Source organism: Perca flavescens, chromosome 13 (genome assembly GCF_004354835.1).
Source record: "Perca flavescens isolate YP-PL-M2 chromosome 13, PFLA_1.0, whole genome shotgun sequence".
Lineage (NCBI taxonomy): Eukaryota > Metazoa > Chordata > Actinopteri > Perciformes > Percidae > Perca > Perca flavescens.
Window position 1 is genome coordinate 26,746,279 of NC_041343.1, and position 72,089 is coordinate 26,818,367.

Genomic DNA, 72,089 nt, shown 5'->3' on the forward strand with positions numbered 1-72,089 from the left:
CTGTGAAACAGAGCTGTGCATGTCGAGCACGCGTACATTCGGCCTGTAACATGAGCGATGCCACTCCATACCTTGTCTTTCAATCAGGACTTTAAAATTGGCCTACAGTCGTGAACATTTAAGCTTTTAAACAAGGTGCTTTATTGTTGTACTAATTAAATAGGAATATTTATATAGTGTTTGCAATTATACAGCAGGAGATGGGGTCTTAATTGAGTCGGAGACTCTGACTCGAGTCGCACACACAGTGACTTCAGACCCGACTTGAGACTCGTACTCAAAAGACTTGACTCGACTCAGAGATGTTTGAGATGTGGGACTTGTGAACAATCTTTATTTTTAAGAAAAGTATGATCAGCTGAATGTTATTCCCCTCCCTGCGTAACCTGTAAACTACCTACATAACGAGCCATTCATCATAAGCTTTGGCTTAAAAAAAACGTCATACAACAAGGCCCAAACAAAAGAAGCTCTGAATGCAAATATGTGGACTACAGCTCTTGACTTGGACCCTAGCTCAGAGACTTGTTAGCATCTCTGTTATACAGTGTTTTTCAGGTTTTTATTTTCCTGTAAAACCTATGGATAAAGATGTCGGTTGGATCATTAGTCTCTCTGACACTTTGATCCAGAGTAAGATACCAATCTTGACAACTGCCTGCAACATTACCACTAACTCTGGCATGGGTATCTGTGATCCCCCCCTATCTGTATTCCCCAGAGGATTAATACAGTAATGACTTCAGTGAATCTGATCTCTTATCTAGCACTGACATCTGGTAAATACTTCCCCTTGGCCCAAAGTACATAAACTATAAAAAGTGTTGGCACCCCTTTGAACCTTTTCATGTATTTTATTTGTATTTCTTTTTAACCACGATGAATCACAGTGGATGTGAGTTTGTTATTACCTGAAACAATACTCTTAATATCTACAAATTGATTAAGGTAATTATGAATTCAGTTTAAGTGTACTACATATGTGTCTACATGTTATCAGAAAATCATTGATTCTTAAAATAATGCACATGGTTTGTACATGTGAAAAGTGACAGAAGTAGATGTGTGAGGAATGAAAATACTATTGAAATACAAATGCCAGCTGTAGAAGAGGGACGGCTGAGCAAAAGAGTAAGCAGAACACTTCTGGGCTTCAAAAGACCCAAAAAATGGCAAAAGGTGCGTTTTAATGGTTACAATGGAGCACATCATGCGAGTGTAGCTGACTCAACTTGTTTGCCTGTGCTAGTTCACAGGTTTCACTTTTTCAAAATAAAAATGTAACACTGGGATAAGATGAAATAATTAGAATTTATTTGTTAAAGAGAGGTGAAAGCTCTATTGCACAGTGCAGGTGTAGAAATGGCAATATGATCTCAAGAAAGAAAACAAGAATTTACCATTAAATATCAAGATAACATTTGAGAAATGACAGTGTGATATAAATTAAAACACCTTAAACTAAACAGCACAAGGCAAACTGTATTACAGATTTAGCAACTCTTTTAGATAGTTAAATCTGTAAATCTTTGCATTTTGTATTACTTAAATGATAAAAGTGAAGATGAAAGGAGCACAGATAATATTTTTAAAGTGTCAAAATTACAAATGCCCATAAACAACACTGTTTCCCTGAAATGACACATCTCATACACATTTTCAATCAAATATATCAACAAATACCAGAATATGCAAACCACTAACTTACCACAACATCCCTTCAGAAACTAAATGCTTTACGCTCTTCCCATTACTTCCCATGTAAGCACTCAATCATAATATAGTATAACGCATGCAAGTCAAGACAGAAAAACCCAGAAGAGATCTCCAGTTATCTACTACACAGAGAGAAGCGATCCAGACGGCACTGTAAGGCTGCCATACGACAGCGCCTCAACACATCTTCTAAAACTTATGGTAACGCACGTCTAAACCACTTCTAATTTGTATAAATGTGTTCAAGAGAAAATATTTATCTTGGCAGCTCACTTCACCTAACAAAATTTCACAACATAATCTGCTTTGCACTCAAACATAAATGGCCTGTGTGCGTAAGACCTTTTTGATTTTTAGTAATACGTTCTCATCACCTTTTCATCAACAAATGCACTTGACACTGGGCCCAATTTCCACTGCATACATGCAATAAACACGGTGAAATGTCAGAGCTATTCAGAGTCAGGTAGGCTAGAAACGTATCCCAGCATTCATTGAGCAAAAGAAAGGGAAACACATTGACAACACAATTTGTTTTAGAGTCTTTGGACTACGAGAGGAAACCCAAGTGACTCTTTGTACGAAGCTATACAAAACCTTAAAAAGTCTACGCATTAGTCAGTATTTACAATTTCTTGGCCACCACACACTGTTTATGTCCATGATGACACAGCGAGCAATATACTCCAGCTCCTAAAACTCAGCTTCTGTCAGGATCTGGTGATCACAACAATCTGCACACAGGGAGCCCGCGTTTAGCAACCCAGCAGCTTGGTGGTGCTTTATGAGAAGTGAATACAGGCAAGTTCGTGTCCCTAGCTTTCTATATAAATGCAGCACTCCGCAAGGAGATCCTGGGTTCTCATCCACTGGCTAGTGGGGCTGGCAACCTGCAGTGGAAAACGCTGTCAGTTGCCAGTAGGTGGGAATGTGTCGTTCTATCCATTCTTTGATTTTGAAAACAATCCATGCCAATGTGAAGCAATGAGAAGTACATGACCCCTGCGCCCTGTGAAACAGCAGACACTAGAAGCGTCAGGATTGTAAAACGGATGTAAAGGAGAGATTGAGGTGAACGGGTGGAGGGCAGGAGCCTGTCGGTTGAACCCATTTTAACCTAAATGCAGCGGAAGTGTCCGTGACACAGCGGCTGGTGTGAGGTTACCATACAGACTGGGCCTCAACGTTTCTCAGCTGCCTCTGCAGGGAGAGAGAGAGAGAGCTGCTCCATTCATGGGCAGGACAGCCAGAAGACCTGCAGTAACTTGAGCATCAACGCTCCTTCTTTTCTGTCCCGGGCCCAAGCTCACCTCAGACTCTCTGCCTCTCGTCTTTCTGCCAGGGCGTCTTGACTGAGCAGCAGCCATGTGCTCCGTGTTATTCCCAACACACTGCATTTGTGATTTCAGCTCAGGGGTTATCCCGGGGCATTTTTCACTGCTATCAAGAGTCATGTGGAAAGAGTGATGTGAGTGGCAGGAAGAAAATGGTAAAGATTTGAGTTACTTAAGCACAACCTCATGTTTTCATGAGTGAATCTGGTATGCTTAGATAAAGGTTAGAAGAAAATTAAGCCTCTTTGAGGCATGGTCATGCACATAAAATGTAAATCTTTCTCTCTTTTCAACGTGGCATCATGACTTTGCGTAAACATACACGCCACTTTCCTAAAGCCAAATGGCGTGTTAGCTGTACGCATTTTGAGCTATCCGCGCGTATGTCTACGCTGTATACAGCGGATGTAAATGTAAAAGAAAAAAAAAAAAACAACGTTGATAACGGACACCATCTCGGCTCTCCTGGGTCAAAGTCCTGTGTTTTACCCATCCGCGGACTTCCGTCCTTTCATACTACTCGCTACGGCGATAATTCACACGTAATGTAGGTCAATGGAGGCCAAACGGCATTGATAAACACGCTAAAAAAGCGATTATGCGTCTTGATAACACGCCAAAATGGCATACGAATTGGCGTGTCATACATACGCCACTTAATGAGATCAGTCTGCTCTTTTTTTACCCACAGTTATTTGTATGTGAAGCAAATGTAGACTGTACCCAGGTTACAAATCCTTGGCGATACCAACATGCAAAAATTGAAACGCATGTAAAGACTTTATGCGCGTCAGCTTGGCTGCAATCATTGCTGCATGCTTAAGGTTCATTGTTTGCAATTGTTGGCTTTTAAGGAGTAATTGGTCTAGAATTATTTTCACCCAAACGGTTTACTCCCAGGCATAAAAAGTTGCAGTGCTCCCTGCTGCCAGAGGACACTGTTCCAGCACACAGGCCTCAAAGTAATCTTAATTGCTGAAAAACACTGAAGAGCTGCTGATTAGGGTGCAGAAAAGCCAGCTAAGGCAGAATGTATAAACACAGCAGTTGGTATTTTTAAAATCCAATTTCCATCTGAACTTGTGTGTCTATTATATATTTTTTGTCACCCAATTTCAACAATTATTTTTACTCGCATAAATACTAATAAGTCCCATGCGTGGTTGAAGCAAGGTTAAACGTTTTCATCCTAAAATCTCAAATCTAAATCAGACAAACAATTATCAAATAGTTTTAGTTCCTAAATGTGCAATGTATGCATTCAATTGCTGTTTTTTTCTTTCAGAGAACCATTTGCAGCCCATCTTGGATTTGCAAAACATTTTTCATAAATGTTATGTAAACTGCAGTCTTACCTTAAGCAACTAAAACAAAGACATGTGCGACTTAGGATACAAGCTTTGTGAATGTGGAACTTCTATGTGCAAATATACTATTGTATAGATTTGTTCAATATGGTGGACAGCAAACACCTTTACATTCAAGGCTGAAATATATCACCTTTTCTATTAATCTAAAAAAAAAAAAAAAAAGGCTCAAGTCAAAGCTTAGTATCAAGTAAGTGTTCATCTAGCATTCCTAAAGTCCCATTCATCCAAAATCAGAGAGCCTCTGAACTTAAAGATCTGAGGAGCTGCAGCGACTTTTAACTTTGGGCACAACTTCGATCTCATCCCCATCTCGGATTCGGTAGGAATGGAGGGCGCGGCTGCTGCACTTCAACTCCTCAGGTCCCAGGACCGAACACATCTCCCTGTCGATGTAGAAGAGCCGGATCCCATTGGTGGGCAGCTGCAGCAGAGCTCGAAGGTGTTTCTTCAGGTCGCCCACCGTCTGCTCCAGACTGAGGCTGACGGCCTCCACCCTGTCACCCCAGCGAATATCCACCATGGTGCTGCGGGGGCTCAGGTCCACTTCCACCAGCGGGGCCAACTGACCATACTTGGATACAAGGATGTGGTACCTGGGAGGAAGCATGTCAGATCACTGAACGGTTTTGCTTTTTTTGTTTGTTAAAAAATAAAAAATAAATAAAAAATAGTGATGAATACTGTGAAGATGTTTAAGAGTAACTACACCCTGTGAGCTGATTGTCAGAGCTACCGAACCACGAGAGGCTACTGTCAGACTCAGTCAGGAAAGACAGAGAGTGTGGTGGAGTTCTGAGGGTCCCTACAGTAGAAGCACATTAATGTCCCCGAGAGTCATTGTGTGGGTTTCTCTGTTAAAGTTGGGCTAGAATATAGTCATGCACTCTTACTCTTTCTGGTGGAGTGGAGTAACCATAGACAGTATATAATGGACCAATAGACCCCGTTGCTCTGGACGGAGACCGGTGATGGCCAGCTTTACTGCGCAGCCTCCAACTGAGAGAATGTGACGTGAGCAACGTGTCTGAAAGTTGTAAGTCTTCTGGTAGCTGTGCCAAGAGAAATCTCAATCATTCCCAATCTTACAGATACAGAGACTGTAGGTGTATGTAAGGAGATAACATGGGCACAGGCTAATTATTGATCACTAACATGCTAGTTAACATTAGTAATTAAACCTAAACATCTCATGTAAGTCGAAACTGCCTGCAAACTTCTCCTGTACTATACGGTAATTCCTCTACTATGCGACAGTAAGTCACTTGGTTATGACACAATCGTTAGCTTATTTTTACAAAAACGTCTGCTACGGAGCCATAACGTGAGGTACAAGGTAATGAAGCCTTTTATACATTGTCGTGTTTTTTTGGAACTAAACAACGGACAAATAGAGTCTTTAAACGCTTCAGATGTAAAGTTATTCGCAGTCAAGTGACGTAAAAAAAAATGGCGGTCAGCGGAATGCTAACAGGAGGTGATGGCCAGTTAGCAACAAAATGGCGCCATGATGGCTCGAGTTCTGAAGCGAAGCTTACCCCCTTGGGAGTAACGGGCCAGCTAGATTGCAGGCGCAACGTACGTGGAGCGGATGTTCCAACATACCCTTTCACTAGAATCAATGAAACTAGCTACACCGGGCACGAGAGCAGCGCGTAGTGGTGCGTATGCTACGCGGAGATCCGCTCTACAAGCGTAAAAATAGGACAGTCATTTATTTATAAGGAGGTGGATCATAAAGTGTCTATATTTCTTTTAAATTAAACTACTGATGACAGTTTCGAAATTTATATGTGTAATAACATTATTGCATCTCCTCTTTTTCGATGTGCCAATTTCTCCAACTCCGCCAATAATGTTTTGTGCTGCATTTTAGATTTTTCCTTGAATTTCTGGTGTCTCCACTTAGGTTGTTTTATGAGCAAATTAAAAAACGAGTATAAAAAACAGGTAGATGGAAACGTACCTACTGTGTGTTTAAGCGGCAGAGAAACACCGAGTTCTCTGCCTCTTGCTTGCCGTGAGAAAGCTCGCAGCCACCTCAGGGGAATGCGTGTTCGAGATAAGGACCCAGGAACGATTAAATAAAATCCAGGAGAAAAGGCCTGTGCTTTCAAAGCTACTGTAACAGCTGGGCCAATCAAAGCAATTTCCCTTCCCTCCCCAAAACTCTCCTACAAAGCCAATCCCCTGGCCTGGGGTTTCTGGCCAAAACTTGTGGTCCACCCTGGGAATTCTCCTCTAAGGCCACAGTGCACAAAGTGCTATTCTAAGAGAAGCCATTTAGCTAAAAGGCTTCATTTAAGATGGTTAGCATGTATTACGGAGCAAATAATGCTGCAGGTGATACCAAGTCAGTATTCCACTGTCTTTGTCAAGCATTCTTCGATAATGGACAGTAAAGTAGCAGGTTTTGGAGCTGATACAGACACTACGCAGCCCAGATCGTACCCAACTTCTCTTTTGGCATTTCATCCTATCTCATTCTCTCATTTCTACAGTCCTCTAGTTGAAAGATGACCTCCATGAAAAGTTAAAATGTTGATTTCCTCTCTTCCCTCCCAGACAGGCCCTCAATATCAATCGTGTTCCAGGTCCAGTCCCCTTTCAGTCGCTCTCTACTTATTCTACTGGATACTCAGACTCTCCGATTTCTTTTTCAACCCAGTCCTCTCTTTCATTCTTTCCCTGCAACTAATCCTTCCTGTCCAGCCAACACTTTTTTTTTCTTTATATTTCTGTTTCCTAGTCCCACAACCCCTTACTCTTTTCCCACAATTCTCTGTACATCCTTTCGAGATTGAGGTATATCAGGCTCTACCAGTCTGATTTATGGTTTGAGCTGCGTTAATAGTTACTCAAAGCCAGGCGGTGTCAGATGCATTCACCTGAGAGGCTGTGACCCACCCTGCAGCGCTCTGATCTCTCAGGGTAGCAAGGCCAAAGACCCATCCGAAAGGAAATGGGATAGCGGTGTGTTCACTGCTTACCGAGCGTGTCCGACACCCCCATAACACCCCCATGCAGTCATGGCGATCCCTAACCTTGGACCTACACCAAGAACCTGGCTCCAAACCAAGACCACAAATACGTAGGAGACGTTTACATAGAATTTGGTAAAATGAACATGTCCAAAGGCTTTTGGATGGTTGCAGCGAAGTATGATGGATATTATTGTATGTGTGGCATGGCTTAAAATATGCACAGCATAATTCCCAAATACATCTTACATTTACTTTTTCTTTGCCATAATTAGTATGACAATTCATATAGGAAAATTCATAGGCAGGAGATCTATTCCAGCTCCAGTGACATCAGAAAACAAATCAATCTCTCAACTTAAGGTTTGAGGTTGACAGAGTAGGTGTATACATATAAAAAAAAAGAAGAAAAATCAACCTGCTACCTTGTGTATCACTTTTCCCAATCAGAGAATTCCCAGCACAAAGGACTCATTGAGCAGGGAGAGACTGGTGGCATTGTCTCCCAAAGGTTAGTTTCCCCCAGTCAGAGACTACACCTTCCTTCACAAATCCCTCTCCAACATTCTGCTGAGGTTAAGTGGAATGTAGTCGGTGAAGAGCGCGCACAATTATTTGACCACTGTCAGCCCGAGGAGGGCTTTCCAAATAGTATATCACGTACTGTAAATGTATCCAGGACAAAGAGCGATTGGGACATCTTTATAAGGTGTTCACAGAGGTATGAGTCATCTAAGTGGAAGCAAGTGTCGATGCGTTGTGGGTGGGCCTAAAGGGCCTTGTACAACTGGCCCATTCTAAATGAATGGACAAACATATGTATTTTTTAAATTATTAAAATGAACATTTAAATACACAAAGACAAACAAAACCCTTTCTAAAAAAAAAAAAAAAAAAAAAAAAAAAAAAAAGTAAAGACAACATTTATTACGCTACTATTGTGTGAAATCAAGACCAATCACAACAGGCATTTTAAGTTGGCCCAGGCTTGTTAAGCCTGTGTGTCTGTGTGTGTCTGTGTGTGGGAAGGGAGCGAGGGGTTGGGTGTGTAGAGCGTGAGTGTGGTTCACGGTTTGTTAGCCTATACTGAGCAGAGTTTTCTTGTGTTGTTTATTAATTATTTTATTAAGAATACCAAAAGTCAAAGAAAGAAATAAGCCCATGTGTCTGTGAGAATAGTAAATAAATACGTAACCTATAAGCCTAAATTATAGGATTTGGTTTTTTTTGTTTGTTTTTATTCAGGCATTCGCCCGGTGTTCTAGGTTGGCTATAGTAACCCGTCGGTTTACAGTCGTGCAGAATGCGTGTATCAACAGCTCAGAACGCAGATTCCGTCTAATTTCATAGCTGCAAATGCCTTTCCTATTGAGTCTACTGAGTCTATAATACCTACCTGACTTGATTGTCTTGATATTATCTTGAAAGCATAACTGTTTCTGTTGAGACAAGCTAATAAATTGAGAGTGCAGTGCGCCGCGCTACTCATTCTCTTGTAAAAAGTCAATCTAGTTCACAGAGTACTCTCTGTCCCTGCAATTAATCAACATCACAGACTGCATAGTCTATGATCAACATACTTGACAGATCATCAACATGATAGATAGGAAACTATGTTTAATTTTTGCACAACTTGAGATTTTTACTATTACAAAATTGTCAGAATCAATCAGACAAGCTAGTCGCCTTCCACGACAAGATATCAGTCATGTCTGTTTTAGCGAGACTACCAGTTGAAAACCGTCAAAAGGAAACAAACAGTAATAACTTTTCTAATTAAAAGGCCCGGCTAAAATTGAAATCCTTGCGCTGTGCCTGTTGCTACGTACTCAGGCATCTGATTGATATGAACTATGAAAACAACTAATGTTACGTGTTATGTACCATGGCATTAGAGATGCACCAATAGACCGGCCGGTGACCGGAATTGGCCGGTTTTCACATGCTCGGCCATGACCGGCGACCGGCAGGTCAGCCTGACATATGCCGATTTCATGCCGGTCAATGCTACAATTAACTGACAACAGAAGTTATACGAGTTACAGTTCTCAAGGACGCACGCACACACGGACGCCACAGCACGGCCTCTTTTTCCTTTCTCTCAACTTTTCCGCCGTGTGTCGCACGTACCCGCTCGCGGTGTGAAGCGTGTGTCCGCGCTATTCTCGCACACATAGGGAGCCTCGTGAATTAGCCTGCAAAGTGTCAGCTGTTTGGAAATTCTTCAGCGTGTGTGCAGAAGATAACAAGTTTGCAATATGCAACACCTGCAAGGAAAAAGTAGGGCGTGGAGGGACGACACCAAAAACCCAAATCACATTTTTTCAGTGGGATATTGGATGTGAAAAGAAGGAAATAGTTCTAACATTGCACTTTAGATGTGTGTGAATTTCCCACACCAGGAGTCATTTATATAGTTCTATTTTATAGTGATCCATTATCTGTTCAAAAAATGTTCTATGTTCTGTGCAAAATGTTCTATTAAAGAAAAGATAAAAAAATAAATATTTGTGTGTGCTGTAAAGTGGTTAGAAAAAATGAAATTGGAATCGGCTAAAATCAGTATCGGCTGGCCTAACAAAGAAAATCGTAATTTGCCAAAAAGTTGTAATCTGTGCATCTCTACATGGCATTTAAAGGGTCTGTATTCGATATTCAGAACATTAATAAAGCAACAAAGATTTGCTATGTAAAGATATAGTGGAGTAATAAAATGATTATTAGAAATTATTTGTTATATATATATATATATATATATATATATCATGAAGCATAGCCACACCTTTATGTTGTGTTAAAGCATGTATAACTAACTTTTTTTGTGACCAAGTAAAATTCAAGAGTGTAAAACACCTGAAAAACAGCCATCACTAAAGGTGCCCTCCTTTAAAACTACGAGTAAAGTGATAAATATGTGTGATAAATAATATTGTATGGCAGAGTACCTCTCAGGAAGTTCCTGTTCTGGGCAGTCCTGGTAGTACCGGATGAAAAGCCTCTCTGCATCCTCTCTCTCTCCATCAGACACTGCACTTCCATTCAGCAACACTACAGATGGCAGCCTGCAAGCAGGGACATTTGTATGAAGATTAGATAGTAAATACGGGCAATAAGGATTCTCTGTGTGTGTGTGTGTGTGTGTGTGTGTGTGTGTGTGTGTGTGTTCAGACTCACTGTGCTAAAAGGAGGCAACGTCTCTCGTGGGTGGTGTAAGGCTGCAGTAAAGGAATCCCCTTTGCTTTTACGTCTTCCAGCTTAGGCAAGAAAGCCAGCCTTTCAATGTCCTCCCATTTACTAAGCCCTGAATAATACAATATAAGAGTTTTAGGGCCACACAATGTTTTTAGTTCACACCATGCACTGAATATTGAACATGGATAGATGAAAATGTGCATAGCCTTCATAACCCCCCTCAGACCTGAGTTGTTGAGGTTGATGGTGCGCAGGTTGGGGAAGAGCTGCTCCAGTGTTTCCCGAGAGTCACTCACAGAGTCCACACTGTTATTGGCCAGAATCAGTGTTTTCAGACTCGGGTACATCTGCCCCAACTTCCTCACTTCTGCCCATTCCTTCAGCTGGTTGTCTGTAATCTGCAGCAGGCGTAGGGACGGACAGGATTTCTGGGATTCTGACACGGTGTTGTAGCCATTCAGGCACAGGAAAAGCTCTTCCAGCCTGGATGATGAGGTAAATTGGTTAAGTTTGAGAAATATTAAAGTAAGTACAATAAAACATTTTTCAGGTCAAATCTGCATCTGATAAATCTGTTGTGCTCATTTTGAGCATATACGTTTAATCTGTTGTGATTGAGTCCCTACATTAAGGGTTTGTGTTAAGGATGCTGTCATTCTTCAGACAAAAACCAACAATATGTAAGTCCATCTTCTGACACTTTCTCAATTTCCTACCCCGTCTATGGCACTCAGCCCCAAGACCATTGGTTCCTGCTGAAAATGGAAATCTTTAAAAATGTATTTCCTACATCTGGGCTCAGCAGGTATCACAAAGGCCAAATGGTCCAAAATATTTAAAGAAAAGCCATGGTGGTCAGAATTAGATTTTTAGTCATACAGTTGGAGCGTAAAAAGACAACGAAACCCTCACAATTTCTACCTGGAAATCGTACAGCACCGTCAGGTTATGTCCATGTTGGTCTTGATCAGGAAGCGTGTATCAGCAGATTTAAGAGGACCCAGAGACGTTGGAAGTAAGGGGGATGAAACGGCTTCCCTTTAGGCCTATTGTTAAGTATTGGTGGTTAAATGTGTCTGACTTTTATTTCTGTCATTTATATTTATTTAAACTATAAAAAGATAGGCTATATGCTTTCATAGTCTAGTCATGCGATTGTCTCCTAGCCGGAGTCCGGTGCTCTCTGTGAGCTGCGCGGCGAGCTCAGAGCCACTCCTTCCAGGGTTGCTTGCCTAATCCTGCGGGGACGACAATGTCCCTGAGAGGACTGGGCATACGTATGTCTCATTAACACTGCAGGTATTAGATACTTAATAATTCAGGCATTTTGAGGAAGACACTCTGCCATCGGACGATCTTATCACAGAAGACGGCTGGCTCTAATAAGATAATAAGCTACCAGTTAACCAGTCCCCAAAACAAGAAAAACATTTAAACCCATAAAATGACACGTAAAACGGTATGCATCCTGGGATTAGTTCAAATGGCGTCACACCAGAAATGAACCGCTCCAGAGTTCACTTGACAGCGGCCCGAGACCAGCGCTTCAAGGCGGACCAGAGAGCAGCTGTTTGGTCCGCACCAGAGTTCGATTTCAGCGTTCAAACCAACTCAAACGAACCGCACCGAGAGGGTAAACGCTCCTGGGTTAAGTACAACCAGACTAAAGAAGGCTGGTAGTACGTTGTGTATTTGTTTGTGATTTTGCTGCGGATTAACACACATTGGTTGCTCTAGTGAGTATTCACAGCAGCAGAGCGGTGTTATGTAGGTTTGACTCAAAAACTTGATGTCTTTGGAATTATTTAGTAACTTTCAGCTACTGTGTATTACTATCTTCACCATGGCACTTTTTTAAATTATTTTTTTTTTAATAAACAAGGAAAAACATCTGCTGTGTATACTGGTCTTTTCCTTACTTCACAGTCATTCCATTAAAAAAGCAGCCACAGGCCACATTAAGATGTTTCATCACTTACTCTTGTGCCTGTTGCGTGAGTGTGTGCACAGTGTCCCAGCTGACTTGTGTGTTGATGAGGACAAGTTGTCGGACCCTGGAGAACACCTCAGCCATGCTGGGCTCCAGCTCTACGCCACTCAGAGGGTTCATGCTCAGATTGAGGAATTCCAAGTGGGGAATGTTGGAAACAATGGTGGAGATCTGGCAACCCACAAGCATTAATAGAAAAAAAAAAAAAAAAACCTTAGAGAGAACATTAGGTATATACACAAAACATATAACTTTGATTTTGTTAAACATTTCTGTGGTGTACAACTCTGGCAATATGACCTGATACAATTCGGATTAGCTGCCTAAACCTTTTAACTGCATTTTAAATTGTTTTCTTCAGGTGGTAACATCCAACACTATGGGTGTCTCATACTCAAGTCAAATAGTCTGGATCGACGACGGTTCATTTACGGGATAGTTCTGCCGGATGTCCCTCACTTTCCGCTCTTTGTTTTTACGTTCTAAACTCCAGTCGCTTAGGGGAACAGCAACCGTAACCTCCGAGCTAGCAAGCTAACGTTACACGCTGAAATTGGCATATTTTAAGAAAATGTAGACAACAAGGCGGGCCTGCTTGGTTCTCTCGGGAAATGATTGTAAAGATTTACAAAGAATATGTTCAAGGCATCTCTAACAGATCCCCCTTTTTTGTGACTGGAGATTAGCACCGCCCAAGACCATTGTGATTGGTTTAAAGAAAAGCAAACAACCCAGACCGTTTTTTTCTCCTACCCAGGAGTCTGTGTGGAGGGGTCAGACCCTCCTCAGCAGCGCTGTGGAGATAGGTCTGGTCATATAATGTCATACTGTAGATATATATTAACATTAAGCTAACATAGACCTATCTCACTGCAGGAATTATGACTTAGCAGGAAAACCACAGGTGTAACTAATAACATGATTAATGTTAATGCCACAAACATGTCTGATACAAATAAGGTTGTCTTAAATTAGAGCTGGGCCAGTTGTGGATAGCGTAAAATACATGAGATAACTTCTGTCTCTGGAGAAGCTCTGATTTTGAGAAATATTATAAATATAGTCTCGCTTTGCCGGACCTTCCTCCACAGTGCGGAGGAGGGTCTGGCTAGTCCACACAGCATTTCCGGGATGGGAGGAAAAATGTGCTCTGGTTAATTGGCACTTCTTTAAACCAATCACAATTGTCATGGGCGGCGCTAAGCTCCGCACGGTGCCTCTGCAAAATAGCCTCGGGAAGGAACTTGTTTTGGTGGAACACGTGTACGTTCAAAAGGTTGTTTTAGTCGTCCAACAGAAAACTCAGATTGGACAGAACGTCTAGCTAGCTGATCTACCCTGCAGAGATCTGAGGAGCAGCAATTTCCTGCGGCACCGGAGCAATCCCGGAAGTGGAACGTCGAGGATGTAGACTACAATAAATACAAGTCTTTAAAGGACACCTACCTCTGCCCAGTCGTTAAGTTGATTGTGGGACAGATCCAGCTCTAGCACATGGGCGCAGAAAGCTGCAATGTCTGACCTGTCACCGGCTTTTCTGATTCCAGCGTCACTCAGAACCAGCATATTGGGCAAGAACAGGCGACCTGCAAGCAAACAAACTTAGTTCAGCAAACTTAACTCCGCTTTTAAAAACACAGGTGCTTTACACTTTAATCTGTGCTTATGACATGAAAATGTAAAGACTAAGGTGAAGTCAGTGCTCACTTAGCACCGTCAATTTACTGGTGATCATAACTCTTGACATAATTCATCTCTCACCTTTGACAGGGGACCCTGGTGGGCTGGGCATTACCACTACTCCTTGGCCGTAGGGGAAATTCTCCGGGTTGTATTTCTCACTCAGGACTTGGATGAAGGTGCACCCCTCTTCTTCATCAGAGGACGACTCCATGGTCGCAGCCCTAAGCAGGTATCCAAGGGAGGGACAAAACAAAGGATGCAAACAACAGTCTTTTTTTAATTTCTTTTGTTTATTTTCAAACTTTGGAGCCTTTGTTTTACTAACTTGCAGTACACCGGGCCCTGGGTCAGATCAGTGTTGCTCTGTTGTTACGGTTTAAAGGATAAGGCCGGTGATATATACAGTATTTTCATGGGACAAATCCCATGAAAAGACCAAAACTGACTTCCTACCCTGCCTGTGGGACTCATGCCTGAACCCCTAAAATATGTTCCTATTAAAGTTGTACGTCTCTAAAAACAAGTCACAAATGTATACAGTATAATTTTTTAAGGCTCCGTAATTACATACAAAACTTCTGGGGACTGTAGTTTTTTTTTAGCAAACATTACTCAAACAGGAAATACTTTATTTGGTTTGGGTTTTTTGGGGAATGGGCTCACACTAGCTATAGAGCGAATCACCATGATATTGCACTTACACAAAAATCAATCCCAGGTAGATAAATTACAGTTGATTTGAATTGTGGAGATATGTAAAATGGGCAAACTTTTTTCATGTCTGTTGTCATTTTCAGCCGTAACTGTAACGTTTAAAGATATGTAGTTAAATACGGTGTTCTGGCCTATTGGACGTTTCTGCTGTTTATTTTCTATACTGTGTTGCTTTGCTAATGTCTTTGATAAACTAAATAGTGTTATGTCACTGCTGGTCAGACTGACTGCTAGTTTGGGTGGTGTCATTTTCTTTAGTCTGTGGCCTAACAGGTAAACCAGGTCTCCAACCTAACATTAGTGAAGGTGTTGACAAATAAAAGCATCAAGCATGCATTTTAGATGAATGAGGTGAGAGTATATTCAGTTGTTCCACTTTCCTGCTTGCTCAACGTCGTTAAATTGTATGTACAGGACGCAGGAGTTATTGTAAATAAACCTTGTGATTAAAACTATAGTCTATAGATCTCTTTCTGCAATTAGTAACTTTGCATGTTGTCAGCCCACCGGTGAGGAACTTCAATAATGACAAACTATACAAGATATAGGTCAAACATAGGAACAACTTCCAAAAAAACAGATGCAGCTTACATTTTTAGAGTTTTCTCCCTCAGGACACGTTCAGTCTTTGCCTATAACATGAAAGGGTCACACACACACAAACGCCCTGTAGAAAATTTTGGACCTATACATTTGTTGTTTAAAGGCCCAAACATGAAAAGCCACTTGTATGGTCATTTAAAGTCACACAGTGACTGTGGAAGCAGTGTGACCAGCTCAACCGGCTTAACTCTGCAGGCCATTAGCCAGCTTCACTGAAGCCTTTATGATGTAGGTAAAAATGAAGGCATTTTTCTGAACAATCCTCAATTTCACTTTCTACTTTTTAGGTGCCCAAACAAATTTGATACATACGGATGACACTGTTAACTAAATTTGCTTATGAAGTAAAAACATATTTTGTCAACCCAGTTGAGGAATATATATTAGTGACCTTGTGTTCCCAATTGCAAAGGATTCTTTTATTCAGTAGTATTAGTAGGAAAACTCCTTGAAAATAGTAGTAATAATATTAGTAATAATTGTATGTAATTTTAATATTTGTTTAATGACTGGTGAAATTGGCTGCCTAGCTAACCCCAGAAATTACAGTAATGTGGTGTTAAATGTCGGTGTTGATACAGGAACAAAAGGCAGGGATACTTTGCAAGTTTTAATCCAGCTCGGTGTCATCTTTGTGTGGGCAGTGTGTTTAGAAGAACGGCGTGCTCCTTCCCTACTGCACACACTGTAATGACACAGAGCTGGATTAAAATTTGCTAAATCTCTTTTAGCAGTAAAAACAGAAGTAGAAGTTATTAATGCAAGAGCAGTCACTTTGTATTTGTGTATAAAAAGGGGAAAAACAAACACTAACACAAGAAAAAAGCGCAACAGATATATATAGCACGTCTAGCTCAAGCTAATTTGCAGCCCCATCCGTGGTTAGGTAAAGAAAAAAACAACTGAGCAGACAAAGCAGTTTAAATGCATACACGTGTCTACGTATGTACTGTACAGGACTTGACAACTGGATTTGCGTCATCGTCAAACCATTTCACTTTGTCTTATTGCTCCTGTTGGCAGACATTTTTTCTTCTGTGTAGGTGTTGGATAGAAAGATCTAAAAATAACCCATCAACAACCTACAAGACACAGAAGCAGAAACGTGAGAGGCAAAGCAGCACTGACAAGAGCAGGTGCACAGTTGACACCAATGCACTTCTTCTCAGTGAAGCACTGAAGTCATTTTTTTGTAGTGCTGAAAAAATAAGCTGAAAAAAAATAAAAAATAAGCTTATTAACAGAAAACTTAATAGTTTAGGATAATCAATGTTGTTATAATCAAAAATGCCTGAATGTAACGTACTGCTGTCCTGCAGTAGAAATAACATCACAGTGGAATAAATAAATAGTATAAAAAGCAGTAGAAATTAAGGTGGTAGTAGTTTAGCAACAGTAGGTTTCTATAGGTTTCACCAAGTCAAATAAGACTTTTAAAAGACCATTGTGAATGAAATTCAAGACCTTTATCACAACATCAAAAACAAAGTCCGTTGTCAGAGTCCGGAAACGGTCTTAAAAAATTCCCCATTTTCCTCATGGGCATTATAGGACTGGTGTCTAGATTGGCTGCAATAAAAGTTGCATTTTGGTCTCATTTGTAGTCGTAATACAGCAAATAGTATTTGGACTAGCAACAGAAAAGAACTACAGCAACACTCACCCCTTCTAAAGCGCTGCAGGAACATTTCAATGAGCATTAGCTAGCGTTACATTGACGTAGGAAAATTAAGACAGGTTTAAAATTATTTAAGAGCTAGAACACAACACTTTGTGAATTTAAGACTTTTTAAAAGGCCTAAAGTTTTGATTTTGAAATGTTAAACTTCTTTAGACTTTTTAAGATGATGCGGGAAGCCAGAGTATTACTAATTGATAGAAGTGTCAGTAGTACCGTCACAATTAAAGCAGCTTAGTCACAGTAATTCTTCCTGATTTAGTGCATGTGCATTAACCAATTAATATGAAAGATGATTTTTAGATTTGCAGTAGTACGATTTTGTGATGACGTCATTCATAACCGCATACAACCTCAACTTTGTGTCGACACACAGCAACCAGGTGCCAAGGTCTCGCCCTCTCTCTTCAACCCCGATCAGCCCCTGATCAGCCCTATCAGTTTCAGACACATTGGGTCTGATCATCTTAGACTCAGCCCACCTGAGGTGGTGTTTTTGCAAAACGGCTGAGCATTTCGTCCGGACTCTGTCTGATGTTTCTGTCATAGATAGTTTCTTGTTTCACAGATGCCCCAATTCATACCTCTGATGTAGCAGAGACCAAATGAAAGCCTGTTTTCAACTGCACATCAGGTCACATCTCCTCTGCCACATAGAGAAAAATGTTGATGAGAACTTTGATGAAACAAGAAGACCCTCTAATAAAAAAAAAAATTAAAATAAAATAAACCTGGGTTTGGGAATCAGAGAAAAAATTATTTACATTCATGTATGGATAACATGTCTAACAGCTTTATAGTATATGAATGGAAGGGAAAAAACGGGAGTGAAACTTTTGCTTTATAAAGCTGACAAAAGACAGGTAGAGTGACATTTGGCTTCCTGGCACGGCCAAAAAGGTCTCAGAAACATATGCCAGACGGACATTCACCATTATAGAAAGAAAAGCATCTATTTAAAACTTATCTATATATTATATGTCCATATAATGTTACATTTCTCGGGTCACCGGGGTATTTTCACATACAATTGTCGTTTGAGAAGTTTCTTTCTAACAAGCAGCAAGTAATTTTCCATAATAAAAGTTGAACTTTAGATTATACTCCCTACTGCCCTGCGCGGTGTAGTTTAGTGGTAACAACGCTAAACCCATTTCAAGAATTAGTCTGTTTAAAAAAAAAAAAAGTAAAAGCAGCGTTTTATTGAAGTTATTAATGCCGAATTAAATGGCAACCCACAACGATTCAATACGGATAGAAAGTATTTCTGTACCCGTTGTATCCACTTGCTAGCAAGGCCAAATTTAACTACAAGGTTTATCGACAAGGTTCAGCGAAACATTCTTCAAGCAAGATAAGCACGGAACGTTTTTTGGGGGGGGGGGGCTGGTTATATGACCGAGGCCTGGTTGCCTAATGTCGCTTGTGCAAATAAAAACAAATGGACAAAATTACGAATTTAACGGCGACATTTTGAAGGTAGCGGCATGCATTAATTTCACAGCTACGCAGTTACGACAGTAAGTTACTGTCAACCTAGAAAACATGTTTGAAGTAACGTTACCAGGTTGTTCAGCTACCTTCACATTTATATCGAGAAAGGAATTGAGATTTCAGTGGCTGCTAAATCGAGTCATTATCATGACAACAACACTCCCTTTCATATTGTATTATGTAACGGATTTTGGCACCATTGCACTCACCGTCCCCAGAACCCCCTCGGTGTGGTGTTTGTTTTTGTTGTTCTTCAGTTAGTTGACAGTTTAAGACACGCCCACCTTTCCGGAAGTGACGTTGCTTAAATGTCTTGTTTTTTCCCGTCTTCCTTACTGTACGTTATTTTCAAAACAAATAACCCAGGCATTAATGAGCCAAATAAACCCAGTGATTCTATGAAAAAGTAATATATATATTTCTTTTCTTTCCCCTGAAGTTGAAAACTTGATTCAGTTCAATGAATTGAAGGCAGTTGTACATCTCAGCAAGTTTACACAATATAGAGAGATACATTAAACGCCAAAATAAAGGTTGTTTACATTTGAAGTTCAGTGCAGTTATGGAAGGAAATCAATTATTTAGGTTATGTTAAAACATCACAAGAGAAAAATAATAAGTCCTGCATTAAGTATTATTTAGCAAAACGGTTTTACATTTACATCCTTAAGAGTGTAAACAAACCTAAAACATTACACTTCATAATGTGTTATTAATATTTAAATGTCGCACAACAAGTCATGTAGGTCAAAGACAACATGAAGTTCATCCTCTTGATGTAATTTCAATAAAACATACAGCTTGGCTTGTTTTTGTAAAAACGTCCAATATTATAAAAATAGTTCATTAAAAAAATAATTTGACTTAAGTTTGTATTAGTCATTTTTACAAATTAAAATACAGTATAGGCTACAAGATTTGCAATAGTAATATAGGCTTCATGAGAAGGGAAGAAGCTGGGTAAATTATTGTTTTCACCAAATATAGATATCCAATGTCTGAGTTACATCTGTATCTGTATTCATCCATTTGACTTATATTTAGAATGACTGGCAGCAGACCTAGTCTATTTGACTGTAGTTTTAGTTGAATAGGTCTACCACAAAATGCCACCAGATGGCAGTAGTGTTGTGTGCAGTAAAAAAGTTCAGTTGATCCTCTTTTTCCCTACCATTAAAAAAAAAAAAAAAAAAAAAAAAAAAAAAAAGGTTCAAAGTAAGAGACTGCCATGTATGTGGAGACTCTACTACCAAAAAGTACCAACACAACAATGCAAAATTCCTGCATTTAAAAACCTACCTCAGTAAAAGTACAGGAGTATCATCATCTGAATGCACTTAAAATTATTAAAGGAAAAATTGGCTTTTGACAGATATATTTGATATCCTATTATTACATTTAGTAATTAGTAGCTCCGGTTCCACCACATCCAGAAGATGTTCTATTGGGTTGAAATCTGGTGACTGTGGGGGCCATTTTAGTACAGCAAACTCATTGTCATGTTCAAGAAACCAATTTGAAATGATTCAAGCTTTGTGACATGGTGCATTATCCTGCTGGAAGTAGCCATCAGAGGATGGTGGTCATAAAGGGATGGACATGGTCAGAAACAGTGCTCAGGTAGGCTGTGGCATTTAAACGATGCCCAATTGGTACTAAGGGGCCTAAAGTGTGCCAAGAAAACATCCCTCACACCATTACACCACCACCACTAGCCTGCCCAGTGGTAACAAGGCATGACGGATCCATGTTCTCATTCTGTTTACGCCAAATTCTGACTCTACCATCTGAATGTCTCAACAGAAATAAGACCAGGCAACATTTTTACAGTCTTCAACTGTCCAATTTTGGTGAGCTTGTTCAAATTGTAGCCTCATTTTCCTATTTTTAGTGGAGATGAGTGGTACCCGGTGGGGTCTTCTGCTGGTGTAGCCCATCCGCCTCAAGGTTGTGCGTGTTGTGGCTTCAGAAATGCTTTGCTGCATACCTCGGTTGTAATGAGTGGTTATTTGAGTCAAAGTTGATCTATCAGCTTGAATCACTCTGCCCATTGTCCTCTGACCACTAGCATCAACGAGGCATTTTCACCCCCCAGGACTGCAGCATACTGGATGTTTTTACTTTTTCAGACCATTCTTTGTAAACCCTAGAAATGGTTGTGCGTGAAAAATGCCACATGTAGCCATGGTTAGGCTACAAAGCACTTGGTTATGGTTAGGTTAAGAAACCCTGGGTTATGGTTAGGCTAAAGAGCACTTGGTTATGGTTAGGTTAAAAAACATAGGGTTATGGTTAGACTAAAAAGCACTTTAAGTTCAGGTCAAGAAGCCATTTAATATTCCCTCTGGGTCCTAGTCTGGTTATTTCCTATTAAGTGACAGTCCGTCTTCAACACAATCTTATCAAGATTTAATGTGAATTGTAGGACACATCAGCAGTGGACCTCAGAGTCATCAGGTGTTTTGGCCATTATCACTGTACACCTTCATCCGAGGGTGGCCCTCCAGATGTTGATCAGACCCCGGAGTGTGTCCCATAGCCAATTGGAAACCTATTTCAAGGTTTAATCCCACTTTAAAAGATATATTTATATTTATTTAAAGTCTAGGTATAACAATACCTTAGTTATGAGACACCTCCTCAATATTATGTTAAAAATTAACATTAACTTTATGGGGCAAGTAACCATATTTAGTCACTTCCGTACACACTCAAAATGCCCTCCACCTGCCTCCATTTGGAGTTGTGGAGTCATGTGGTTTTCTCTCAGCCAATCAGGGGAGATCAAGCTATCTGACAGATATTGACATCATGGCATCTGAACAATCAGCAGTGGCCTGGAGCACCTCAAACTCAGCCATCTTGCAGAAATCATAAATATTGCTTTTTTGAACTTGGCTTCTCCCACAGCTATGGTAATAACATCATAACTAAACATGGTAAGTTGATGTAACTCACAAATTATTTGGTTGAATAGTTGTGTTAAAGATTGAGATTGTTGTTATTTGCACAGCATTTCTAGAAATTAGCTTAATGTTGGGCTGAAATCTAAATGCATCATATTTGATCATATGCCCCGTTCACCTAAGACTAGCATGAGTGGCACAAGTGTCCATTTTTAGACACATGTCTATGAATGTATGTTTTTTATTATAGTTAAATGGCATACATAGGTGCTTATTGTTAGTGTGAGGCCTAGTACTGTGTGAATTCATTTTAATTACTCAATATTGGTTTGTGATAAAACACAACTGAGTAAATATAAGTGGTGCTACCAGTAATTATAATAGAACATATAAAAACAGAAAAATCTATGTCAATACTCTTTTTTTTCCCAGTAGATCTAAATTACACTGTTGCTGTTTTCCTTTGGCTTAATATTGACTTAAAAGCATATTCCTTTTGCAGCTGTCTGCTCCGCTCTTTTATGGGGAGAGGGATACCGTTGTTGTTCCCGTAAACCCTGCCAGTGATGATGATAGCTCAGAGGAAGAAGACAACGATGTGGCAGATCCTGACTTCCTTCCACGCACCCACAACCTGGACATTGATGGCCCTTCTGCCAAAAGGAAGTGCATGGGGCCTGAAGTGGAGGTGCTTGTAGATGAGGACCTGGGCGAAAAGGATGACAATCAAGACCCGGCACCAACAGCAAAAAGGCCCACCAACAAAAGGAAGCCAGAACCCCAGTCCAGGTCAACCTTCTTCTAGAGGGTTCCCGGGGTTCTGTCTCCTGTTTGTTGGTGAGCCTTTTTGCTGTTGGTGCCAGCTCTTGTTTACCATCATTTTCGCCCAGGTCCTCATCTACAAGCACCTCCACTTCAGGCCCCATGCATTTCCTTTTGGCAGAAGGGCCATCAATGTCCAGGTTGTGGGTGCGTGGAAGGAAGGCAGGATCTGCCACATCGTTGTCTTCTTCCTCTGAGCTATCATCATCACTGGCAGGGTTTACAGGAACAACAACGGTATCTCTCTCCCCATAAAAGAGCCGAGCAGACAGCTGCAAAAGGTATATGATTTTAGTCAATATTAGGCCAATTCAGATTTTTAGAAATGCTATGCAAATAATCTCAAATTTTTAACACAACTTTTCAACCAAATAATTTGTGAGTTAAATAAATGTTCCTTGCAGGTTGTGTGTGTTTTTCACATATTTTTAAAATTCACTCTGGGTAATTTTTGTTCACCCTAGACGGGCAAGTGCTCATATATGGTAACTTCATTGACCTTGATTTGCAATGCAAACATGAAAAATATTGATAACTTTTTTTCAAGTGGATCTCCATTTTAACCACTTAGTTTAGTCTGCAATACAAATCTGTATCAATTTTTACACTGTATCATTTTTTTTTTTTATTTACCTTTTTGGACCATAACCACTTATTTAAATCAAACCACCTGAGAAGCTAACAGGGGAAATGTATTACTGTTGAAGGTATTACTGTTGGAAACTGCTAATGAATCATAAACATCTGAAATGTGAGAATGGGCCAAAAGCAAATTTTTTTTTTTTGCAGTAGCCAAAAAAGGTTGGAAACCACTAGTTAAATTTTATTTCATTTTTTTCCTCATTATCTGAAAAGTCACAACATTCGTCAAAAAAAAAGAAAAAAACAAAACAATTGTAACAACTATACATGCAGTGGAGTAGAAATATTAGGGCTCATAATATGAAAAATAAGGAACTCAAATTGTACTAATTAGTACTTGAGTAAATGTACTTGGTAACTTTCGACCCCTGTGATCAACTCATCGATTAGTAGTATTTATACAGTTTTAACGTAGCCTATTCTTTTAAAAAATACATAATTAAATAATAATTAAGAAGGCCAGCTCTGTTCTTCTTGGTTGCCCCCTTGACGCCGTGGAGGTGGCGGGTGACAGGAGGATAGCGGCAAAAGTATCCTCCATGATGGACGACTCCTCCCACCCCATGCAAGACACTGTCAGCACTGAACAGCTCCTTCAGTGACCGGCTGCTGCACCCGCGCTGCGTCATGGACAGATACCGCAGGTCTTCCCTGCCTGCTGCTGCCAGACTCTACGATCAGCACTGCCCCCAGTAGACCACATGGACAAAACACACACCACAACTGATAAAACATGTGACTGTGCAATACTGTGAATACATTTTATCTGTGGATTGTCACAAAGTGGCTGGTTTCATGGAAAAACTCAAACTGTGGGAGAGGAAAGCTACAGTAAAGGTGGGTGCCTTTGACAGGTTTCCTAGTTTGTCACAGTAGCTGGAAGAAAGTGAGGAGTTTAAAAGACGTCACAGCTGGTGCGTGATCACCTGACGGGCCTCTTACACAAGTTAGGCCGCTACTTCACTGCCGACAATGTAAGAAAACACAGCTTCTAAATAAAGGAAATCCTGTAAATACGTAATCAGGTGCTTTGACACGGAGAAGACCAGTGTTTTCTCTGAGCTATAAAAAGGAAGTTATGTCACCAGTGAGTCACCGGTCGCCGCCCTGCAGACATCTCGTGAAGACTCTCATAACTGACATGGAGACAATTAGGCTAATCCTCATGTTATTTAAATTCAACGATTATATATGCATTGCATCACACAAGTGTACTGTATAAGCATCTAACAAGAGTATTATAATACCGCTTTTATAACAATATAAACTAGGTATGGCACACGGTGTGAGAGTCACTAAGAGAAATCAGTCCAAAAAGAAAGCGGAAGATATGAGACAGGACGAGAAGGAGTGGCCAAACCCTCTCCTAATCCACAATGATCCCATGAGTCAGCCTTAGTCCAGATTATTCTACCAGTAGCTCACTGTCTGTGGGACGGAGGGAATATAAACAGAGGCAGAGGAGTTCAAAACCAGTGGCTGGATCTTTTAGTCTTGTAAACGCCAAAATTGAAATTTCTCCTTTTGTTTTTACTTTATTATTATTATTATTATTATTATTATTACTACTACTACTACAACAACAAAAACAACAACAACAACAACAGGGACAACAGCTGAGAGACATGGCACTTCTGAAGTCAGGCTGGCTGTGGAGACAGAGTGAGTACATACCGGAAGTTTAACTTTTTTTTTTAACAACTTTGGCTGTTATGAGGCACAATTACAATTTCTCCAATGTGAGGACTTTCAGTTTCTCCATCTCATTTAAAACGGGTTGGGTTTAGGAAAAGAACAACCGGTTGGGTTTAGGAAAAGAACAACCGGTTGGGTTTAGGAAAAGAACAACCGGTTGGGTTTAGGAAAGCAAGAAACGTGGAACGGACACAAAGTAAACGCCACACGTGGGACGCGATCCCCGCTCTCCTGGGTGAAAGACCTGTGTTTTACCAATCCTCCCTACGCGGATTTTCGCCCTTTCATACTACTCACTACGGTGTCAATTCACACACAATTGCAAGGTAATGTAACTCAATGGAGGCCAAACAGCATTGATAAACACGCTAAAAAGTGAGTATGCATCTTGATAACATACCAATAACGGCATACGAATTGGCGTGACATACATACGCCACTTCATGAGATCAGTCTGGATATGGCAACCTTGAAGTTGATACTAAGGAGAGAAATGCCGTACAGTTCAGTAGTTTAAAAACACATTCAACATGCAGGTGCTGTAGCACTGTAGGCGCCCCCTATTGCCACGAAAAACGAAAGACCGAAATCCTTCATCCCTGTCTCCGTTCATGCCCTAACTGCTGATGGATGAGGAGGTAACTGCTGCTGTTGACAAGTCAATTACCTTAATAAAGATGATGATGGCACAGTAATAATGGAGGTATAGAATATAACATTTGTAGAGATGATCTTGCATGGTGACGCCAATGGCCAGAGTCATAGAGATGAGTCATGTTCTGTTGATGGTGGTGATGTATGTTACATTGGAAATGGGAATGTTGCTAGGTGACAATATTCAATGTTCATTATGTTATTTATAGCCCATGTGGGGTTATGGCGGACGCGTAAGCCTGTTCCAGAGGAGCTTAAAACGACTCGAGACAATTCTCCACTGTGCACAGGTGTAAGCCACCCCGGGCATGTGTTTATATCAACTGCTGTACGTTTCTATGTTATGCTGCGTTTGTATACTTGCACAAATTTCCCACTCGGGGCAAATAATACATTGACCTGACTTGACATTCTTAACATATTTGCCGATACAGATATTTCTTTAATTAGCTTATATTAACTGATTGATCTGTCACGCTGAAATATGTGCTAATATTTGTGTGGTTTTAAGATTTTTTTTTTTCACATCTTATTTTAGATGAAAAACAAAATACACCGCACCTTAAGTTTATCATTCATTATACATTCAGAGATATTTTTGTCTAAGGTGGACTGACGCGACTGGACTTCAGACATACTGAGCATTTTCTAGGAAGTGAAACCTGTACCTGTTGTGAAATTCCAACTTTTGTAACTTCTAATGCCATTAATTGTCCCTGGCCATGTCCTTAAGTGGCTTACCCAGGATAGTCCATGGAGATTTATCTGCTGGGAAACACAATTACAAAACTAACACGCAAGATTTGGTTTTTGAGATAAAGGCTTACAGTAGGAGGGTGTTTTACAAATGAACACCCCTTGAACTTGTTGTTAGCTTTGCTAGCTTGATTTAAGAAGGGAATAAATCATAGTAAAAGTTGCTTACATACCTATTAACGTGATTGATCACAGTACTGACTCAATTATTTTATCAACCCTCAATTTGTGCTAAATTTGATATTTTTACTAATTGCCCCTTAAAAGACAAACTCTAATGGTACACTGTGACATGTGTCTTTTCTCTAGCTTCGGTCCTAAAACGCTGGAAGTTAAACTGGTGTGACCTTTGGATAGATGGGAGTCTTTGCTTCTATAAGACCGACAGCAGGCGAGACCTGGAGCATCGCATCTGCCTCAAGACAACATGCATAGATGTCAGATCTGGCCTGGAATGTGAAGGTAAGGCGCGCTGACATTTAGACTTTTCGGCAGGTACATTCTTTTGAGACAACAAGCATTGCTCAAACCCATAAACTTTCATCTTAAAGCTGCACCGACAATCTTTTTTTTTTTTTTTTTTTACAATGTCACAATCCCAATTTAGTAGTCATTTAGTGACAAACCAAATGAATGATGAAATGAAAACGAAAAACGTATAAACCCACTAGGGCTGCAACAAATGATTAATTTCATTCGATTAATCGATTAGTTGTTTGGTCTAAAAAATGTCAAAAAAAAATGGTGAAAAATGTTGATCACTGTTTACCAAATAGTTAATATGTAGTATATACTGCATTCAATTATTAATTATGGAACTGGAACACTTCTTTTGTTTGACAATTGCTCTGCAGAGGCAGTTAGCAGCCAGGCAGTATGCTACTATTTTACAGAACAAGATGTGCCCTGCAGCACAAATACAGTGCCTTCACCACACGTCTTTATTGCAAGGATAACAATATATACAACTTAAGAAAAATGAAAAGCAGTTTTCACAAAAATAGCCTTTTGTGGCCTCCCAATTCTCAGATCCATACATCCCTAAAGCTTTTTATGGTGTTAAAACAGGGCAACATGACTGAAGCTCTTCTGAAGGCTAACAATGGCCTACCAGAGATGCACACAAGTCTCTGAGCTAGAATCCAAGTCAAGTCTCAAGTCTCTGAGCTAGAGTCTAGGGACCCTATCTTGCAACTGGCGCAGCGCAAAGCCCGACGCAAGTGTTTTTGCTTGTTTAAGACCGACGCAGTTGTCAATTTCCCGTCCGGCGCCCACGTCCTTTAAATAGCAAATGCACCTGCGCCCATCTTTACGCCCATGGGCATGCTGGTCTTACAGGGAGGTGTGTTCAGGTGAATTCTTGGCGTATTGTTATCTTGAGACTGCGGGAAGTGAAAACCTCAAGTCTCAAACTCTACTACTACTTCTTCTTGTTTGTTCCGTCTGTTCATTAAGTAATGATGATAAACACCAAAATCTGTTTGATTGACATGAGACTACTATTTTCCCCACTTAGAAAATATTTTTTCATTTTTGTAAATCTTATAAAAAAAATGAGCATCCACTTGTTTCTCTGTCTTTGAGTTGAATTGGAGTTTAATGATAATTAGGTGTGTTTAATTGTACACACGTACACTTAATGCATGATCTTCCATCTTAGTCTGAGGTTTTGACTGACCGAAGACTAACATGCTCATGAATGAGTTGTTTTTGGGCTGTACTGTATAGGTGTGACTCCACCAGAGAGTAATCCCAGGGAGAATCTCATTGTGGTTCAGCTCGCAAGCGGCTCGTCAGTCAACCTGTGTGCCAACAGCGAAGATGAATCCATGTAGGTACCCTCGCTTCACTCCTGTCTTGTCTGCTCTGCCTCCCTCTACAACTATCCATCAGTTCCTCATTCCTGTTCATGTATTTTTCAGAGCGTGGAAACTGACTCTGCTTGACACCAGGAGAAACCCGGTAAGTGATCCACTGTTCTCCGTAAGAGCTGAAACATGATGTGTTCACTCTCAGTGGGGTTTGCTAAAAGTTTTCCTTTCTGTAGGTGTTCACATACGACCCATACGATGACTCCTACCAAGCTGTCCCTATCAACAGCCACCATACTGTCTACATCACACCTGGAGCAGGACCAGGTGAGTTACCATAGCGATGCAGGACACAAAAAAAGATAACCTTAAAATACAGGGTTTTTACTGCATGGAGGATTGTGTTTGTTTCCCCCCTCCCCCAGCCCCAAAGGAAAATCACCCGCACTAAAATGATAAGAATTGAGAATAAAAGTAGCAATTTACCAAACAACTATTGAAGGAGCAGAACATAAAAATGTGAATATGAGAGCTAATCTCAGTTTCATCTCCAGAATCAGGCTGTATAGCCTACCAGATTCTCTTAAATATTATTATTTTGTGATCCAGTTTTGTTAATTGGGGTTTTATTTACTCAAGCATAAATACACATTAATTATAAATAACAGGTAAATGCATAGGTAAACAGATCACGCAGTGCTACACCCCCCCAAAAGGCCAATTCAGCCATATAGACTCAAAATATCAAAATGTATTCAATTTGGACTGCTCTAAGACCACCACAATAAAATGATTTCACTATTTCCCCATCACATTTTTTTTTCCAAGTAGTGTTGGAAGTTAACTGCACAAATATTAAAAACACAAAAGATTTAAAAACATTTGTTTGTTTCTAGTAAACTGAATGCAACAAGTTAACAGTTTCACAGTCAGTGTTCCTTAAAAAAAAAAAAACACATGCCATTCAACAATGAGCACCATGGCGGGTGTTGCTGTATTAATTATACACAAGCGACAAAGAAAGAGTGTCCTATAACCCAGACAGACACCATGTTGGATTATAAGCAATATAAACCCAACAAGCGGGTGCGTTTACCAAACGCAGCGTAACATATACACTAAACTGACCTCTCTGCGGATCCTTGGCTGCCGCTGCCTCGTCCTCCTCCTCCTAAGTACCTTCCTGACGATTATGACAACGCAACATAATCTGAATTTCAGTTTCTGTTTCATCTTTTCGGCCACCACGTTTAAACTTTTCAACCCTTTTCAGTATCCGCCACGTTTCCCCCTTTCCCCACACACACACACACACACACACACACACACACACACACACACACACACACACACACACACACACACACACACACACACACACACACACACACACCTGCTGGGCGCGCAGCCTAATTAAACTGCGGAGCGTTCGATTTGTGTCACTTCGCCGGGCGGTGCGTTAAATCAGTAATTGATAAAGTAATATAAACAGAGGTGTCAAAAGTATTCACATTCATTACTCAAGTAGAAGTATAGATACTAGGGTTTGAAAAGACTTTTGTAGAAGTTGAAGTATCAACTCAAGCTTTTTACTTAAGTAAAAGTGTAAAAGTACTGGTTTCAAAACTACTTAAAGTATAAAAGTAAAAGTAATGTAAGGCAGAGATCTTCAACCAGGGGTCCTCAGAGTCATTGCAGGGGGCCTCCAAATTATTGTACATTTTTGAGTCTTTAAAAAAATAAAATAAAATGCCTTAACATAATTCCAACATATTATTAGCAAATATAAATTCCCACTGATTATATGCTTACTGGCCTATAGGTAAGGTAGTCACTAAGATATCAGCCCACAGATACAGTTAATCCTAGATTTACTATGCCACATACAGTATGTCACATACAGTATGTAACATTAAAATATGATTTGTAAAATCATGCCAACAATTAATATTTTAATAGCTTATGACAAAAGGTATGTAAGAAGGCTTTAGGTTACCCTAACAGTTATTGTAGGCCCAGTTTAATATGCAACATAATTTCATACAATATGTTGGGGGTCCCTGCTACATCTCACTTTAAGTTAAGGGGTCCTTGGCTTAAAAAACGTTGATGACCCCTGATGTAAGGGGGGGAAATGCCATTAAGGACAACAGCTTAACTCTAAAACGCGGGACAAAATCATATGACTATAATAATGTTATATTAAAATCATACCTGCAAACTCAGAAGGGCTGAAAAAAGGTGACACGTAGGCTACATCTCTTCTGTGTTTTTCAGACAACGGCAGCTACAGTCTGGTGTCAGACTCCTCTCCAGTGAAATATAGACACACTTTTACACCGTTTAGCTCTCAGCATTTTATCATGTTTACTCCATCTTCTAGCTAACGCTAGGCTAACCTGCTTCCAACTGTAGTGTTGACTAGCGTCCCGTGCGGCGATGTTCAGTTCCCTCTAACGTCCGTTTTCGGAGCATCGCGCAGGCACCTAAGGCACCGAAATCCGTGTTGCTATTCTGTCCGGTAGATAACGGTCGTTAAGGCACCGGTGGCGTATTAGCACCGGGTCTGTACAGGTGTTATGGATCGCGTACAAACCAATAGGGTGTCGGAATAGCTATGTTTATACTTCTCATCCAACCACAATCAAATTCACTCTCTCCGGATGGAGCGATTTGGATAGGTTTTTTTTGTGTGTGTTTTTTTGAACGATGATTGACGAGCTGGAATGAAAACAAGCCGAACTGAAATATGAGTAACGAGGCTATTTTTAAAATGTAAGGAGTAGAAAGTACAGATAATTGCTTGAAAATGTAAGGAGTAGAAGTAAAAAGTATGCTGTAAAATAATTACTCCAGTAAAGTATAGATACCCAAAATTTCTACTTAAGTAAGGTAACGAAGTATTTGTACTTCGTTACTTGACACCTCTGAATATAAAGCAACCTTTTATTTATTAAAAAATGTGTTTTACCTATGTCAAGCTACAATACTAACAGCAATATTAGAGAGCCAAAATCCAAATGAGTCCTTTGAAAACAGATGGCATTTTATTAAGTGTGATATTAATCATTAGGCAATGCCTCCTCCTGCTTGTACATCTTTGATTTCAACCTGCTAACTGACCTTCTAAGGTTTGTTGTGTGTACATTTGTGGTAATCTTTTAACACATCTTTATTTAGGAATATGTATCATAGAATATCAACTGAAATAATAAAAGTATATAAGACACTGTCACAAGATGAAGTAACAATGCCGGAGCCACCTTATAATCAGTGTACATTTACATTTCATTAATGTAGGATTGTTAATGGTAAAAGCAGAATTTTTCTGCTGTTCTGAATCAGAGTTAAACACCTCCTTTACTCTGATTTGCCAAGCAGGGATCAGCCAACAAGTTGACCGTAAACATTAAATGTGTCTTCCCTCTGTCTTTTCTCTAAGGAACCCACCAGGTGGTTGTTCAAAGGGACCCATTTAATGGAGTGGCGGAGCATCTAGCACTGGGATTACTGGCAGGCATGGCAGCAGGGACAGCCATGCGATCCTTCCTTTGGATGCCCATCTTTTTCTGCTGATGATCTCCATTACTGACATGACAACACCGTGCACGGCATGTTTGTCACCACGGACTGGGAGCCTGACATGAGCATGTGTAGAAAGCCCCCACCCCATCTCCCATGTAGCATCTCTTTTCAAATCACGTCTTGTTCTGTTTTTATTCATATGTGCATGTTTGCGTATAAGACTTAAGAAGCTGAAAAGCACTATGTATTTATGTGTTATTCCTGCTTGTATAGCACACGGAATCTACTCATGAGCATTTGCAAACGCCAGGAAGTCAATTTTGTATCTGAATGTTCTTTAATCTGCTGCCTGAATTTTACACCTAAGAGATTGGTAAAAGTGTAGCATGTACTTGAAAATAAATTGATGTATTAAAATATAATTAGGGATGGTAATCTAAAATCATTGTTTGGTTGCATACAACTAATAAACCATGAATATAATTTTTTGTTGTTGCTCTATTGATCTAGTTTGATAAAACAATCCCAACTCAGGGTCGACCAACTTTTTAACCGAGCTGTCAACCATATTACAAGGTCTTCATCAGTGGATGGAGCTTTGTCAGTTGCCATGGAGATAGAGTAGATCTGTTGACACACAAGCTCTGCAACTGTTATGATTTCCTCCATAGCCTTTTTGGGACTTCTAAGCTGTGTTCAAAACCGTTCCCTCATTCACTCACTCACTATTCCCTAGTGTTTATTAAATAGTGAACTATATATACTATGTATAGGGAACGGCCAAACAAGATTTCGGGCACTCACTAGAAATATCATATGTGTCAGTGGAGGCGCCGGTTATTTGTGTGACTGAGGCGGGCGCACCCAGCATCATGTAAACAAACCGTAACAAAAGGACTTATAATACGTCACTGAAACAAACCGAGCACTCAGGAGAATAGTAAAAAGTTGTATGTATGTTGCATGTTACATTTTCAATGTTTAGAAATGAAAGTCCGCTCCATTTTTCCTTTTCAGTTTTCGCGGGTGCTTCTGCTTCTTCTTCTCCGGCGGGAAAACATGACCGCGTTGCATTGTGGTATACGGGAGACAAATGTAGGGTTCATTATATGCAAGAGGGTAAGCTTCTCCTTGGAACGCGCAGCTCCTATGGCGCCATTTTGATGCTACCAAGCCATCACCTCCCTTTAGCATTCCACTGACTGCCATTCATTTTGGCGCCACTTTGACAGCGAATAACTTTACATCTGAAGCGTTTAAAGACTTTATTTGTCCAATGTTTATTTCTAAAGAAACACAACAGTGTATAAAAGGCTCCATTACCTTGTATGGCTTGTATGTTATGGCTCCGTAGCAGACGTTTCTGTAAAAATAGGCTAACGATTGTGTCATAACCACGCAACTTACTGTCGCACAGTAGAGAAATTACCGTATAATACAGGAGAAGCTCACAGGCAGTTTCGACTCACGTTAGCTGTTTAAGTTAACTAGCATTTTAGTTAGCAATAATTAGCCTGTGCCCATGTTATCTCCTTACATATACCTACGCTCTCCGTCTCTGTAAGATTGGGAATGATTGAGGTTTCTCTTGGCACAGCTACCAGAAGAATTACAACTTTCAGACAAGTTGCTCACGTCACATCTACGTCTTCAAGCTCAGTTGGAAGCTGCTCAGTAACGCTCAGCCATCACCGGAAAAGTGCTTCTAATAGACTTCACTGGTCTCCATCCAGAGCAACGGGATCTGTTGGTCCATTTTATATATGTCAATTATCGTATGTACACTTAAATTAGCAGTGCATTGAGGGTATTTTATAGTGAACTGTATAGTGAATTATATTAACCAGGAAGAATTCGATCACAACTACAAAATTGCGAACACACTATATAGTGCACTATTTCCGTCACAGGGAACGGTTTCGAACACAGCTCGTCTGTGCTGGCTAAGCAGGTTACATGTGCTGAAGAAGACGTGTGTGATACGGTTGAAAGCTCAGGAAAGAGGTAATAACTGGACGCTGGACGCTAAACTTCAATGTTTAACTATTTCAGCCATCATGAGAAGCTTCCGGGCATCCTCATTCTGCTGATCCATGACAAAAATGGGGCTTGAAAGCTCCAGACAAAGCGTGTAAGTGGACCTTGAGTTAAGATTATCTTTTTTTCCAAGGTTCCTTTCAAATTCAATACATTGTTGTAGTTTTCATTGTACGATTATAGAACCAAACCACAGACAACCACTATTTCAAAGGATTAATATTTATCATTATCGTTCATAACCAAAAAGTATTTCTACTCTGTATGTACCAACGCATTAATACAGCACTGGGAGGAAAGGTCTTTTATTCTCATACGGATGATGCAATCACCTCAACAAACACAGAGAAGACATGAACTGTGCAATTAATACATACGTAACTGTCATTTTTTTTATCTTATATGTCCACAGTTAAGAAAATTGTTGTAAAATATTGCAATATTTCTTTTGAAGCAGTTGTTGGTTTGCCACGTTTTAACGATTCAGTCTGAACTTACAACAATGAACTACTTGTTAATTCTATTTTATCTGTGAAAAACAATCCTTGTGACACCAGTCCCAGTGAAATTTCCACTCCCAGTTAGTGTCATTCTGTGATACTGTAGCAGCTCCAGCCTTTTGATGCTCCTCAAGTCTTTTGGCTCTGGTGTTTCTTGGTTTGCAAACAGCAAAAACTCTTCTGTGGCGTGTAAAAAAGAGTCAATATATCACCCCATTTCAATTACTAGCACTGTAAGACAGTAACGCCAACTCGGAATGTCAGTCTGTTCTTTGTCTATTGATTGGTACGTCAAAGAATGTAGCAATCCCAATGCTTGCTCCTCATGAAATCAATCCAAGGGAAAGCATCTTACATGCATCTTATTCACTAGAATTAAAATCTCACAACAGCTCATTTGGCAATACAGAAACTCAAATTATTCTTCAAATACAGTAAGATTTCCAGCTGAGAATGGGTGCAGCACATTGTCTTAAAAAAGTAGAGATCACTTTCAGCAATTAATCGTAACTTCCCCTACTGTTACTCCTCCTTACATGTGGCTCCTCTCTGAGCATGTCCGTTCACTTGCCCTTTAGCCTTCACTCTGTCATCTCCCAACTTTCCGTCTGCCTGAAGCTTCCGGATCAGATCATGGGGACCCTTCCCCATCAGAGCCGACGGATGCCTGTAGGAGCCTCCCAGGCGGTCCCACAGAGTGAAGTACTGGCCGTAGTTGTAGTCGAAGAAGAGGTGGTGGTCAGTGTGGTGAGCTGAGCCGTTGATGGCACCCGTCAGAGCTCCAGGCACGCGGTAGTCACCGTCATGGATGGAGATGGTCCAGATGTTGACAAATATGTACAGGGCCAAGTAGAGAACCTTGTGGAGGGGAAAGAGGAAGGGGTAGATGTGATATGGGAGTCCCTGCATGAAGCCGTCTACTGGATGGAAGGCATGGCTGGCAAAGGGAGAGGGGATCTTCCATATGTGGTGTGGTTTGTGAAACAGCTGTTGGGGAGAAGAGAGCAAAGAGGTCAGACGGAGAAAGTTATTGCTTTGTGATTTTGTCTGGCCCTTTTGTATAATTTCCATTTATTCATGGTTATTATACAAACGTGTCAAATGAGTCACCATGGTAAAGACACTACAGAAAGATGCTTTCACCTGTGTTGTTTAAGTTTATTTTCCTATTAGAACGTAATGACAATATGCTAATCCATACCTCAACCTAACGTCTTGTTCTTGGTTATTTTTAAGTTTTATAGTTTTAGAACAGTTTGTTCATTTAATGTCTAACAGGGAGTTCTCTAGGGTCTAATTGACCCCAAACATAAGTAACGTCACAATATAAGATTAGATTAGATAAAATAAATCTGTATTAATCCCCAGAGGGAAATATAGGTGTCATAGCAGCAACAGCAATGAGAATGAAACCCAGTCGAGATACAGAATATAATTCTGATTTCTAATTTCTTGTTTATTGATCCCCAGTGGGGACATTACAATTTACACTCTGTTTGTTAGAAATCACTACACACAGGCCTGAAATACACAGAGACATGCTCAGGACCTATTCATGCACAAAATGGAGAGATGTCAGAGTGAGTGGGCTGCCAGTGCTGGACCAGTGCCCTGAGCGGTTGGGGGTCAGGAGGTAAACTGGCATCTCTCCAGCTACCAACCCACACTCTGTAATTTGGTCCGTACTGGGACTTGAACCAGCGACCCTCCGGTTCCCGACCCAAGTCCCTACGGACTGAGCTACTGCCATCCCCATATTGAACCAAACCAAGATAATAAGAATAAAAATATGAATAAAAATTAAGATTAAAGTTAAAACACTGAGCAACTGGCCCTAGATATGTACACGCACTTGATATCAACCTAGTCTATATCTTTGACGTTCCACTTCCAGGATTGCTCCGGTGCTGCAGGAAATTCCGCCAGATGCATGTCTTTCCTGTTTCCTTCCGCTGTTTTTGTGTTGGAATTTTAAATTCAGTGGATTAATGAGGACTATTGTTGACTGCTCCTCAGATCTCTGCATGGTAAATTGACACAGCTAGCTAGACTATCTTTCCAATCGGGGTGCACGATTCAGAAAATGTCATGATTCGTTATCAATTTTCAGGCTCAAGATTCGATTCAAAATCGATTTTCGATTCAAAAAACGATTCTCGATTATAATTAATCTTATTAATATTATTGTATGAATAATAGAGGGATATATAACATCTAGTCCTACACAACAGACCTTTTCCCCATTCTGATTGGTTTAAAGAAATGCCATTAAACCAGAGCACGTTCTCCTCCCATCAGCAATTGCTATGTGGAGTAGCCAGACCCTCTTTCAGTTCACTTTGGAGGAGGATCTGGCAAAGGGAGACTAATAATAGCAATGCATTGTGGTCGTTTCTGTTTGGCACCTACTGTGTAAGCCCAGTGTGGCAACAGAAAGGGCCACCAGCTCAATGGATTTATTTACATATACCTCAATATTGGGGGGAAATATTACCAAGGGGGAAAGATGGTTATTTGGCAATTACTATTGTTATTTTTACACATACAACAGAGCGTTGGGACTCCAAACAATAATGAGGTAAAGTTAATGTCATTGAAACAGTGGAGAGTAGAGTTGATACATTGGCTGGGACCATATTTTCTGCCGTTATTTGGTGAATATGTCGGCCGATAAAAGAAATTGCAGAACAGGAATGAAACCTGGACAAATAAAACCAGGACATTTTTGGGGGGAATTTGGTGAATGAACCTTTTAAGACATGCCTATTGTCAATATTAAGATATTAAAGATGGGGAAACATTCTGATTGATTCTATCACAGTGGCGAATAGGCAACGTTGTGGTATCATCAACCTCCATCAACAGAAATAAAAATAAAAACAGTTTGGGCCGATACCTACGGTACCTTTCAGTAATTATATTGTCAAAACAATGAAGTGCTGATGTTAAAATTCACCCAACAAGTGCCTACCTAAGACATTTAAAGGAAAACCCCCAGTTGTACTGACCTTGTAAATAAGCTTATGATGCAGGAACCGATGAATCCAGTAGATACACATGTCAGTGAAAAGCAGGAAGGAGATCATACTCAGGAAGAGCCCAGGCCAACCTGAACGCACACAGACCACGTCACCACCAAGAACATGGTACGTTCAGGGTTTCAAATGCATGAAATATAATAAAACAACTGTAAGCTGGTTGAGGTCATTCTTTAACACTAGCGTCAAATTTGACCCGTTTTTAAAGTTTTTTATATCAGAAATATGGGTTGCGTTCAACTAAATTGCCCATAATAACATGGATGCATGCATTTACATTATATGGATACAAGGTTCTTCACAAGTTAAATTAATTATTACTTCCATTGAATTGTCGGTGTTTTATTCAATTTTAAAGCATTTGAAAAATAATTTTTCAAAACGTGGCTAAACTTTGACATAAATTGGGATCCACTCAACATCTTCTGATCTTAACTATTAGTCAAAATAATTTAGAATTTCTGCTTTTTTCAACTCATAAATTAGGTATAATGTCATATAAATTAGGTTTATTGACCGTGAATAAAAAATAAATGTAGAAAAAAGTTACTTTTCAATTTTGACCGGAAAGGACAACATGTTGAAGACAACACGAGGGTTAACTTACCCAGCGGAGAGTCATTGACATTGTCGTACAGTTTGCTGTATCCTCTAACTTCAGCAAAAAACAAGGCCACCGTGGGTATGCTGATCCAGGGAAGAGAGGTCATAGCATATTTGATCTCCCTCTGAACCTGATTCTAAGTAGGAAAAAAATAAAACAAAATAATAAATAAAAAAAGAATAAAGAAAGAGGAAATATATAAACATTATAAAAAGATACAGAGGTTATATGGAGGCATTTCTAGTAACACCCCTGGTATCCAGGGTGGTATGAATTTGTTGTCAATGAGGAAAAAATAAAAAATAACGCCAGCCTTAGCCTTTAAGGCAACTCTTCTCATGCTCCTAAATCATTATATTCTGCGGTATTGACTTTAGTTAAACGCAAGACACTTTACTGAGTTGCAGCAACACACATTTTTAAACAATAAGATCTTCAACCACTATTCATTAAGACTTAAGGCATCAGAATGCTCCAAACAAAGTGCTTTTTAAATTGTCTGACAGCACCCACACTTTCCAACAGGATTCGTAACCGTGGCCAGGTGTGCAAAGGTGTGCCAGTAGGCAGGGTTCTTTCTCAAGCTTTCCATTTTCATTATTCGCACAACAGCTTCTGTCACTTTCCTGTGTTCAGCCAAGTCCAACATCATGAATACATCAACTACAAAGTAATCCAAAAGACACAAAGGGGTAATTTGAAATTATATTAAAGCCTTTATAACACTAACTAAAGGCTTCACACCAACACAAAAATCATGCAATTAATTTGAGACTTTGATGCCATATAGTATGTAAACACAAAACACTACAATGTTGAGTCGACTTCTCTGTGACAGTCTCACCAAAAATGAGCATAATAAGCTTCAAAAAGTCAGTGTTTATTAACTATATTGCATTTTATTCTGCAGGTGTTCCAATAAATTAGTCCCCTCCTTGTAGATGTAAAGTTGGATTGATTGCTTAGTGTTCAGCATTGACAACACACAGTTTATAACAACACATACAATGAGATACAGGCTTCATACCTCTAAGAACTGTGGGTGTTTCATCAGCTTGTGGTCGAAGATGAAGAAGTAGCTGAGGGCTCCCAGGCCCAGGTACAGGACTGCAGCCCCGAGGTTGGTCAGCACCAACAGGCTGATGATCTGCCGCAAGGCCCCGTCTTCAGGCCACGACGCAGGGAACACATACGGGGTGAGGACATAATAGTCGGCAACATTCAGCACAAGATCCATGGTCGAATCTGTATGGACAGAGAGCACATGTAATAAAAAGATGCCAAGAACACTGCATTTCCCAGAAGCCCTGTTGTTTGCTGTCTTCTCTTTGAGACATGTTTTTGGTAACAAATTAAGTAACAATTAATAAATGGTTTAAAACACACTATAATGTATACTGTGATTAATAAGTGTTAATTCATTTTATTTGTCAACAGCAACCTAAGAACTCAACTGTTACTGAATGATTGACAGTATAACATAACAGTTGAAATCTTATAAAATGTGTCTTAATATATCTTCAACTGAGCAAACTCCATCTGCTGATGAAAGCAATGATCTGAGGCTGAAAGCTCTAGAGGAACTCTAGTAAGTGGACCTTGATTCAAGACCCTTTTTTTTAAAACTATATGTCTTAATTAGATATTAACACATTGATGAATAGTTTCAGCCCTGCCTGTAAATGATTTATCTGGATAGGAACACTGGGAATAGATTTATTTTCCTTTTAAGTAAAAGTATATTTGAACCTGAATAAACTACTGACCTACTGCGTCCATAAAAGTTTTAACATATTACTGAAAACACTGCATTCTGTCTTAATCAGAAGACATTTTCTTACATAACAATTCCTTACATAAACAACTAATTCCTTTAACAACAATTGTGGAGGTTTTTCTCACACAATAAGCCATTACAGTAATAGACAGTGAGTGATCGTATGTGTATTAAATGTTTAACTTATGGATTTGGCCCTATGATCTCTGGAAGGTGGACGGATCCTTACTCTACCACTTTACAATTGTATCAGATTTCATTTCTGCAGTTACAAAATTCATTAATCCTGTGGTCGAGACGTCACATTAAACGTTATGACTTCCTGACTGTTACGTATCACAACATCAAGAAAAGGTAAATATAGCCTATATATTACTATATGCATTACCAAACAGGCTGCATCGCACGTTAAAAGCGAATAAGTGAGCGGCACTGTCACATTGTTAATATAAAAGTTAAATGTACAATTTTAAAAACCACTGTACCTGGCGAAGGTTGCTTGTATTCCGGTACAACTGTGAAGGGATGAGAACTAAACTAAAGGCGAGCTAGTGACCAATCAGTACTGAGTTGCATTTTACGTCATTCAAAGGGCATCCAATGAGAGCGAAGTTCCTCATCACGGCACGCTTGTTTTGATTTCCGATTGGCCAATTGGAGGATCTGATCATGGTGCTACAGAAACAGGTCTTCCGCGCTCATAGGTCCTGTCACAGCTGGAGCAGGGGTCGAAACGCCCCTTATGATTGATATACAAAGCATATTTAAGCATCAAGCTCTTCTCCACTGCTCCACTTGTGGTGCTGTAAGGACAGCAGATGGCCACGCTTTGTGTTTATCGATACAAAGCTGTAGGCTGTCTTGTATCATATATACGACATATATACTGTTATGCATATGCCCAATATTTCCATCCTTGTGTAACAACTTGAAGTGATTTAATAATCATAAATGTAAAGATGAAGTGGCTGCATTTATACTGCGTCTGATATGCTTCTCATTAACCCAATCACACACACACACACACACACAGACGGCAGCAAGCAACCATGCAAAGTGCTGGCCTGACCATCAGGAGAAATTCAGGGTTCAGTCTTGTGCCCAAAGGCACTTTGGCATGTTGGCAGGAGGAGGAGGAGTGGGGATCCAACTGCCAACCCTGTGATAAGTGGACGATTTGGGTTACCTCCTGAGCCACGGCCACCCTGTACTTACAATTTTCTTCTGTGCAAATAAAATGATAAAACAAGTAAAGTAACCTCAAGTGTAAAAAGTAACGGTTTCATTATGCTTCCAAACTGAACACAACCCAACTTCATGACTACTAAGATGTATATTAGAGGAAATGTATAAAGCAAAAATAGTCAGTGTTTAAAACACAAAGAATAAGATGAATTCATTTTACAGTAGGCATCACTTGCTTTAGCTGATTATATTTATTCCCACACTGAATGCAACAGTTTCTAAATATTTCCATAATAATATAGCAAATCAGTTTGTATCTGCATATTTTACGGCGGTACCAGCTACAACCAGGCACAGGTGCACTCCATTTTCTCTTGTAACCAAACATCCTTTACAAACATACAAATTAAAGGTTGTCTCATTTGTACCCAAACATATATAGGCTACAACCTCGAGGAAAAGAAACTCCAAAGGTCACAATAAGCTTTGGGAACCACGCTTTAATTCGGCATACACCAAACGATGTTTTTAAAAAAAACCTTAATGTTCTAGGTCATATAACGTAGGGCCCTATATGCATAAGTAAAGTCATTTCTGATTTTAACGTCATATTCAAAGACTGAAATAATAGTAGTAAAAGTAAAATAGTAAAAGAAGAAGTGTTAAATAAAGTGTTCTGAGTTGTGTATTGGTGCAGGTAGATCACTAGACTCTGACGCAGCACGGTTATTTGTTATATTTGCATCTTCAAAATGGAGCTGTTTGGTTTCAGTGGCAGAGATGACAAACTGCTTTCATTCTGCGGTGAAAGTGACGGCCAAACCAGCCGCAAGGTGTCGCCAGTGCTCTGAGGGTTGAATGTCTGTTTATTTATTTAGGATCTTCATCAGCTTCTGGATTGCATTGATGGGACAATGCAATAATTAACACGCACATTACAATACAGAAATAGGAAATCACAGAAACAGACAAACCAAACGACACCAAACATACACAATATAATTGGATTTGAACACAACTCCTATGATAATGACAAAATACACACAAAAGTCAAAGGCAGACACATAGACAGTGAAGTCATAGGGCATTCCATACATTCATGTTTAACAATTTCTAAGACAGTTACACACCAACATGTTATCATCACATTACGTCCGTTTCATCCTATCAGGACCCGTCTCCAGGTATGAGAGGGAGCAGCCTTTGACACACTCTACTGTATTACATTTGACTAAATGTGTGTCATACATGGGTATTACATTGGTACCATTTGAGATTAGCTAATTATAAATACATAATAATGAATTCAATATTATTAGACTTACTATAAGATCTCATCTTAAGGCTAAAATAATATTATTTTTACTATAGCAGTGGGAAGGTATAATCTTCTATAAACTGCACACTTTTATTTCTACAAGGTTTAAATTGATTTGATATTAATATGTGAGCTCCAGGATTTCCATCCATATACCCACTTCAAAATGCCCAATGACACGCAACAACATACTTTCCATTATATTTTTGATATATTTTGAATTGTCGTCTGTGTTTTTCTTCTTCACATAGGCTATATAAAAGGTATTTCCACTGTAAATTGGTGCATAAAAGTGTATCCGAATACAGGAAATTAAGTCGTTGATGCTCAAAACTTCCCTGGGGGAGGACACCCTGACCCCCCACTATGATTTGGCCCCTCTGCAGGATGTGATTTTTGTTAATGTTTAAAGAATTGCTCTTGTTTTCCTGCTCTTGTTCTTTTATTTCTTTAGCCAGTTGTTTTTGTTCCCTCTCTTTTCTTTCTTTAGTGTTAAATAGAAGCCATTGCTGATTTCCCTTCTGATTAATATTCATTATCATGTTCATATTACCACCAGGGACTGCCAAACATTTTAAATACACATATTCTCCATCCACGGCCCTTCAATTACCACAAGGGGCCCTCATTGAACCTGAAGCCCTGCAATTAAAAATGTTTTGATCTTTAATTGCCAATACTTTAAGATAATATGCTGAAGTTTGGAGATATTCACCTTCGAAAATTGTGCTTTCACCTCAGTAACATAAAAATGAATGGAAAGTAGTTAGTGCTGTTCCAAACATTACCCCTACATCATTAGTTTGTAGAGAGGGCACCCGAGGCAAAATACTTAAAAAAATCAAACCTCCACCACTGATGCTGCAAATATCAGTACTGATTTGAATATTTTTAACTTTATTATTAGGATTATGATTATTATGATTATGATTATGATTATTATTATGATTATTATTATGATGATTATTATTATTATTCAGTGGGTTTTATTTCCATCTTATGCATTCTAGCTATAGGTATTCTATTATCATCTTATTCTTATCTTATTATTACTATTATCAAATGAGTTTAATTTCCCGTCTTATTTTCGACTTATTTTATTAACCCTTCTGTTGTCCTTGGGTCAAATTTGACCCATTTTCCAAGTTTTTATAAAAGAAATTTGGGTTTCTTTTTAACCAAATTGCCCAAAAATAACAATAACATTACTCTTCAAAAGTTAAAAATATAAAATTAATGAACAGAAAATGTTGGAAAAAACGTAAAAAAAGGTGTGGGAAAAAGAAACAAATGTCGAAAAAAGTGTTGAAAAAAAAAATAAACGCCCCAAAAAAGGAATTTTCAATTTGTTGATTTGGGAGGACAACAACTTGCATGGTCGATGGGAAGACAGCACAAAGGTTAATCTCAATCTTTTTTTTTTTATTAACGATGGCATTCAATTGTTTGTTTGGTTTTTGCACAGAGATTAATAAAATATAGCCTACACAATATGCAGTAGTGTTTACAGTGTTCTGTGGTTATCTGTTGCAAACCCTCATTCTCCCACCCACACCAGTTCTAGTGATTTCCTTCCATTAGCATGACATTCAGCACGGCTGCTGCCCTTTAAGCATCAAGCTCTTCTCCACTGCTCCACTTGTGGTGCTGTAAGGACAGCAGATGGCCACGCTTGTGTTTATCGATACAAAGCTGTAGGCTGTCTTGTATCATGAATACGACTACCTCTGTTATACATATGCCCCAACGTTTCAATCCTTGTGTAACAACTTCAAAGTGATTTTTTTATTTTTATTTAATGATCATAAATGTAAAGATGAAGTGGCTGCATTTATACTGCGTCTGATATGCTTCTCATTAACCCAATCACGCACACACACACACACACAGACGGCAGCAAGCAACCATGCAAGGTGCTGGCCTGACCATCAGGAACAATTCAGGGTTCAGTCTTGTGCCCAAAGGCACTTTGGCATGTTGGCAGGAGGAGGAGGAGTGGGGATCCAACTGCCAACCCTGTGATAAGTGGATGATTTGGTTTACCTCCTGAGCCAGCCCTGTACTTACAATTTTCTTCTGTGCAAATAAAATGATAAAACAAGTAAAGTAACCTCAAGTGTAAAAAGTAACGGTTTCATTATGCTTCCAAACTGAACACAACCCAACTTCATGACTACCAAGATGTATATTAGAGGAAATGCACTAAGCCAAAATAGTCAGTATTTAAAACACACAGAATAAGATGAATTCCTTTTACAGTAGGCATCACTTGCTTTAGCTGATTATATTCATTCCCACACTGAATGCGACAGTTTCTAAATATCTTGTATGCATGAGTAAAATAAATCTCCTTTAACAGAGCATTTGTTTGTGGAAGCCTAACTGGAACCGTTTCAACTTTATAAGGTGAAAGTTGGAAAGTAGAGTTGGAGCTATCTAACACACTGTGAAGGCATCTCCCTCTGTGTGCAGACACACATCAACCAATCAGGATATCTGCAGAGAGGCAACCCTCATGCTGAGCCCCAGATTACCTGCTGCTCATCATCTCCTCAGTAGGCAACAACAGTGTCACTTTGGGAAATGTAATCAAAAACTGGAGAAACTTGTCACCACATGGAGACACAGTGACTGTTCAACTTTTGACACCATAATTTATATTGTCACTCGGTTGACAGGACTAAAATGAATATAATGACCTTTCTGACAATTATATATATATATATATATATATATATATATATATATATGAAATCATGAAAATAAAAGGAAACACATTTGAATGAGAAGGTGTGTCCAAACTTTTGGCCTGTACTCGAGTACAGGCCAAAATATATATATATATATATATATATATATATATATGAAATCATGAAAATAAAAAGGAAACGCATTTGAATGAGAAGGTGTGTCCAAACTTTAAAAAAAACACCTTTTTGTGTCCAAAGGTGTGTCCAAACTTTTTTTTTTAAAGTTTGGACACACCTTCTCATTCAAATGCGTTTCCTTTTATTTTCATGATTTACATTGTAGATTTACATTGTAGATTCTCACTGAAGGCATCAAAACTATGAATGAAAACATATGGAATTATGTACTTAACAAAAAAGTGTGAAATAACTGAAAACAAAGTAGCCACCCTTTGCTTTTTTATTAATAAGGGAAAAAATTCCACTAATTAACCCTGACAAAGCACACCTGTGAAGTGAAAACCATTTCAGGTGACTACCTCATGAAGCTCAGTGAGAGAACACCAAGGGTTTGCAGAGTTATCAAAAAAAGCAAAGGGTGGCTACTTCTAAGAATCTAAAATATAAGACATGTTTTCAGTTATTTCACACTTTTTTGTTAAGTACATAATTCCATATGTGTTCATTCATAGTTTTGATGCCTTTAGTGAGAATCTACAATGTAAATAGTCATGAAAATAAAGAAACACATTGAATGAGAAGGTGTGTCCAAACTTTTGGCCTGTACTGTGTGTGTGTGTGTATATATATATATATATATATATATATATATATATATATATATATATATAAAAAAAAATCAGTAATGGTAACAATATACTCACCAACTTAATTGTTGAGATATGGTAACACGGCCATGCTAAAATGAAAAACGATAAGGCAAGAAACAAGAGCGGTTGGATCGCAATAAAAATAAAATCCCCTCATTATTTCTTGTTAGTAACCTCGTTACTTACTGAGGGATTATTATGACATTTCTGGGGTCTCACTTATGATTTCACCTCCAAATGAAGTGATTTAGACAATCTGACTAAACGGCTGTTGTGATTACAAACCTCTCTGATCATCTTACTGTTTATCCTGCCCCATGTTGCAGTGATGTCGCCGTGTTCCCAGATATTAGCAATTACATTACATGTAATTAATGTTAAATTGAGTTATCATAAATGACAGCCATTTAAAAAAATAAATAATAATACGACCAATACACAGAAATGATATTCATTTTGCAAAGAAAGATTGATGCAGGACACTTTTTTCAGCAGCTCCTCATGTTGATAGTGTCTCACGTGCACATTGACATCCACATATTTCATATTGACACAGAGTACTTTCTCAGCAGCACCACAGAATGAGATCAAGGCGAATACACGCATCACACCGGTCACAATTCAGACCTGCCACCAAAACATTTCCTTCTCATCCTGGTCAAAAGATCATTGGGATCAGAGTATCCTGCATAGAAAGCCAGCCAGCAATGAGAAGCACTTCACCTCCTCTTTGGATTTGGATGATGCAGGCCACAGCTGCTGCTGTTTAGTGAGTTTTGGGGCTGAGGCTGCATCTGCTCATAAATAACGCAGTCTTATAAAATTTCATGGAATGAGAGGTAACTCTATGAGATTATGTTCTATGAATACTGCAAACATAATTTCCCTCCACCATGAGGCCCATTTTCTGTTGACACATGACTTGTGCAGGTAACAGTTAATAATAGTACATATTAGAACTTTGGTTGAAAGCATCATGCACTTCAGAAGCTACATATGTCAGGCTCTTTGGCTTGCTGTGTGCTCCTTGGTCAGAATAAACATTTCCTTCACACTTTACAATGTTCAGTAGTGGGCACATATTTTTATATTTTGCAGTAACTGAGGGCTCTAGAGCAGAGTAAACTGGAGTCCCATGACTTGGACTTAAAGGTGCAATATATAATATATTTATTTATATAATTTTAGGCCGAGAAAGTGTGTCTGTCAGTCGGGTAGAGAGGACGGTGAGGTCATGATGTTTTAGCGGTTGTTGCAGTAATTGTAAGCCGAGATAGGGGGGTTGTCAGAGTAAAACAACTCCAGAACACCTCAGAAAACTAAATCAACTATCAAACATTTTACTTCCTCCACAGCGCTGTGGAGGAGGGTTTGGCTAGTCCACACAGCATTCTGGGATGGGAGAAAAACGTGCTCTGGTTTATTGGCATTTTTTTAAACCAATCACAATCGTCATGGGCGGCGCTAAGCACCAGGCAGAGCCAGACTGCCGCTGCAAAATAGCTTCGGGAAGGAACTTGTTTTGGCGGAACGTGTGTACGTTCAAAAGCTGCAACAGAAAACTCAGATTGGACAGCAGTTAACCATAGTCCTCAGAAATCCACCGGAGTTTAGAATTCCAACACAAAGAAAGAAGAAGAAGGTATCGGACGTCCGGCCGAAAAGAAGGACATCCGACAGAATTTCCAAAGGCAACGGAGCAATCCCGGGAAGTGAAACGTCATGGACACCATGACAACTGGTGTACTTTTTCAGTATGTATTTTCAGTTGAGTTAAGAGTCTCTGTCTTCTCTACACACCATTTAACATTTTAATTTCCTTTTTTCAAAATAAAAAAAAAAGAATAAGAATCCATTAAGCCCGACAGCAACAGTCTCATCTGCTGATTTACTTTTATTTAAGCAAATGTTGTCTTTTCGTATAGTTGTCTTACGCATCACCCCATTATCACAAAAGACCTTCACTTAAGAGGAACAAGAGTCACACAAAGAAAGAAAAATAATGCAAACAAAGACAATCCTCAGTGCTACCGCATTGAACAACTACTCTCTTTGTGGCTTCAACGGGTCAGCGTGCAACAAAAGTCTTAAGATGAAATAGACTAATTTCGCTGTCATTGTTGCCTTCCCCCATTCTTACAGAGTGAAAGTTAGAGCCTTCTTTTGGTTAGATCTGTAATCACTATTCAATCCCCCCTTGAGGAGAAAAAGAAATTTAATTTGACAAGGAGGTAATGAACCTGTGCAGCCATTATCTTAGATAACCCATTTGAGAAACTGGTTGAGCACTGATGAAAATTCTATTAAACATAGCTGGCTGATTTCTCTATTTCGTTCAGTGGCAAGAAAGCCTTTTTTTTTTTTTACCCTTGCCAATTTACTTTGAACCCTCAGAGTTGCCAAGGATCATTATATCAAGGCGCTTCAAACACTCATCCTTTACTTAATGATTCAAAGGCAACAACCCCAGACTGTGGGCTAATAACCTCTGTGATGCATACACAAGAAACCTAGGCAAGTTCAGGAAACACTTCAACTTTTAGTTTCTCTCTGGAGTTAGAATCAGAGCAGGATTCTGATCTTAGATGCAACTTTTCTGGTGTCTTAGAACTTTCTTGTTTTCAAATTAGCTTTGGTTCAGACTTGTCTTGGCCTCAATTACATGCTGACTTGACTTTGCTTTACTTTCCAGTAAACTAGTCTATATCTACGACCTTCCACTTCTGGGATTGCCCTGTTGCCGCCGGAAATTCCGCTGTATGTCCCTTTTTTTTACTTCCCTAACCTCCGGTGGATTTCTGAGGACTATGGTTAACTGCTCCTCGGATCTGTGTAAGGTAAATCCAGACAGCTAGCTAGACTATCTGTCCAATCTGAGTTTACTGGTGCATGACTAAAACAACTTTTGAACGTACACATGTTCCACCAAAACGAGTATCTTCCCGAGGCTATTTTCCAGCTGCACCACGGCTCCGTGCAGCGCTTATGACGATTGTGATTGGTTTAAAGAAGTGCCAAAAACCCATCCTGGAATGCTATGTGGACTATAGCCAGACCCTCCTCCGCTGCTCCGCAGCGTTGTGGAGAAAGGTCTGGCAGAGCGAGACTACCAGTAAATTTAAACGATACATTTTTCCCCCCTGTGGTCTATGTTTGAGAGTAATTTCTCCATACTGCAGACAATTCAGTTATTAAGTGAAACACACACAGAGCACTTTACCTCATTTGATATGCGTCATTTGATGCCCATAGCACTCTACGGTTGACCAACAGAGAGAGAAGGGCTGAATCCAGATGTGCACTTGGAGACTGAGCCTTCACAAGCTTTTGTCACACGCAGCCGTCATCATGTCAAATCTGCGAGGGTGCTGTTTGCACACACACACACACACACACACACACACACACTGACTGTGACTGGACCTAACAGACTTCAGATGGACTTATGAGTGTTGCAATGTAATGAAGTACAAATACTGCGTTACTGTACTTAAGTAGAATTTTCACATATGTGTACTTTACTTCATTATTCATATTTCTGGAAAACTTTCACTTTTACTCTGATACATTTCCCCTAAGCATCTTCGTTACTTTTTTTGAATGTTGCAGTGAAAGATTCTGATTTCTGTTTTTCTCTTTGTTGATGTCAGACTTTGAATTTGATGTTCAAGAAGGTGTGGAAACCCCGAATGTTATGCTTTACTTTAAGTAAGCAACAATTAAGTTCATAATCAAAGATTTTTTTTTACTTTTACTTCTAACAATTAAAGGTGCTGTAGGTAGGATTGTGAAGATCTAGGATTTAGTCAAAAAATTGGAACATTGACAACTTCTCAGTCCCTCCCCCCTTTCTGCTAAAGCCCAAAACGGGCTCTAAGCCCCTCCTCCCACAAGAGAGAATGAATGTGTGTGCATGAGCAGTGATCGACAAGCAGTTAGCAGCAGTTAGACATTTTCATTCGTCTTTTCACCCCCTTGTGTCTTACGTGGGAGGACAATGAAAAGAAACGGAAGAAAAAAAAGATACGCGGCAGGAGGATTTAAAGAAACCCATTTAATGAATGAGACATCACTAGCTGAATCAGTGTCCGAGGCACAGCTGGATCCCTCAGCAGCGGGCTCCCAACTGCTCTGTGGCTTGTTTGTGTCCAGTGTGTGTTTGCACGGATCATTTGATGTCCAAACAGTGAGAGCACACAGTTACCTCTGTTTGTGCCATTAGTTCTTATTCAAATCCTCCTACGTGGCAAAACAGAATGTGAAACATAAAAATTGTGCCTATAAATGTTGTCCCTTAAAATAAACTATTTTACAATCATCAATGAATCTTTCAATACAGGGAGTTCTACATTTGTGCAGAAAGTTTGTCATGTTTTGGTTATTTTATGTTATTAAAAGACAAGGTGAAGTTCCCCCGAGAAGATGAATGCTACTTTGACTTTGGTGATCCCCTGACTTTTCCACTTTTCTTCATTACAATTTCTGTATGAAACGTCAAGAAAAGTCACAGTAACACATACAGTGCTGGTACTTTATGAAGTGTCTGAAACACTGCAAACTTCTGGAGTAAGAACTCCAGTATTCATGACACCGAACTGAAGCACAAATATGAAGTTTGTGAAGAACTTTTTTCGTCTCCTCGTAGCTGCTCAACCTGTTTAAACTGAAGATTAGACCTTGGCTAGAGGCCTCACAGCATGAATGTTCAAATTATGAAATGGTAAAATCTGAAGCCATGTGTGCTCCATTTAATATTTATCAGCATCTGGATGCATGTCAGTATTTATTTGTTTCTTGCCTCTTTGTATATTCATGACATGAATAATGCTTTGTATGATAATCAGATGGCAGACTAAGAGCAGAGTCTCAAAGCATCCTTCTGGAAAATCAATCATCTGCACGGCCTCGTTAGCATCAAATAACTCCGCCGCTCCCCAGACAAGTTCACAGCTGAGGAGTGTACCATCTCCTTTCTGCATATTGCTGGACTCACCACAGGCACTGATTAGCAGCACCCCTCCCCCCTGATAGATGCTTTGTGCCTGATTTTAATGAACTGCTTTGCATTAGTAAGCCCTTCTCTCCTCCCTGTACACTTGCCTCTACTTGCTCTCTCGCAGTCTGGCAAACCAGGGCAGAGCTCCTGTGGAACCGAAAATAAAATAAAAAAATGAGTCAACACATCTATCAGTAAGCAGCCGGCCAGGCACACTCTGAGCCAAGACAGAAATATTGACAAAATGTCTGCTAGCCATCTTATTATCTTGCCCAGGGATGCAGTTGGCAAAATAGCACATGCTGGAGGCAGTGGCGTCGCTGGTGGAGGGGTGTGTGTGTGTGTGTGTGTGTGTGTGTGTGTGTGTGTGTGTGTGTGTGTGTTCTGCGGTAGAAAGAAGCCAATGTTTGTAGAGCTTGCAACCCCGACACCCTGTTGTTGTATGGCTGAACTTTGAGTGCTGCGCCATCATCTGTGGTATTCGGGTTTCTGGCTGTGATAGTGAGCTTGAAGCAAATACCAAATGAGAATACATCTGATAATGGGTGATTCACTCACTACGTTTCTGCTCTTGGTATGAGTTGATGGTATATTGCTGTGGCAACATAAGCCAGCCACCAGTTGCTCGCCACCAGTTGCTCGGCTGAGAATATGTCCAAGAAACGTAATGAAATGCGCACCGTGTCATCGTTAAAGGATAAGAGTACAGAAACAGGAATCAGTTTTTACACAGAGGATACAGTGCAGTGGAAATTAATCTCATCTTAAAGGATACTTTGGTTTATCACAACTTGAGTCTCTGAAGGAATAAGTGAAGACAATAACTTCCCCTACTTTTTTTTTTGAACAATGTAGAACCGTAGGTAAGAAGGAAGCTGTTCAAAAACAGACTTATGAATAAGAATACGCCAATAGTTAAGTCTACAGGTGGACAAGTCAGACTATTCAACCCGCACGTTAAAAAACAATGGTGAGTAAGGGCTTTGAGATTCGTACTAAATCTCTGTGCTCCAGACAGTATCCAGTGTGTGTAGGCATTGTGAGGATGTATGGCAAGGCAAAGCAATTATTTATATAGCAAATTTCAGACACAAACGCCATGCAAAGTGCTTTACATAAACATGAACATACATAGCAAATAAAAAAAAGAAAATTCAACAATCAAAAAAAGTAGGTTTAAAAGACTCATAGAAGAGTAGGAAATGGAATGACCATCTCTAAATGATCTCAGGGAAAGCAATGGCAAACATAAACGTGTTAAAGCCCCAGTGTGTAACGTTTGTAGTTGTTCATTATCAAAATCTGTATTGGCCTTCACAAACTTGTCCTTTTTCATGAATATTGACCACCACCATCAATTTCAAGTATTCCTATGAGCTTGGAATTTTACATTTGCGCTTGCATGAACTGGGGTAGACGCTCCATAATGATGCGCCATCTTGAAATACGTTAGCCGGTAAGGGACATACAGGCTATACTGCTCCGCCTTTCACGTTTTCGACTCTCAGCTGCTGCTAATGGGAATCCTCGCTTCCCGGCCCCGGCAAGTTTGAAGAAGGAAACATGGAGGACCACACGTATTCAAAATCCAAATTCTTTTTTCTTCTTCGCCCAGAATAAGAAAACGGATATTGAAAAGAGCAAGAGACCGTTGGAGCTGCTTTGGAGGCACACACCAAATCCCAACTAGTTAATTATCCTCCGGAAGGCTGCAGTCTCCTTTTCTTTCTTTCTCCATTCGTTGGGTGGCGCGTGTTCCTGCTTGTGGTGTTAGGCGCGCATCCACGCTACTCTCCGACATGAACTCATGGATGTATTAAGAGAACGTATGAACTCCAACAATGACGGCTGATAGACGGCCTTTTGTACACCTTTGCTTTTTGAAGGCCACCGTAACTGCAATAATGCGTGGCGAGAAAGAGTTGATTGCGATATGTGGTCTCAACGCTAGATGGGAGTAATTCTTACACAGTGTAGCTTTAAGCCTTCATTTAAAAAGAACTCAGGTTTGGGGAAGATCAAGTGATCTGGAAGTTTATTCAAGTTTTTTACGGTGAATAGAAACTAAAAGCTGCTTCTGCATTTGGTTCTGAGCCTGGGGACGGTGATCAAGTGTCTCCCAGATGATTTTAGAATATTTTGAAATCAATTCTCTGCGTCCATGTGTACAACATGGCCATCGTCCAGCACAGACATAAAGGTGGCAGTAGTCTATTTCCTTGACGTTCCACTTCCGGGATTGCTCCGTTACCGTTTTCACTCATTTAGTCCGGATATCCGTTGCCTTGGCTACCTTTATGTTGGCATTTTGAGACTCCGGTCGATATAGGAGGACTATGGTTAACCTTTTCTCAGATCTCTGCAGGGTAAATCCAGACAGCTAGCTAGACTATCTTTCCAATCTGAGGTTTCTGTCGCATGACTAAAACAAATTTTAAACGTACACATGTTCCACCAAAACAAGTTCCTTCTGAGCCTATTTTGCAGCGGCACCGCTGCTTTTCTCCAGTGCTTAGCACCACCCAAGACGATTGTGATTGGTTTAAGGAAATGCCAATAAACCAGTGCATGTTTTTCCTCCCATCCCCGAATGCTATGTGGAGTAGCCAGACCCTCCTCCGGTGCACTTTGGATGAGGGTCTGGCAGATCGAGACTAAGGTGGCAGCAACGAGTGGCCTTGAAGGAAAAGCAAGACTTTTTTCATGTATTATTTTTACATTTTATACCAGTGGCTGAATGTGAGGCTTAAATGAGAATAAATCATCTATTATAATTCCAAAATACTTGTAGGTCTATTGAGAATCAGAATTACCCTTAATGTGTTCTATTGGATTTATAATTAGTATCATTAGGTTAGCATTAATAGCATTGACCCTGTCCTCTCAATAGTCTGCTATGCTTTGATTTTATAGTTATATTTTTAATCCCAGGTTAAACAAATCGTTGCAGAAGACTTTGTTGTCCTCCCTGTGCATCCATTTCTGTTTCTCATGTGATAATCATGATTATCACTGACTTTGTGGAAAGCACAGAAAACCCCTGAGGGCAGGGCATGCGGAGGAGACATCAAGCCTGACCAGAGATAAGAAAGTTTCTCTTTGTGTGATATTACTCCCTTTTTCCCTAAAAAGCTATTGTTAAAGACTATCGGCAGTCATTTTCTGTACTTACGCTCAAGTGCTGTAAACTGACTCTACTTGCTGCAGGTGAACAAACTTTTATGAGAACTCCAGTGATTTTGTCCATTCTTTGATAAATAATTATCCTAACAACAAAGGAGACAAGAGGGCGGTTTAATAATTCAAGGGGTTTAATTAAGTAATAATAGCACGCATTTCTGAACTGAGGGAACAAAGTCAGAATTTAAAGAGCACAAATGACTAATTTGAAGAAAAGTTAGAGCACAATTTCCAGCCCAAAATGTATTGTTCCACAAAAATGTGTCATTGATCATTAAACCATGCATCTAGTGGCCATTAGAGGAACTGCAGAACTCCCCAGTCAACTGTGGTGGTTACCTGTCTATTTTTTTTTTTATTTTTTTTTTTTAATATCACCTAAACATGGAGCACCTTTTTCACATCAGTGCACCCGTCTGTCACACTCAGCATACACTGCTTCAGTAACAGATGGAGCTGAAAGACGCAACGTTCAGATTGATTCTTGATTTGTTCAACTGACACACACACACACACACACACACACACACACACACACACACACACACACACACACACACACACACACACACACACACACACATACAAACACACACACACACACACACACACACACACACACACACAATTTTCTACAAGGCTCTTTGAGTCTGTTGGCTACTGATATAATATTTTTCACATCCCTGCATTTCTTAATTACTGCATATTTCTTATAGAGATCAATGAATCGGGGAATGTCTGTAGATTACAAACCTCACCGACCATCTAATGCCCATTCCGACTGCTGCCCTGGCAGAGGTGCTCATTTTCAAACTCTCAACTCCTCCGTGTAACTCCTCATCTTTTGATCCAAGACGAAGCTATAGTCACTTTGATGGCAGTGGCAGGTAAAAAGAAATGAAAGCGTCACAGAAAAAAAAAAAAAAAAAAGTGACGGAAACTACAGTTGATTTTTAAAGCAGCAGAGGAAGGCAGCATTAATTAGGGAGATATGACCTGAGAGCTTCTCAGAGCTCCCATCTATTTCCTGTGGGCGCCAGTCACTTGAGTTGTCTTATGCTTTTTGGGAAGCTGCCACACGCTTTGAGGAGAAATGAAACATTTAGGGCCTGATTGAGTCCCTGAACAATGTACAAATACTGTCCACACACTGCAGGGTCCCTCTGAGAGTGGAGCAGTCAGTACGTCCAACAAATGCAATAAAATAGAAAAGTTATTGATTCCTAATGTAGGGAAATAGTTTGTTGCAACAGATAGCGTAATGTGATACAGCAGGGGAAAAGAGGTATATAGCTGTCGGGAAACATTACTACTGAAAGAAATGGAAACAAAAACAGAATATAAACATATTCATACAGTATAGATGCTGTACATTCATATCTATACAGCTCACACTCGGAACATGCTACAGAAATGACGTTATTATGGATCACTTTGTTAGCAAATGTAAACTAAGATAGCGTCAATGGTAGGCTTATCATTTCCTGCTAAACATCCGCATTAGCGTAGTCATTTTGAACATGTTTGCATGCTCACTTTAGCATTTAGCTGAAAGCATCCTCATGCATACAGACAGCTTCACATATATTTTTAAAGTCTGTTCCGTCATGTACTGTATAAGGACTCATGTTCTTCTGGTCAGTGGTGAAGTGTAACTAAGTACATTTACTCAAGTACTGTGCTTAAGTACAAATGTGACCTACCGACTTGTCTTTTCTTTTCATGGCAATTTCTACTTCTACTCTGCTACATCTCAGAGAGAAATATCGTACTTTTTACTCCTCTACACTAATCTGACAGCTTTAGTTACTAGTTACTTTACAAATTAAGATTTCTGCACACAAAACACATGTAGTTTATAAAATATGATGTTTTATTAAAAATTAAACTACCCAGCATTATAACGGCCTACAAGTCCAGCAGAAATGATTGGCAGATTAAACACTCAGTTGATGACAGAACTGTTTGCATCGTTTCCAGTTTCTAAAATGTGAGGATTTTTCTGCATTGAGTAATTTTACTTTTAATACTTTAAGTACCTTTTCTTTCATTACTTACATACTTTTACTTAAGTAACATGTTCAAATCAGGACTTTAACTTGTAACAGAGTATTTTTACAGTGTGGTATTAGTACTTTTACTTAAGTAAAAGGATCTGAATACTTCTTCCACCACTGCTTCTGGTACACACACACACACACACACACACACACACACACACACACACACACACTTTTTAGAGCTTTACACAGCACCATTACACACCACATCATTGTGTACGATAGAGTTCCATAACAGACTCCATACATGCAGTACATCATCATACCAAATTTCCCCACTGAGGATCAGGAAAGGGATATCTTATCTTATTTACATCACTAACTTATTGTCAATCTAGAGTCTCCAATGTCCTTACGGTACATTATCATAAATACTTTTCTCTAGACTGAGAGGACACCAAAACACTCGCAGGGAGAACATGAAGACTGTTCACATAGAGGCAACAGTGCTAAGCCATAGCTGTGGCTGATGAACAACTGCAATCCGAAAAACAGACATGCTGCTTTCATAGCAGTGAAGTAATGGCCATGGTTGTATCCTGAAGCCTTGAAAAATGAGCGTGCACCTGGAAAGTTTCCAGTTGAAATCCCCAGACTGAGGGTCTGGGAGGAGAAAGCGAATGACTAGCGCTTTTGGTGTTTGTATAGCAGACAATACAAATAAAGCTTAGGATGAATTGGACCTACTGTGAAATTTGATTGGGATGAATGGACCTTGATGTTCTTTCTCTCTGTCCCCAATCTCTTTTAATTTACTGCTGTTGCGAAGGATATGGTTCTCATCATTAATCAGCAAGACAAATGAATCCCCAGCTGCCTCAGTGTGAGAGAGCGCAGGACATGGAGAGAGAGAGAGAGAGAGAGAGAGAGAGAGAGAGAGAGAGAGAGAGAGAAGAGGAAGAGCGGTGGAAGAAGAAAGGAAAGGGCGGGGTATATAAATCTAGTCTGCTTTGATTAATTCACCTTGGTCTAGAGGACATGGCTAATAAGATCCATTAGCTTGATATTCAGGATGCTCATGTATTGTGCTAAATGTCAATAAAAAAAAGAGGCTGGATCATTCAAAATGGTTAATTATACCAGGCTACTGTAAGTCTTATATTTAGTAACACCAATTAGTAATGTTCAACTCAAATTACAATAATTTGCAAAACGGGTAATTATCTTACACTGTAGAGGTTTTGCTTTTTAAGGGGTGCTGGTGAAAGCCATCAATCGCATAATGAATAAACAACAGAAACATTCAGTGCTTAATTAGAACACATGACAATCAATGCATTACTTTCTGGTTGCAGGTTTTGTTGAAATCAGAGTATGCATGCATTCTAATGGGAAAACTGAGGACAGTTCATACGGTATTATACTATTTCAATTCGTCGCACACATCATATAATTCAATATTTTGGTCACCATGTTCCTTTGAATACTGTATTTGTGCCTCTGATACTGTAGGCCGTCATTTTGCACGTCCTCATGTGGCCACAAGACGGCACTCTAGCACCTGTTTCAGAGCTCATCGGCAGTGTGTCACACAGAAGGAGATACACTTTGGATGGGGGTCTACCAAGCAGAATTAGGGGTTGCAACATTGCAACGTTGTTGCAGTACAAAACAAAATGTCCATTTCTATACACAATTTCTCAAACCCTTTTTGTTTTTCATTTGAAGAAAGAGTTATAAATAGTTTGATTTCTCCTGATCTTTGTTACTTGAAATGTCCAACCCTATTGATAAAAAGGTGATGAATATAAACAAGTTTTATTTTACTGTCATCCAATCAGCTATGATTTCAAGAGAAAAAGATTTCTGAAATAGCAGAAATGAAGACAGGAATGATCTAGAGCGGTGACGCTCAACTTACGTTGCGCGGGCAGATAGGGTGCTGGGTGGCCCGCTAACCACTTTCTTATTCACAATAAAAAGGATTAATAACTGGGAATAACTTGGATTTTTTTTTTACTTTGAAGTTTGAATGTAAATAAAGTGCCAGATTGCATTACAATGCTTTTCATATTGTCCCATGTAGGAGAAGTATATATTTATGAATCATTTCAACATTTGAGTGATTGCATGATGGAAGATGTTGCAGCTATGTTGAATGCCGTATAAACTCTTTCAAATGTAACCAAAGCATTTACAACTAAAATGCAGTTGAAGCTATTTAATGCAGTAAAATATATGATTTATCTGTCATATAGGCCTAATCTCAAGCCTTGTGCCAAATTAATTTAGTTATGTTTAATACATTTCAAAGAAAGACTAGTTTTGGGCCTGTAATGTTTATTATTTTAGCTAATAAATATTAAATTTGTTTATCGACCGGCCCCTGGCCTCCTTCAATTAGAAAAAGTGGCCCCCGGGCAAAACACTTTGAGTATCCCTGATCTAGAGTGTGCATACGAAAAACAACAATGATGTTGAAAATGAAAAATGAGAGCCACCATTAATAATAACATGAATTATTTAAAAGAAAAAAAGCTCAACATTTGCTTTCAATTAAAACAGCGTACAGTATATATTTTATCTTTAAAGCATATTATTACTTAAACTATTTATCTATTTCGCTGTTTGGAATGATGCCATTATTTCTGGAGGGCAAAAAGCAAAATAAAACAAAACTGAATAAACAAAACTGAAAAGTTGGTTACAAATGAACAAAATTAAATAACAACTCAGGAAGAACAGCAATTAAGAGTTAAAGGGGAGATCCTGATTAATAGGAAATAGGTAATGAAAAAAAAATGAAAGAAATTCAAATCAGCATCCATGTTCTGTTCAACAAAAGGATAATAATTAATAATTGACCATGTTGTCATGGTGTTGCTGTCCAGAACCCATTTGGTTAATCATGCTAATGTGTGGAATAGCATCTGCTAAAATACGATGGACGTGGACAACAGATTAGCTGAGATACAGCCGTCAACTTTATCTTCACCGAGCTATCAACCTCCCGGGACAACTTGACAACTAACTTGCTCTTAAATTTTAAGGTTTGACCTGAGGTTAAGATAATACAGGTCTCTTGGCCCAACATCACAAGTGTTTGCCTTTGGGCTTCCTCTCTCCGTACCCTACAGCAACAAAAAAATCCCTCTTAACATGACTAGCTGGCTTGGTCGTACCATCTACCCCCCAATTCGGTAAAGGTCTTATGGAGTAAAAACAGACAGACTTCCTTTGAGGAAGCACAGGTTCTTTACAGCCTCTGGGATCACACAATTTCTAGCCCCATAGATAGGCACAAAGATATATTTTAAACTTGCAGGCAAAAGAAACCCACGGATTAAACGTGGTGAAGCTTTAAATGCCATGAAGGCAGCTCAAACACACAGAAGGTTAAGATGTACTACAGTGACTAAGACCCTTTTACTTTTATTTAGACCTTCAGAGGGTGAGCACACGTACAATCTAACACAACACACAAAGTAACTGCATTCAATTGTGAGGTGTAAATAAATGTTTTGTCTCTGCTGCTGCACCCACACTCATTTTCAAGAAAGTCATCAATGAGGTCTTGTTTCTAAATCTAGTGACAATGATTTTACAGGAAACCCAGGAAAACAGGTTTAATTGGATCATATTTTCGTAGAGTGGCCACCAATTCTATCAGTTATGACAATAATGTATTTACTAGGATAACTGCTGTCACAATATGGCAACATTGCTAAAAAACGTGTCCAACAGTGGCAAGATTGAGACAATTAGGTTTTAATCCACCCCCCAGGTTAGCCGAACGTATCTGGGAGAAAAAAAAAAGGCAGACTAAAATGAACACCCAAACTGTCCGTTGTAAACATCCATCAGAGTTAACAGATTGACCTTCCAACTTCAACAACATCGTACATTCCGTAGATGTGCGAACCAGTTTTTATGTGTAATGAGGGAGTGTTGCGAAATGTATGAGTGCATTCAATTTTAGTTTTAACTTCTAATAAAGTGGTTTAGATAATCAGGCTAAGTTGTTGGGTTGTTTATAACCCGTCAGATCATCTGACTGCTTGTGCTTCTCGCTATGTGGTGTTTTATTGTAGGAATTTGCTTGCTAAACACTACAGCTCAAGTGATTTTAAAGCTTTTGCTAAGCTTGGTGGTTTAAGCATGCCATCTCAAGCGCTCACTGTCCAAAGAGCAATGGGCTGCCCGAGAGAACAGTTAAAACAACAGCTAAGTCAGTGTTGGAAAATGCCATAGCTGAAGAAAGAAGCCTTACCTCTTAGCCGACTACAGTAGTAAAACACGTAGACTAAAGAGCCCAACCCAGCTTCTCATGAGGCCGAGATCCATCCTAACAACCACAAACATAAAGCAAACGTCTGTCAGCACTAACATCAGGAGATAATTAGTCTCCTTAAACCTGCTTAGACCTAGTACACACAGTCTTACCTGATCAAGACCGATGAGGACACTTCACTGCACCTCATGGAGATACCTCATGGAAGCAATGAACCTGCAGTGAACCACAACAGCCAACAGGAGTAGCAAGACACTGCAAACAGTGAGGAAGTGACATCATATCAGACCAAATCACCAGATATGGGTGTCAAGCCCAGCAAAGGCCTGTAAATATTGTTAGATCACCTTTTAGTGGAAGTTACCTGTTTTAGATAGTAATGTTGGTTGACCACTTTGGTCCAGACTGAAATATCTCAAACACTGTTGGATGGATTGCCATGAGATTTGTCCATGAGATTGTACATGGGCTCCAGAGGATGGATCCTACCAACTTTGGTGATCCCTTGACTTTTCATCTAGTGCCCACAAGCATGTCAAAGTTTTCACTTATCCTGTGAAATATCTCAACTTCTGCAAGATGGTTTGATGCAACAAATTTGTACAGACATTTATGGTTTTTGGACGCTGAAAAAGACTTTGGTGACTCCCTGACTTTTTCTTTTGCGCCAGCAGCAGGTTGACATTTGTGGTTTTCAGTGAAATGTCTCATAAAACGTTAGACTGCCATTACATTTGGTACACCCATTCATGTCCCCCTTAAGGATGAATTGTAAAAACATTGGTGAGACCTTAACTTTTTATCTAGAGTCATTATCAGGTCAAAATATAAATTTGAACAATACTTTGTGAGTAACCAAATACAATCAAAACGAATTTAATTAGGAAAAGTGTGTTATGTGTTTATGACGTAATAAAACCAAACCAAACCATGCCACCCTTAACTCACATACTTAAACTAGGTGACTAAAACGTTTACATATGATAAGTCAAGTGAAGTGAATAAGGTCAAGATAACCATTAATTCCCTTCAATCTGATTAATCAGACTGATTTAGTACCTTTTATATAAGAAAACCAGACCAAACATTGTCCCCCCCACACTCTTTTGTTGCAAAGTCTAACAATGGTCAAAATGACCCACTGAGCTCAAATTGCTGTTGAAAACAAAACAATCATAGCAAATGCTGAATGGCACAGAGCAATTTTCTGCTGGAGTCAAACAAATAAAGATGATCATTTAACCGGTAAGTGGCTGCGCTCTGATTTCACAAATAACAATGACAACAGCTCAAAGAGAAGAGAGTTGTGGCTGAATAGAAGATACGTTGGAACACAAAAAACAAGCACTTTTGTGACAGAAAGGTACTGCATTGAGGGTTTTTGTTTCAGTAATTGTGACAACGGGAAACTTTCAGGCCAACTGAACAAAAAGAAGCAAGAACCAGCCAGAGCAACAGCTCATAAACATGGCTTAGGTAGGAATGTAGTTAGTGTCCCATGGACAGTATTATGGAAATGATCTCTTAAAGGAGTAGTTCAGCATTTTGGGAAAGACTTTTTTTTGCATGTCTTTGCATTAACCACCAGACTGTTAACCCTTACAGTCTGATATAAATAGCTGGACAGCACATAAGTGCTGAAGCCACTTCTTTGTAAAAGCTGTATTTGTTTAGTCAGCTGCTCATTACATTTTGGTCTCAATTGGTTACTAAGCTACAATGTTAAGAGGAGCAGGAAGATGTGATGGAGAGAAAGAAATTGATGACGGTAGAGCGAGAGAAGTAAGGGTTGCTCTGAAAGAAGTGAGAAGCATGAGTTGAGGACCACTTTTTGGTGGTTATATTTAGGAACCCAGGTCTTGGTTCAGTTTTGCAAAGTGTAAAAGTGACTTGGAGCATGAGAGAGGATGTGTTTACTTTCTTAACATTGAACCAAAATCATGATGTGTCCCTGCAAAGTCCTGCCAAGTTACGATTTCTCACCAAAAATAACTGTAAAAAAATAATTATAAAATAGTAGTGTATGAATGTGCTTTCAAGGAGATAGGGATAAATGCAGATACATATATAATTCCTAAGTAGTATATTTGTATTATATAAAAAAATAATGCAAGTAATACTCTGCATAATGGGGACCTGGTCTGATTGCAGAGCAAGGACAAGTAGCTTAATTGTTGTGAGCCCTTACAGGTGGCGGTGGCCTAATTTCCTGAGTTTCCTTAAAGGACCGCCAGTGCCCCGAGAGTTTATGGGTCTGCTCTTTCCTGCCCCTTATAATCTCACAATCAATAAATCATTCATAATCACTTCTGGTTCACCTGTTGACATCAAGCTGCAGAGCTTTGCTTTACAAAGCCTCTTAATGGCACTCTAATCTTAATGGCCTCTGGGTGGGTGCTAAACAGCCAATCCGATCCAAAATATTTGATTGGTAACAAGGAGACTTTTCTTTTAACAGAGTTCATTAGATCAAGATTCAAAGACTCACTGACCTGCACTGAGACAAATACTAACGTGGTTGCTGCTCATATGTAATGCATAAATACTATATTATTCATTTCAGGATACTGCAGCTTTAACCTTTTGAGCTTGCAAGGTTACCACATAAAGACAAGACTGCATCGCTGACCTTTTTCATTACTGTAGGACACACTGCAAAAATGATTATGCTCTGGCTTTATTAAGTGCAGCCATTTGCTGTTTCAGAGTCAGTTAGCTTGTAATGAATATAATTTCTTTCTATTTAGGTTATTCAAGGATATTGAGTAATGAGTCTATAACAGAAGTACATTTTCTATGTGTGATAACTTGCCTCAGGTCTTCACATTCTAATCAATAGCAGTATCACCTTTACTTATTTAAGGTGTTGGCTCATTATGTACAGCACTTGAGGTATAATGAGAGCCTGAGGTGAAAATGTAATTAAAAAGATAATATCTTTCTCTGCTCAAGTCATCTACTGACTACTGAATATTATAGGTGTGTTAAAGCAAAGCCTGAATCCTGAACATTGAATATGAATGGAGAAATTCATTTTTCCATGACAGATAGCTCGCCTCACGTCAACTCCATCTAGTATGTTGGAATCAATAACACTATCTCCATTTATTTAAGATGTTAGTTAAAATGGTTCACTGCACTCTGCGAGCAGAAAATGATTTTCAGAGTATTAACCTTGTCAAATGTGTTCCAGCTTTCATGATGCTCCTCCAGGTATTACCCTATATTTGTGTTAATTAGGAGTACTTGCTTTATACTGCACGTTCACACTGGTTTATGCATGTGATAAAGATTTCATGACATGGGCGTCTGCCAAGATTCACTTCAGACTACAAAAAGTAAAAAATCACAAAGAATAAGTGGAAGTGGATATATATATATATATATATATATATATATATATATATATATATATATATATATATATATATATAAATATAAATAAAAAAATTTGACTTCAGAAATTGTGGTTTGCCAATCTTATGCTTTATGCTTTAAAGAGGGTTGTACTCAATATTTATCACATTAAAATAGCAATTAATAACTATTTGCTATGTGAAGATATAGTTATGATAGTTATGGTGTCCTGAGAAAAGTATGAAGTCACACTCCCTCTGTGTGTGTTGTGTTCTGAGGTTCTCTGTTCTTTGTTTTGATAGCCGTTCCGGCCGCGCGTGCATGCGAGTGCCTTATGCGACTATCAGACGTGAGGGCCGTGACAATGAGTCAGTATTTGACGAGTTGGGGAGCTGTGTGGATGCAATCCCAGAACAACTTTCTTTCTGTATTTTGAGTACAGCCCGTATAACATTATGTCTGTCGAAATTGGCATTTTCTTTAGGTTATCAGAATGAAACAGATAAATGCAGTCAGGCTTTATTATCTGCAAGAGGTTACTGAAGATTAAAAATAATGTGTTGCTGTGTGTCCATATTATTCACATTTCTCCATATACCTGTGGTGCACCTTAATATATTAACACTTAGAGTAAAACAAATAATACCAACACTGATTATTTTGGACATTAATATCTTTTTTTTTTTTTTTTTTTTATTAAGACAAGAACTCTTCATTGTTTTGTAAAAATGTCTATTTATGAACAAATACAAAATGTGTATGGGAATGTGGAACTCCTTTTCTCCATCAATACACAAACATTTCCCAATAACAGCAGAGAGACAAAAAGAATTATTCTAAAAAACAATGACTGGTGACACAATCAAAACCTTTCAGGAATCAAACGTGCTTCCAAAGGCGGTGGTGCGTTGAAAGTGACAGTAGTAGTAGTACAGCCACAACAAGCTTCTGATTCTGCTTCATTCCAATAAACAGTGTACTCTTTATGACCTATGTAAACACAAAGCAATACTAAACACATATTTTACAGTCCACCAAATATTAAGAAAAATACAGAAAACATGTACAACACATATGCAAAATGCCACCAATTTTGCCTCTTGGATCCAAAATAATGTGTTGCAACTGATTCGATGAGGATGCATTGTACTTGCTTTAATGTCATTGGTGGGGCCTAAACTTTGCATTCTACCTGAGATGCAGTCACATCGGTCAGCAACGCATGAACTAGAGACATGACTTTATCAAAAGAATTTAATGTGGAGAAAACTACACCAGTTACACTATAAGATAATTTTTTACTTTACTGGGCATTTCATAGAAAATAAAATGATACACAGTAACCTAAAATATAATTTTGCTATTTATTTCAAATTCAGTCCTCGTCAAACCTACTTGAATGTTGTTTTTATGTTGTTTTGCTCATGGACCATTTTATATGGGAACTTTGGGAGAGCAAAATTATAGTACAGTAGGTAAAACATTTTGGAGGACACTTCTGCTATTCCAACACACAAATATTTAATATGCGCAAATAAAATATTAATGCATCAGCCTTAAGGGAGAAGACAATATTCAGTTCTATTCCTTTATTGGCAAGACATATTTTGAAGTCTGATTTAAATGGAAGCTGCCACATGTCACTGAAGCGAAATAGTGCTCACTGTAAAAAAAAAAAAAAAATTACACAATCTCAGTCTTGCAGATGAAGTGGCATCTGCGCTGGGATTTATAAAGCAACGATAACAAGTCAGTTAATAGTTTTATCAGACACCAGACTGTAAAACATCTAAACTAGTCTGAACCCTTCCCCACCCCCTCCCATCCACTTAACAAACACAAAACAGTGTCATCAGCATACAGTGTTAACTTAGTGGTGATTCTTTTGTGAGTACAGAACTTTAAATCAACTCAAGTTTTAACAGAAAAATTAACAGTTGGAGTGACACAGCATCTTTGATATTTGTCTGCAACATCACTCCGGTAGTCCCCATCAACAACTTCCATAACCAATGGAAAAGCTAAAAATCTGTCCACAGCTCTTCTAACTCAGTCTTCTAAAAGCAATAAAATATCAAACGACTTTTAAAATGCACAGATGCTTTATGCTCAGGAGAGGGAGAGGGAAATTTGCGTAATGCACTTCACAAGAACCTCCTCATCTGCTTTTGGACGACCCCCAAAACCCCAATCTCAATATGGAGAGACTGAATGCTGTCTTCATGTGTGATTATGATATATTAAAGCTATCACACTGTTAATGTGTTGCAATCTGAGCTGCACATTGAGAAATTCCAATCAAATGTGTTAACATGGCAATAAAGTATTGAATCTTGGATATGAGTGTCCACACAGCAAGCAACACCATTAAGTCCCAATGACATCTAGTGGCATATTAATTAAAAGTAAGTATGTTTTATCATTATATATGATTGATGTTGATGTATATATATATATATATCATATACATAAAATTAAAACCTGTTTGGTATAATGGAAAACCAAAAGTCTCAAGTGAAATCTGAGGTTACCGGTAGAGCAAAAAGTACAATGGTGAATAGAGCTCAATGTAGTGCAACTTAAGAAAAGCAAGCAAATGAAGAAAAGATCTTTACCACTCTTGCAAGAAAAAGGGCATCAAACAACAAAAACACAAGCAAATTAAGAAGCACATTCACAAATTGAACAACACATACAAACCATAAAGGCAAACTAGAAATACAGAAAACACAATCAAATAGAGAAACACTGCCAGAACTACAAAACAAAAGTCATTTCTGGGGAACAAGGAAATGGATGAACATGCTAGTACGTAATCAGTAAACTTAAACTAGTGGGTGTAGAGCAGCACCTCCAATAATATCTGCAATAAACCTTCCAAATGTGAAAACTAAAATAAACGTTTAAGACTAATTTCCACTGACAAGTTCATCAGTCTTTAGTGTCCCTTTAGAAATTTCCGTTACGTTCTGTAAGACTTGCAGAACTTCTTTATCTGTATTTACAGTGTGCTTCTTTATGCCATGTACAGGTGTATATGTTGTAAAATTTGCAAATGTATTTCTTCATTAGCAGGTGTTTTTTAAGGGGGACATTTTTATTGAAAATAGCTCTACCTGTAGAACTTAACACCAGAGTTACAATACAATTATAAAAAATAATCATGATGACTAAGTTTGGACACTCACAATGAAACAGTAATTGTAATGACTTAGCTGAAACATGGTACTTATGCCTAGTTGCTTATTGATATGCATGCAAACTATATCAATACATTAAATGACACCTATAAATTATGTTTGATAAGCAATGTTTAAACTCACTGTTATTGATGTAAGATGTATTTCCTGAATCTGAATCTTTAAAAATGAATTTTGTTACATCATGATGTATTTCATTAACATTGTTAACAAGTTTTGAATTTGCGCTGCAAAAAAATGTTTAAAATTTCACTTCTGATTTGACTGTACAAGATAAGTTGCCATCCTCAGGGAACTCATTTAAAAAGTTTTCTTTACTGATTTGATTTAATTTTTTTTTGTCCAATTGATTCTAGCTTTTTACTTTACTTTGAAAAACCGCAGGAATAAGTGCCTTAAAAAATAATACTGAGGAATGGTTGCAGCCACTGTTGGGTTTAATGATAAGTTTATCATTTGCGTTGATAAAATGTTCAAAATGATGTAATATCATGGCATATAAAGCCTGTTCAACACTTTGAAGGTGTACATTGCAACCTAGGCCTCCACTGAAATCCACCCACAGCTGTCATATACAGTAGAGTAAGGACTCATTAAGCAAGCTGCTTGCTGTGTGAAAACATAATTTTGACAAAAAATGCCATGAATAGACCCTCGAGCCAGGGCATTATTATTACCTATGGATTACCACCATGGTGCACAATATAAGTTCAATTACAAACAGTTACTTTTGGCATTCCTCAGAACTCCCCAGCTGGCACAGCAAAACAGATCCTCATACAGTTTTGGCAGGTGATACATATAGCAAGATAGAGAAACAAAAAGAATGAGATTTAACATGTACATTCATGCAATAAACTATCAATTGTTAACGCACTCAAGCTACTGCACCAAAGCAAAATATATTCAAAAGGTGTAATGTAAGCGGAAAGACTGGCCTGTGTCTCAGAACATTTTAGTTTAAAGACATTTACTTACCCCAACATTGGTTTGTTTTACATTTTGAAAAAACTCACAATGAGTGTGACACAATGACATCCACAAAGGTACTCCATTGTAATTCTAGTAGGTTGTAAATAATATTTCTTAGTAAGGTTTAGTGTACAATACATGTGTGATTTCATTGGCTTGATTTACATTGTATTGTCAGTGATATAAACACACTGTAGGGAGGATATTTTGTGCAGCTTATGTATTCCATAAATAAATTTAAATGTGTTTCAGTCAAGACATTATCACTCCCAACGCAAGACATACGGTTGCTTGACCAGGAGCCCTTGGCATTACTATTTTAATGCTTTGGGTACCCCTTTGGCATCATCTTTCAACATGCAGGGGTCAGGTTTAGGCTAGTCTATATCGCAGCGCAGTGGAGGAAGGTCTGGCAATGCGAGACTAGGTTTAGGCAACAAAAGTACTTAGGTTAGATTGAGGGAAAAGACAATGGTTTGGATTAAAATAAGTACGCCTGTTACGTAAATTAAGTACGTGACATTAGTATGTTATGTATGTAACTTAACTTAAGTAAGTTAATAAGTCAACCAACGTTGACTTATTACCCAGTTACTCCCAACTTTTGGTTTCACATGGGACACGATCAGCGGTCTCCTGGGTGAAAGTCCTGTTTGTTTGACCCATCCATCCACCCTGACCTTCTCCCTATGTGGACTTTGTTGCCTTTTTATTATTATCTTCCCTATGTCGACTTTTTCCCTCTTTATATTACGTCATCTCACTGTGCCGCGGCCGAGCAGATGATAGCCTGGTGCGTCTCAGACAGATGCTAAAGGGTGCCTTGTATGTGGGTATGAGATGCTGAGGGCCACTGACCAAGCTGCCGTATTTGATGTGGAGCGAGAACGGTTGTTACAGTTTGGAGTTTGGTTAAGGCTGTTTCTCTTTTCGGTTATGTTACCTGCATCTTTTGGCTGCTGGTTGGCCAATGTTAATACCAAATACTTTTTCAACAGCCATTTATTACAGAGACATATTGACTTAGAGTCTGCCAAAAAACATTTTAATTTTCTTACTTTCCCATTGGTAAGAAACATATTCTAGAGTAAGAGCAGATGGAGATCAATTGAATCTCATCATTAACACATCATCACAACTCAATAAAAGCTGGTGGGGAAACAGAGCGCTAACATTCAGACTCATAGAAGAAAAATAGCACTGAGCTAATGAAATGGCAGCGCAGTGAGGACAAATAATGTACCACTTCTCTTTACTGAGAAAGGTAATTGTTTAAGAGGCAGCAGTAAAACTGTTTTGAAGAAACCAATAAAATAATTTTATATTATCCTTTGCCACCTTCTTTTTTGAATATGTTTTGAATGTGGTTGTGTTTAGGAGAGGTCAGGAAGAGCATATACAGTACATCAAACCTGTTTCTCATTTATGTCCTTTGTACAATGATATGTAAAGCATTCCATGCACTTTTGGAGCTGTCAAAACTTCAGGGAAAAAAAAGAGTCGGGGAAGAAATGGCTTGAGACAAATCACAGTATACTGGAAGGAGTTTTTGTTATGCAGTAGAGGACACGTGTGTGCAGACACATTTAGCGAAATGAATAAAGTGGCTGTGTAATTTTACCCTCATACAAAAGCCAACAGCACATCGATGAATAAGAGTGGGAAAGATGAAACAGGAAAAAGGGGAGCAACAAGGTTATGCAAATGAGGATCAACACAAATCCAAAGTATGGATAGAACAAGGCACAGAATTTTCTGCAAATGGTTGAACTAAATAAAATTCGTACCAGCAGTTAGGGAGGAAGGTGTCGAATGGTGAAGCTCTCTACAGTGATTTCTGACGTCTGGCACACCCTTCCCACCCCCAACCCCTTCTCAGTTTACCGATAACCCAAACCCTCCCGTTTTTTGTCCTTTTTAGATTTTCTTTTTTTTTTTTTTTTTTTTACACAAAACATTCCATCTACATCTGCAGACTAGACTAAACAACGGCTTAAAACCAGGCTTGTCTTTAAAACCCCATCTCTTTTCTACTCCTTGACCCCTCTACTCTCACTAAAAGTGATCCTGAACCAAATTTAAATCCCTCCATCAAACCCCCCTCTCCATCTGCCCCAGCCCCCAAAACCGCTCTGTGTCCCAAAGAGGACACTAGAGTGAGGGGTCCTGCTTTGATTAGATGTAGTACTCTTTCTTTTCGTCCGAGTTGGTGTGGCCACCCTCTGCGTTGATGATGGCTGTATCTGCGTCCGCTGCATCGTCTGCTCCTTTGGCTTCGTGTGTGAAGTAGGTACCTGAGGAGGAGGGGATGAAGGACAGTGTCACAGACTGGGTAATAGCCTGCTGCGTAGATGATACAAAAGATTAAAATGTGCCTCTACATCCCACAGCACCTAATTATGCAAATCCGTCTCCATGTGGCCATTTACACAAACCTTACACCAGCAAGCTGTAATATTCAGATTATACATCATTTCCTCTCTTTTTCATTCAAATGGGCACATGAAAACCAGGGTTTCCAAATGATCTAGAGTGCATGGCTCACACCTTCAAATTAACCTTGTCAAGTTCAGAGGAGGAAAAAAAAGAACTAGCGAGCTCCTTCAAACTTAATTTACAAGATTTATTCAAATCTTATCACAGAAGAGGTTGATAACGAAGGCAATATTCAGGTCGACTGAGGAAGGGGCACTTCAAATGCAAAAATAAAAGCACAACTGTTGCTAGAATAGATGAAAACAAGGTGTTCAGTGGTGCTGTACCACAGGGATGGTGAAGGAATATGTTAATACTGCATGTAAGAAAAAGGAAAATCCTATTTGTTTCCTTTTTGGTTGTTCTCCTTACATAACATTTAGATTCAATATAACTTTATTGACATTGCACATGTCACAAGTACATAGCAATGAAACATCAGGTTTTTATGAAGAAAACATTATTGAATCATACATTTTTTATTGACACTAGGGCAGCCATCATCCTGTATCGGATATACTCTGAGACTTTTGGCAATGCAACCTCAGTTTGAACAGTCATTTTAGAATTACGCTGTAATCCGCCCCCATTGCCACTTAATACAACCCTACCTTTGTTCTCATGGTTATGGGTCGCTTCACGAAAGTGTTTTGTTAAGTAATTACTATGGAAAGTTTTAGACAGAGGTAGTTAAAAGTCGCCTTCAACATCCTGTAATTAAACATGAATTATTTTCCTAAGTGACCTCAACTGGCTCCAGTCTCACACACCATCATTTTACTGCAGAGGTGTAGCCACTATGAGAAGGCAAAAATTAATAAATCTTTTATCTCTTCACTATCATTATTGTTCTTTCATGAATATCTGGCAGCTTACAACTTGCACCATACACAATGCCATTATTCAAAGTAACCTCCATGTGATTTGTTTATATGCATCTTATTGCTATTTTTTATTGAAATATGTTAACAGTTTAACACACTGTTTTTAAGAACAGAAATATTTCAGTTCACCACCAGATGCATTAGCAGGAAACAGAAATTATTGTTTAACTTTATACATCTGAGGGGAAACACTGAGTTCAGAATCACCATTAATTTATATTTTTATGTTATAGATCTCCAGTGTAGGGGGGTAAAATTTACACTGTGTTTGTTAGAAATCACTAGACAGGCATGAAATACACACGCACACATGCTCAGGACCTATTCATACACAAATGGAGAGATCTCACAGTAAATGGGCTGCCAGTGCTGGACCTGAGCACTGCCCTGTAAAGGCAAAAGACCTTAACTTGCTAGAGTGTGAAACTGAGAAAAATGAATTTAAAGTTTCTGTTTTGTCCAGACAAAAGTATTATAGGTAGAACTCCCAAAATTTGACAACTAGTTGTTATAATGAAGAAATGTTTGTATGCAAAAAATCTTTGGTTCAAAATTGACCTTTGACCCTTGTTTGGCAGTTACTGTACTCTGCCTTTGTATCATGTGCCAAAAACAAGGAGTCATGCAAAGGCAAAAGGCAGTAACTGACATATAATCAATATTTGCTTGCTGTTCACCATACTTACATCCATTATAAGAACACCTAACCAAGGTCTAGTCATTCCTATTTAGTGCTATTTGATCAGGATAGTATGGCAACACTAACACAGTTGAACAGTATGACAGATAAGTTACTTTGCAGTACAGTATACAGTATGAATAAATACAAGAAATATTTTAACAATACATTTATAATGTTTAACACTTTTGCAAGTCACTGTATCCGTGTCATATTCTCAATAGGGGCTGAGCCCCCTTAAAGGTCTGATCCTAGAACAGCCCCTGGTTACTGCTCAAGATGCACAGTCAACGAACTTGACTTGGATTACTACTTTTTAATTCTGAGATAACATTTAGGTTAGCATACTTTGTACGGACGTTAGCAATGACTAGCTTAGTGCTTTTATGGATTTGTGTAAGATTTGACATGAACACTTGCAAGAAGGAAATATGGCTCAAACAGGTATGGATTGTTGTGGATACAGCAGATGACGTGCTTTGCTTTGGATTATGTCTTCCATGGATTATATCG

The 72,089-nt window shown here is 39.1% G+C and overlaps 4 protein-coding genes across 10 annotated transcripts in view; 1 reads left to right on the forward strand and 3 right to left on the reverse strand.

Annotated features, from left to right (window-relative positions):
• Window positions 1-3,921: 3,921 nt before the first annotated feature.
• LOC114566607 (tubulin-specific chaperone cofactor E-like protein) lies at window positions 3,922-29,323 on the reverse strand. 4 transcript variants are annotated; one of them, XM_028595185.1, is made up of 9 exons: window positions 18,962-19,025; window positions 15,569-15,609; window positions 14,342-14,484; window positions 14,027-14,166; window positions 12,570-12,751; window positions 10,817-11,073; window positions 10,573-10,699; window positions 10,344-10,460; window positions 3,922-5,013 (listed from the first exon to the last, which is right to left on the reverse strand). In XM_028595185.1, coding segments are annotated over exons 2-9 (1,314 nt in total). In that variant the 5' UTR covers window positions 15,571-15,609; window positions 18,962-19,025; the 3' UTR covers window positions 3,922-4,667. The 4 variants fall into 4 exon arrangements, with proteins under 4 accessions (XP_028450986.1, XP_028450988.1, XP_028450987.1 ...); XM_028595187.1 differs by lacking the exons at window positions 15,569-15,609; window positions 18,962-19,025 and adding an exon at window positions 29,167-29,323; XM_028595186.1 differs by lacking the exon at window positions 15,569-15,609 and having other exon boundaries at window positions 18,962-19,044.
• Window positions 24,396-31,939, forward strand: plekhb1 (pleckstrin homology domain containing B1). Its single transcript, XM_028594562.1, has 6 exons — window positions 24,396-24,510; window positions 26,537-26,689; window positions 27,956-28,058; window positions 28,150-28,189; window positions 28,275-28,365; window positions 31,481-31,939. The coding sequence occupies exons 1-6, from the start codon at window positions 24,396-24,398 to the stop codon at window positions 31,612-31,614; spliced, it is 636 nt and encodes a 211-aa protein (XP_028450363.1). The 3' UTR covers window positions 31,615-31,939.
• Window positions 31,940-33,889: 1,950 nt separating this feature from the next.
• On the reverse strand, window positions 33,890-60,270 carry sc5d (sterol-C5-desaturase). Of its 2 annotated transcripts, XM_028595911.1 has the most exons (6): window positions 60,162-60,270; window positions 59,989-60,063; window positions 38,770-38,987; window positions 37,746-37,878; window positions 37,109-37,209; window positions 33,890-35,087 (listed from the first exon to the last, which is right to left on the reverse strand). In XM_028595911.1, the coding sequence occupies exons 3-6, from the start codon at window positions 38,977-38,979 to the stop codon at window positions 34,623-34,625; spliced, it is 909 nt and encodes a 302-aa protein (XP_028451712.1). In that variant the 5' UTR covers window positions 38,980-38,987; window positions 59,989-60,063; window positions 60,162-60,270; the 3' UTR covers window positions 33,890-34,622. The 2 variants fall into 2 exon arrangements, with proteins under 2 accessions (XP_028451712.1, XP_028451713.1); XM_028595912.1 differs by lacking the exons at window positions 59,989-60,063; window positions 60,162-60,270 and adding an exon at window positions 40,005-40,053.
• A 4,332-nt stretch (window positions 60,271-64,602) lies between these two features.
• cadm1a (cell adhesion molecule 1a) overlaps window positions 64,603-72,089 on the reverse strand; it is a 411,265-nt gene continuing 403,778 nt past the window's right edge. For all 3 annotated transcript variants that reach the window (XM_028595123.1, XM_028595124.1, XM_028595122.1), the window contains one exon: window positions 64,603-69,832. In XM_028595123.1, the coding sequence (XP_028450924.1) occupies window positions 69,714-69,832 (119 nt within the window). In that variant the 3' untranslated portion in view covers window positions 64,603-69,713. The remainder of the gene's footprint in view (window positions 69,833-72,089) is intronic.

Bases quoted from the DNA above. Each gene is read 5' to 3' on its own strand.
- plekhb1 (XM_028594562.1), top strand. From the start codon at position 24,396: ATGGCACACGGTGTGAGAGTCACTAAGAGAAATCAGTCCAAAAAGAAA. The intron at 24,511-26,536 runs GTCAGCCTTAGT...TCTTTTCTCTAG, and splicing joins AATCCACAATGATCCCATGA to CTTCGGTCCTAAAACGCTGG. The intron at 26,690-27,955 runs GTAAGGCGCGCT...TGTACTGTATAG, and splicing joins ATCTGGCCTGGAATGTGAAG to GTGTGACTCCACCAGAGAGT.
- sc5d (XM_028595911.1), bottom strand. From the start codon at position 38,979: ATGGATCTTGTGCTGAATGTTGCCGACTATTATGTCCTCACCCCGTAT. The intron at 37,210-37,745 runs GTAAGTTAACCC...GTGTGCGTTCAG, and splicing joins TGTCAATGACTCTCCGCTGG to GTTGGCCTGGGCTCTTCCTG. The intron at 35,088-37,108 runs GTCAGTACAACT...TCTCCCCAACAG, and splicing joins ATCATAAGCTTATTTACAAG to CTGTTTCACAAACCACACCA.
- LOC114566607 (XM_028595185.1), bottom strand. The intron at 12,752-14,026 runs GTAGGTGTCCTT...GTGGGTTGCCAG, and splicing joins AACTTAACGACTGGGCAGAG to ATCTCCACCATTGTTTCCAA. The intron at 10,461-10,572 runs GTGAGTCTGAAC...CCCTGCTTGCAG, and splicing joins CGTTGCCTCCTTTTAGCACA to GCTGCCATCTGTAGTGTTGC.